The sequence below is a fragment of the Hordeum vulgare genome, chromosome 3H (genome assembly GCF_904849725.1).
Source record: "Hordeum vulgare subsp. vulgare chromosome 3H, MorexV3_pseudomolecules_assembly, whole genome shotgun sequence".
In the NCBI taxonomy this organism is placed as follows: Eukaryota; Viridiplantae; Streptophyta; class Magnoliopsida; order Poales; family Poaceae; genus Hordeum; species Hordeum vulgare.
Genome location: NC_058520.1, coordinates 37,959,723 through 38,031,214, shown reverse-complemented (window position 1 = coordinate 38,031,214; position 71,492 = coordinate 37,959,723). Strand labels below are relative to the sequence as shown.

General features: G+C 44.2%; 3 protein-coding genes across 8 annotated transcripts; 1 reads left to right on the top strand and 2 right to left on the bottom strand.

The window, feature by feature from the left end:
• Positions 1-10,909: 10,909 nt before the first annotated feature.
• On the bottom strand, positions 10,910-27,984 carry LOC123442849 (protein BREAST CANCER SUSCEPTIBILITY 2 homolog A-like). Of its 6 annotated transcripts, none has more exons than XM_045119011.1 (35): positions 27,666-27,984; positions 27,493-27,549; positions 27,153-27,323; positions 26,986-27,051; positions 26,727-26,831; positions 26,129-26,194; positions 25,876-25,980; positions 25,336-25,464; positions 25,117-25,236; positions 24,875-25,009; positions 24,643-24,768; positions 24,434-24,556; positions 24,195-24,341; positions 23,952-24,080; positions 23,716-23,850; positions 23,468-23,593; positions 21,993-22,884; positions 21,870-21,910; positions 21,668-21,795; positions 21,445-21,587; positions 20,936-21,058; positions 20,624-20,854; positions 20,463-20,544; positions 20,314-20,364; positions 20,161-20,236; positions 19,947-20,058; positions 19,804-19,875; positions 18,244-18,427; positions 17,988-18,170; positions 17,611-17,753; positions 17,482-17,544; positions 17,172-17,385; positions 12,031-12,198; positions 11,723-11,935; positions 10,910-11,606 (listed from the first exon to the last, which is right to left on the bottom strand). In XM_045119011.1, the coding sequence occupies exons 1-34, from the start codon at positions 27,838-27,840 to the stop codon at positions 11,879-11,881; spliced, it is 4,878 nt and encodes a 1,625-aa protein (XP_044974946.1). In that variant the 5' UTR covers positions 27,841-27,984; the 3' UTR covers positions 10,910-11,606; positions 11,723-11,878. The 6 variants fall into 6 exon arrangements, with proteins under 6 accessions (XP_044974946.1, XP_044974948.1, XP_044974947.1 ...); XM_045119013.1 differs by having other exon boundaries at positions 11,723-11,926; XM_045119012.1 differs by having other exon boundaries at positions 24,875-25,000.
• Positions 27,985-41,789: 13,805 nt separating this feature from the next.
• Positions 41,790-53,210, top strand: LOC123442847. Its single transcript, XM_045119009.1, has 14 exons — positions 41,790-42,224; positions 42,929-43,583; positions 44,008-44,106; positions 44,550-44,647; positions 44,737-44,794; positions 45,077-45,148; positions 46,116-46,256; positions 46,594-46,848; positions 47,019-47,156; positions 47,234-47,533; positions 47,669-47,842; positions 48,147-49,883; positions 51,084-51,279; positions 52,755-53,210. Exons 1-14 carry the CDS (start codon positions 42,175-42,177, stop codon positions 52,850-52,852), a joined length of 4,071 nt encoding a protein of 1,356 aa, XP_044974944.1. The 5' UTR covers positions 41,790-42,174; the 3' UTR covers positions 52,853-53,210.
• An 817-nt stretch (positions 53,211-54,027) lies between these two features.
• On the bottom strand, positions 54,028-56,543 carry LOC123442848. Its single transcript, XM_045119010.1, has 2 exons — positions 55,088-56,543; positions 54,028-54,673 (listed from the first exon to the last, which is right to left on the bottom strand). The coding sequence occupies exons 1-2, from the start codon at positions 55,966-55,968 to the stop codon at positions 54,028-54,030; spliced, it is 1,527 nt and encodes a 508-aa protein (XP_044974945.1). The 5' UTR covers positions 55,969-56,543.
• Between the last annotated feature and the right edge of the window lie 14,949 nt (positions 56,544-71,492).

Here is a 71,492-nt window from a genome sequence, read left to right as displayed (position 1 = left end):
TTGTTTTCTTAATAATTACGAGTTACGGAGTAGTAATGAAAGGATTTATTGGTCTATGCAGCAATCATGTATGCATGTTGGTTGTCTTGTTGAAACTTAAGTATTTAAGCTTACATTTTCTGCAGGAGGATACTTACATTGAACCACGTAAATATCATTTTTTCTGACCACGGACTACTGTCTTTACCTTTGTGCTGCAGATAGAGCAGCTGCATTAGAAGATCGTAATATCATGGAAAAGGGGATTCGGGCTTTTTGTCTTATTTCTTCATTCATACAAGGAGCATCATTTTCAGGTGGAAAGGACTTGAAATTGGAAAGCTGGTCATGGAGGGACTTGCCGTCCTACTCAATGCCAAAAGTGAAGCACGATTCTCTTTCACTGAAGGGATTTATTCCACTTGGCAATGCCAAATTTTCACAAATCAAGTTCAAGTAAGTACTGTCCATGAATACAGCATTATTTGCATTGTCCCAGCTGACTCATTTCCTTTTAAAAATAGGCCATTAGATGATGATATGTGATATGAACTATCATGTTGCTTTGATCAATTATGTTAGTGTTAGTACAGATCATGCACAACTAAACATTCACTATGTCCATAGTCTCGTGTGTATGTTTATCCAATATCACTGTGGGTTGACACCTTAACATGTTTCCTGTTTTGGTTCACTGCAGGGATAAAACTTGAGATAAAACGCCAGAAGACGTTGAAAAGAAAAGCTAAGGAGCAACCAATCTCAGAGAGGAGAATAGGTCGAGAGAAACCCGTCTAGCCGGACTACAAGCAAACAGGGAGGCAGCTGCCTCTTGAAGACCTCTTGAAGAAGCTGGACCATGGAGTCGAAGACGGGTCCGAGAAGCTCACAGGGTTAGAATGCTTTGAGGCTTTGATTGTGAAGGCTCTCCAGAGTCCAGACAGGGATGCAGCTGTCAAGAACAAATGGAATGAGAGGTCAGCAAAGGGGCAGAAAAAACTCAAACAGAGGGGAGAAAAGGCAAGGGGCAGGAAATTAGAAGCAAAGAGTAGATTGTAGAGTAAAATGTATACTATGCACAATAGGCAGGGATTTTGCCAGTCTTTGTTCCTTATTTTGGTCCCTAGTAAATTTTACGGAGAGGAAACAGGTTTTTTGCAATGGGTAGCAATTATATAGTACTACTACCTAAATATTTGCAGTTGGGAAGAACTAGATTAGTTCTCCTTAGTTACAGAGGGATACATGTTTAACGAAATGAAACTAACGCTAATACTGGAAAACGTACATCATAGATCGATCACTGCCGATACTGGAAAATGTAAAATACTGCTCACCGAAATTGACGACGTTGGTGCAGCTCACTGGAAGTGCTTGCGCAGAACCACGGGCTGGTGTAGCTCACTGGAAGTGCTTGCGCAGAACCGCGGGCGGGGACAGCGGGTGAGCGCGTGCGCGTCTCATCTGAATTCGGATCTCTCTGATTTCCTTGACCAGCTCCTCGTAACGCTTGCGCGCCTTCTACTGCTCGGCGTCGGCCTTGGCGTGCAATAGCTTCGCGTTCTGGCCATCCCTCGTGTGATGAGCGACTTTAGTGACCTCACGCTTCTCCTCGGCCAGCCGCTCCACCTAGCAGCCTTGCTCAGCATCTGGTCGTACAGGCCGATGATACGCGCCCTCAGCTCCTCTGCCTCGCCCCGCTCCTCTCCTACGATCTCTACTGGAACGCGCTAAATTCGGATATCTCTGATCTCCTTGACCAGCTCCTCGTAACGCTTGCGCGCCTTCTTCTGCTCGGCGTCGGCCTTGGCGTGCAATAGCTTCGCGTTCTAACCATTCCTCGTGTGACGAGCGACTTCAGTGACCTCACGCTTCTCCTCGCCAGCCACTCCACCTAGCAGCATTGCTCAGCATCTGGTCGTACAGGCCGATGATACGCGCCCTCAGCTCCTCTGCCTCGCCCCGTTCCTCTGCTACGATCTCTACTGGAACGCGGCCAGCCTGGGCCTCGATCTCGTCCGGAAGGTCGACGGGCTGCGCCCAGGGCCGGTCCAAGCAAATTTTGGGCCCCGGGGCAAATTCAAAAATAAATGAATTTTATACTAAACTTTTATATTCTTCTAAACATATTGTTTAATTAGACTAAAACCTAAACGAGTATAATGTTTTCCACTTAGTTGGTATAATTAGTCAACCAGCAACATTATTAAATATTAATTATTGTTTTTTTCCTACGATTGTAACGTACATTAACAAAACAATTGTACTAAATTTAAATTATTTATCCTAACAAAAATTAATTTGATGATTTGCATAAATTATATATATATAGGGGGGTGAGTGTGCCCGTCCATGTTTATTTTAATATCGTCAAATATCATGATAAAGCTTCCTAAAGCATATTGTTTAAAAAAAGTTAATAGTGGTTTCTAGTGTATTATTGGGTAAGTATATCTATAAAAATTTATAGAGTATAAATTAAGTAGTTGCCAACTGAATCTTGCAAATTAAGTTAATTAATAAACTGACACTATGTGTGTACTAGATAGTTGATTCCGAAGTAGCATCACTTATAAGAATCACCTATGCAAAGATAAAAATAACGTTAGTTCAATTTCTATATACTTATTTTATTATTTCATATGCACTTATGTGATGTGTTTGGATTTATCTAGTGCAGATATCAGTCTTTGAAATCAAAACTTCTGCACGAAATTGCACATATAAATCTACCTAAGATGGTGTTTATTACAAAGAGTCTAACTTAATTTAATATCACCAGTGATCTATTTATACCTTATACATGATATTTATTTGCAGTGTGGACTTTGCTCATCCAAACTGAGAATTTTGTTTTTCCAACATATTTTATGATATTTCAACCTAATATGCAATATTATGGTTGTTAGTATTATAGTTTAATGTTTGGGGCCTCATCCTCTCGGGCCCGGGGCAGTTGCCCTGTTTGCCCGGCCTATGGGCCGGCCCTGGCTGCGCCTCGACCTCCGCGGCATCAGCAACCGCGGCAGCCCGACCCACCTCTGCGGGGAGCGCGACGTCGTCCTCCGCGGCATCAGCAGCCCGACCCACCTCTGCGGGGAGCGCGACGTCGTCCTCCTCGCGCCTCTCGCACGCGAACCCGTCGGCACCACCCAGCTCGGCGGGGAGGGCGCCCTCGAGCTCCTCCTCGGGCACGACCTCCCGTGCCGGTGCCGATGCTGGTGCTGGAACGCGCACCACCGCGTCGTCCACCACCTCTAGGTCGAGGCTGAACTGTTCCGCCGCGTCTGCGGGGCGGAGGCGGAGGGGCACGCGGAGGAGGTCGCGTGGCGTGCGAAGAAGCGTGTACACCACCTCCCAGTGGCATCGCCCGCGGAAGCCGCTCTGTGCAGCCGGAAGAGCGCCTCCGCTCACGTAGCCAAGCAGCCTGTCTGCCCTCAGGATGGGGACACAGGCGCCTGCGGCCGCGTGCAGGCTCCGCACCCTGGGAACCCGGCACGACACCGGGGAAGGAGATGCGCGGCGGCACGGCGGTTGCGGGTGGGGAGCGAAATGGGTAGACGAGTGGCGGCGAGCGCGTCCACGCGGGTGTGGGTGCGGGTGCGGGTGCGGGTGCAGCGCGAAGCCTGGAGGCGCATGGCGGCGAGGGCTCGGCCGACGCGCCCCTGCTATGAACATAGCGGGGGGGTGGGCGAGGAGCGGGTGAGCGGCGGGGAGGCGGCATGGTGGAACGAGCAGGACGCGGGCGAGCGGTGTCGCGTGGCGTCCAGAGCGCACCCGCTGAGGTGGCGGGGAGGGAGGGAAGCGGCCAGGAATTCTGTCGAACGCCATCGATGGCGGGGAGGGAGTGAAGCGGCCATGCCGAGCGCCATCGGTGGCGGGGAGGGGGAGAAACGGCGAGGAGCTCTCGTGTGCGCAGCTCGCGCTCACGCTTGCGCTCGCGCGGTTGCGGGTGGTGGCCCGAAGCGGGGAGGCGCTCGCGCGGACGCGGGTGGTGGCCCGAAGCGGGGAGGAGGAGCCCGCGCTCGCGCGGCGGCGGGGGGTGGCCCGAAGCGGGGAGGAGGAGCCCGCGCTCGCGCGGCCACGGGGGTGGAGGAGAACGATGGCGTGGAGGCGCGTGGTGGCGGGCCGCACGGCGACCGCGGCGCGGAACCTCCATGGCTACACACGGGAGGAAGCCGAGTTTGTTGGGTGGGTGAGGGTGACTCGTGAGGAAAGGCTATAAATGGGGCGAGGATCCTCGTCTTGCCCCGCAAGACATCCCGCGGTCGCGAGGTGGAGGTCGGAGGCATCGGTGCCGCACCGGGCCGGTCGCTACGCGAGCCGGATTGGACGCGCCGCACCGGGCCAGACGCGGCGCGCAGCAGAGGCTCGTCATACTGCTGATGCTGCTCCATGAGCGCGGTGCGAGGCGAGGGGATTTCTCTCTGGCCTGGGGCTGGGGGAGGAAGAAAGAAGGAGAGGGGCCAGGTTTTTGATTTGCCCCTCTTCTTTCCTCTTATTCAACATTTTAGCCATATACACTTGGCCCAGTTCTTTTGTCAGGGGATTCTCCCAGAATCTCACCCCTCCCCAGCTTCTCCCAGAATCTTTGAGCCCCATTTATTTTATAATCTTATCTAGTTAGGGTCTAATTAGCTAGGATTGTAAAACAAATGAGGGTCAAAGATTCTGGGAGAAGCTGGGGAGGGGTCAGATTGTGGGAGAATCCTGAGATTCTGAAAAAAGAACTGGGCCTACTAAATTTCATCCTCAATTTTTTTTATTTGCCCCTCCTTTTTCCTCTTATTTAACATTATAGCCATACACACTTACTAAATTCCATCTTCAAATCATCGCTTAGTTATTCAGATTTATTCTCTTTTAATTTTGAAATGTGCAATCAAAAAAATTCTAGATCCTTTATACATCTCACTGAAAACGTATTTATTTTATACATCTCTAAAAATATATTTACTTTTTAATGAGTAAGCTAACGGCATGGATGACCTCGACATGGGCCCGTAGCGATGGGAATCCATGGTTGTTCTCACTGGTGACAGGTTGGACGGGCGTCTTCTTGGTGGAGTGGAGATCGAATCCAATGGTCACGGTGATTGGCATGTCCGTTACGTTTTATATATTTGTCACGGGCCGCGACGCTTATTATATCTTGCATCGCAAGCCCGATTGCCGTGTGCCATGTTGCAGCGGCGGAAAGGGAAAAGCTATCTTCGAGGAAGAAAGAAGCAGGGCAATGACATTTGCCCCCTTTGCTTTTCTTACATTTACTTGGTTGGTCATATACAATGTAAAATAAATTTATGAAAGCAGCTTCTTGTTTTCCAAATCAAACAAATCCATGATCCGTTATAATTTTTTTATTTTTGAAAGTTTGTATTGTTTTTCTCTTTTTAAAAATTATTTTTTAACACACTACAAACACAGATGCTCACATACACAAACATACGCTCAATTCTACAAACGCACGCACGTACATTCTACTTTCTATGAGCACCTTTTATATATTGAGTCAGCATAACACCTTGAGATTAACGAAGTCCCAATAGACATCTCCGTAGTGGACAAAAATGTATGCTTCCATTGAATGTAGAATGCCGTAAGGCCTCAAGTAAAGTTATTTCTAACCCCTTTTATATTTCCTCTGAATGCACAACGCCATAAAGCCTCAAATAAACTTATTCCTAACCCCTTTTATACCTCATTGAAGTGTGTTTATTTTATTTATAACATATTATTATTTCCAAACTCTTTTTCATTAAATAAAGGTTTGAAAAAAATGAAGGTGTCTAAAAAAGAGTTAAGAGCATTTCCAATAGATGATGTATATTTTGATGCTCCAAACCGGTGATGTAAAAATTTGGAGCACTAGAAAGTGATTTTTACATCTTCGAAAAAGGCTCAACTCCAACAGATGGTCCAATACGGAGATGTAAAACAGCAACTCCAACAGATGGTCTAACACGAATATGTAAAACCGGTCGGCGACCGAGCGGCTGGTGTTCAGCCACCATACAACCGCACATCCTCTTCTTCTCCGCGGCTGCTATTCTTCGGCACCATCTGGTGGCTGCAAAGGCCGGAGCAAGTCGGGGCGGCGGCGTGTGGAGAGAGGTTGGGGTGGCGGCCGAGCGGGGAGCGGGCAGCGGCGTGCGACGCGGGGCGAAGGCGGATGGAGGTCGGTGTCGGCATGCAGTGCGGACGAGGGGCGGGCGGCGGCGAGCGGTGCGGGCAGGGGCGGGCGGAGCGGAGGCGGACGAGACCGGTGCGGGGTAGAGCTGCATCTTCGGCGGGGCGGCGTCAGGGAGCTGCGGAGGGCGATGGTGGAGGAGGCGGCGCAGGTGAGGGCGGCGGAGGGCGATGGCGGCGGTGATTTGGGCGGTGGGGGCGGCAATTTTCGGCGGCTGGTGCTCGGGCGGGCGGGCGGTCGCGAGCGGGAAATAAATGAACTCGCGATTGGTCATTTCGCGGTCAGCCACGGTTTTACATCATATGTATCTCGTGATGCAAATTTGCATCACGAAGTATTGTATTTTACATCTCCGGGAGGGGGTGGTCCAAACTCTTATACATATGAATCATATGTTGGAGCAGCGTTTTTTACTTTCGAAGATCCAAACGTTGGGTATTTTTACATATGGACCGTCTATTGGAAATGCTCTAAGGAAAAAAAAAACAATCCGCTTTGTTGATCGCATCAACTGCGGAGCGACTTGACACCACGCACCATGGTAGCATTCCTTGCTCTCTTCTAGTGTAACCCCCGTCTACACACTCTCATCCTTCACGCTTTATAGCTCACTCCCTCTTTTGCTTCTCTACATCCTTTCATGTCCCTCTCCTCCTTGTGTGATCACTATCAAGATCCTCCTTCGTCTCTTGTTCTTTTACTCGGTGGTTCTCCCTCCTAAATTGTTTTTTTGACTTTGCTGGTTGGAGTCCTCCAATGTCATTGCCATAGATGAAGTCATGGGGGAACTTGACTTGGATAACGGAAGGGGTGGCTAGATTCGTAGTCACTCGCCCCGAGGCAGCAAAGTCAGGGATAAAAATGTTGACGGTAAAAGGTTAATGATTTGGGGGTTTCATGTTGTGTATGTTCATTCGACTTGTTACAAGCTTGTTTTTGGTTTGCTGCATACACATGTGTGTGAAGAATCTTGGTGTCATCTACCAATTACACAAGGGCCTTGTGTTTATGCAGCACAAGTGTTTTTTGCAATGTTGCAACTTTGGCTTTCTATGTTGCATATGTGTGATATTTATTTCTCGGCAATGGCTACGTCCAAAGTGGGTATGTTCATACTTAAAAAAAAATAATTGTTGCAAGGACTTATTTGAAATGTTGCAACATTTTATATGTCTTTTATATGTCTTGTGGATTTATCCAAGTTTCTGATCATGATGCATAAATATGAGGAAATGTTGCGTGCCAGGTTTTCTACAATGATCAAATGGTCTAGATCTCGCATTTAAGTGTGATCAGGCGACCAGGGAGGTGGACGGTCAGGGGCTTGCCCCACATTGCACCGACCAAGTGTTGTCCAAAGATTAAGGCAACAATCTGTATAAAAATAATTGAAGGTATTCCAAAATAGGAATACAAGAATAGGTGAATACATTTCCTCAAAATGCTTTCAAAACTCTAATTATTAAGAATGTACTCCCTCCGTCTTGGTGTAAAAGTCATCTTACGAAAATCAGATTTCCGAAAATACTTAGGCGTGGTGCATTAATTCTCACCCCGTTTCTTGTTTGTTAACCTGAATAAAGGAATCAACCAATAGAAAATATGGGGTGTGTATGTTTTTAATGACTTGAGACTACCTAGCACCGCATGCATTGGTCACTTTATTGCATGCAATGAAATTAATTAGCTAATCAATATTAAGTTCTCTCGTTTTCCCTTCATCTTGGTCGGAGTGCACAACGTAAGATGACTTATTCACCGGAACGGAGGAAGAACAAAATATCTACGGATGCTTTTCTATGCAAAATACAAAATTGTACGAACTAAAAATAATAATAAAAGCTCTCCAATGCCCGTTAAAAGGTTTTGAAGAGTCCAAGAAATGGCAGGAGAATAAGAAACATATTTTGAGGTGTGTTCTCTTATTCTGCCAAAAAATAAAAATATGTTCACTCACGCAATTTAAAAATACCTAAATACTCCCTTCGTTTTAAAATAAGTGACACAAATTTATAATTAAATTAGTAGTATAAATTTTCTACTAAGTCAGCGACATCTATTGTGGGACGGAGGGAGTATTTCTTTAGCCGAAATGCAAAAAGGGAGGGAACTTAAAAGCAAGCCCATAACAAAAATGTGCAAAGGGGCATGTTTAGTGCTGACAAACAATGCTACAGCTAATTCTAGACTAGTTGAGGTTGCCACAAAAAGTGTGACGGACAAAATGTCTGCAAGTATGACAATATCTGGCAAAGACTTTGAGCTTGTGACATTTGAACCAGAAAATATGGCAAACCAAATATGTGGTAGTGAACCAAACATATGTCTAAGGTATTGTGGCAAAACTAAAGTTAGGTTTGGCAATTTTATTTACATAAACGTTGATATTTTCCGACATGGGAGGTACATGTCATGTGGCAAACAAAAAAAACATAGTAGCTAATCCTCAAAGAAATCTATTATTTGATGCAAAAAGTCGTTTTCACGAAGAAAAAGATTAGTCGTGTTGTTTTTCGCGAACGTGAAACATTTGCAAATTTCCAATGGTCTGAGATTTTGACACTACTACTTGTATACATCGTGTCGAGTTCGATGTTAAAGTTTTTTTTTTTTAGCAAATGCAAAATGTTGGCTGGTTCTGAATATTGACTTGCTTCTGTGGCGAGTAACAGTGGTTCCAAATGAGACTAAGACGGTGCGGAGACAAGACTGGGCAGCTATGACTATAGCCCCAGGGTTAGTAACAACTTCCTTTATAATTCATTCATACAAAGTACAAAAAATCATTAAAAAAGCATCATTTTTCCGCTTGTTGTTTTGTTTCGCTCATCTCTGTCTCAAGGATGCTAGTACCTCACGATTCAGGGAAAATAATAGGTCCGGTTATTATAGAATTTGAAAAACCGTACACAAAAAAGTAAAAAAAGACATGAATTTCTAAAAAGTGTTCAAAAATTAAAAAATACTAGTGCATTTTTTAAAATGTTGTGAATTGAAAAAATATCACGAATTTTTTAGACGCCCATTAATTCATAGAATCGTGAATATGAAAAATGTTTTTACTTTTTTTAATGTAAATTTTGCTAAATATTGATGATTTGAAAAGTGTTCATGGATTTAAAAAAATTCTTGCATACTCAAAAATGTTTAATAATATAAAAAAGTCCATGGATTTGAAAATATGCATGAATTTGAAAGAAAAAATCACAAAAAAATTGAAATAAATGTTCACGGATTTAAAAAAACGTATTAGAGGAAACATACAAGAATGCAGAGACAAAGAAGGAAGAAGAGTTAGTCGAGCATTAGAACATCTCCAACAGACGCGCGAAAAGGGGCGTGCGCGCGGTAAACCGCCATTTTAGCGCGCGCGGGATGGAATGGCGCGCTCCAGCGACGGTGGGAAAACAGCGCGCGCGGTAACCGGTTGCGCGCGCGAAAAGGCTGTTTGCCGCGCCGCTTCGCGCGCGCCTATTAAAGCGCAGCTCTGCCACTCCCTCGCGCCGCCACCGCTCGACTCTCTCTCTCTCTCCCTCTAGCTCTCGCGCCACCGCCGCTCCAGCGCCCCGCCCCCGACGCGCCACCATGTCGTCGCGCCGCCATTCTGCGTCCGGCTACCGCGACGTCCGCAAGCGCCCCAACGGCGGGTTCTACGCCGAGGTACGTTCCAGCGATCTCCAGCTTAGCCTCGGCACGTACGACACGGCGCACGAGGCCGCCCGCGCGTTCGACGCGGCGGCGTGGCGCCTAGGCAGGCCGCGCCGCCAAATGAACTTTCAGGACGTCTACACGCTCCAGCAGGCTTTAGACGTCGCCCGCCACCTCGTGTAAACTCCGCACAAGACCGTGCGGAGCACACTGCGCGGCAGCGCCGCCTCCTCGTCGCCCGGAAGGACGAGCGGGTCATGGCGGAGTGGCGCCGGCGCCACCCGGAGGATGTCGCCTACGAGCAGGGTTATTGGGCAAGGCGCCGCGAGGAGGACACGCGCCGGCGCCACGAGGAGCGATTGGACAGGCGTCGGCGGAAGGCATTGGCGAGTGCGCAGGCCGACCTCGTCAATGCAGGCGGGAGCTCCTTCTTCACTGAAGAAGACGAGCGTTGGTTCGACATCTGACTGTCAACCTCTGACGACACCAACGACGATGATGATGGTGCAGATGATTGGAGCGACTGGGATTAGTTTTTATGTTTTCGAACTATCTAGCACCGAATTATCTATCTATGTTTTCGAACTACCTATCAAGTTGCAATCTATGTAAAAATAACTTTGTATGCTTTTTATTTGAATGCAATCTATTTAAAAAATGGTTTGCGCACGCTGCATTTTTGGGCACTGCTGGAGCGGCGCGCTGCATTATAGCGCGGCTGCTGGAGCCTGCGCCTAACCCCGCGCTAAACCAGCCGAAGCGCTCGCGGCAAACGCATTTTTTGGACGCGGCTCAAAGCGCGGCTGTTGGAGATGCTCTCAAGATTAGATGACCCCAGGTACCTAAATATATTTTAGGTAAAATACAAAAACACAGGAACATGCCGAAACGTGGCCTCAGGACATACCAGCAGAAGTGCACCGCACAAGCACAGTAGTACCTTACCATGATGATAGTACACGCCGGCGGCAGCCAGGTTGCTGCCAGGGACGTCTACAACAGAGACACTAGCGCTCACGATCGCTTGGGAAGCATAAAAGGCATGTTAATCCCCAAATGCTTTGTCAAGGTGATCCTTGAGAAAATGAGGTGTGTGCAACAAAGGCTCGTTGAATTGACATCAGAGATAATGAGGGTAGGGCTCAAACTCCAGGAGAGTGCTTTTTTTTTAACACAAGGAAGCCGCCAACTGACGGCAAGCTATCATTCATCTCATATGCAAAGTACAGTGTGAATTACATAGCCCTCCATTTGGAAGTTATGGGGATGAAGCAGAGAAGGGCAAGATCCAATGCTATGAGCTGAATGGGTACAACCTAGGACAGGTTCTAATCTAGAATTGAGAACCTGATGAGCACCTTTGTGGGCAATGCCGTTGCTGTTTCAGGGGATACAATAAACAGCATGATGTTGCGGATGAGTGTCTTGAAAGAAGCTGCTAACTGCAGTTCGACATCTCCATGCTATGCTGCTGATGATGATGTTCCTGGAAGCGGACATCTTCATGCGCGAGAGAGATTGTCCGTAAGGAGACCTGCTGAAGTTGAAGGGTGCAAGCAATCTTGGCTGCCAGCTGAGGAGCCAAAGATTCAGCAACAAGGTGGGCGTGAGCACCATCAGTCAAAGCCTGAACCATAATTTTCCTGTCATGTTCGTCTCCTGGTTGATGTATATTGATTCCAATCCATGTGGCTGTCATCTTGAGTATCCAACAAGAGCTTCTCAGTCGAGGGTAATCGCATTTGTTCCACAAGTGTCAGCTGATCTGTAGTGCTCTGCCTCACAATCTCTGCAACACAGGTATTAATTACTAAACATGCAGTTGGCAAATATGGAGAAACGATTAGGTAGTTATGGAGAATTAAAAAGAATCCAGCTACAAACAGTCTGGCCTGAACTTTGTACCTGTAAAGTGCATAAGCATAATAAATAGGTATCTTTGTTACGCCGATATCGCTTCACTACCAATGGGCATCCAGTGTGGAGAGTAAACTCTGCACAACTTCGAACATTTTCTTACATTACTTCCAAAAGCAGCAGCCTTCATTATCCCATAGTACGTCAGCCACCGCTATCACCAATTATGCATAAAACCCTTTCCTTTAGCTGCTGGATTTTCTGACAGGGGTCATTCATATTGCAGCACAACAGTGAGTTACGGTAGATCAGAATATCTCAAAAATGAATGTGATCTCTAATCTGAAGAAACTTACATCAAAAGAACTTGAAGCCCATTTCTCAGCACGTGTTGCAGCTTCCTTAAGATGCGATTTTTTTGAGATCTCATGGGAAAGAGTATATGTAGAGCTCGCTGTTGCCTCAGCTACCCAAATGCGCCTCGTCTGGTCCTTATGCCGCTTCACCAAATTACTGAAACCAACCTGAGCAACAGAGATACAGTAAACTAAAGTGCACTTGTATTTATAAATGTGTTAAAGTTGAACAATGAAGTAAACACCACTTTTTTTTGGCTGGCAATGTTGGAACACGTCGCATGCCCGTTGGGCCCCTAGCTGACCGCACGACCGGCTCTCTTGGATCTCAACCAACCCATGCATATCACATGCCACTAGCCACGATTCCCATGCAGGGCCATGCCCATCGTGGCCGTTGTGGCCTCTTATCTCTCCCTCTGTAACTGTATATAAGCACCCAAGAGGGATTGAATACATTAAGGCAATACGAGCTCATTCCTTCACTTGGTATCAGACTTCGATCCTCGCTTCCGCCATGAATCGTCTTCTCCGTCGCAGTCGCTCCGCCGACTTCGACAACACACCCAGCAACCCCCTCGCCCCTCTTCCCGTAGCTCACACCCCTTCGACGGCCGTCCGCGGCAAGCAGGCCGTCGCCGCCCCTCCGGCGGGTTCCTCTTCCGCCACTCCCGCCCGCGGCGCTCCTCTTCCCCGCGCCGCTCTCTCCCAGTTGCCTGCGACCGCCCTCCATACTGCCAGCAGCGAGCTCGTCCCGCGCCTCACCCTCGGCGCCCCCGGCAACGCTGACGCTGACGCTGGCCCATCCGCCCTCGCCGGCCTCCCTGCCTCCATCACCCATCACTTCCCCCGCAAGCTCGAGCTGGAGACCGGCAACTACTCCAAGTGGCGTCAACTCTTCTACTTCATCTGCTGCAAGCACAACGTGCAGCATCATCTCGACGTCGCCGCCGATCCCGCCGCCGCTTCCGCCGTCTGGCGCAATGACGACATCACCGTCGTTCTCTGGCTCTACAAGGTGATCGCCGAGGACCTCCAGGATGTGGTGATGTCGCCGGAGCACACGGCGCACGACATCTGGCTTCAACTCCACCTGTTGTTCCGCGACAACCAGCTGGGGCATGCCATCATCCTCGAGGCGGAGTTCCGCAACACCCTGCAAGGCGACCTCTCCATCGCCGAGTACAACCGGCGGCTCAAGGCGCTGGCCGACGCGCTCCGCGACGCCGACGCCCCCATCTCCGACCAAGCGCTCACCCTCCAGCTCGTCCGCGGTCTCAGCCGCCGTTTCCACGTCATGGCAACCCTCCTGACGATGCAGCACCCCTTCCCCACGTTCATCCAGGCCCGCTCTCGTCTACTGATGGAGGAGCTGTCCGCCAACGAACGGGCACGCATGGATGGCCACACTGGCGGCTCAGGCGGCTCGCCCTCCACTGCGCTCACCGTTGGACTTGCGTCCGACCCCTCCGTTGCTCCCAACACCGACAAGAGCAAGGGGGCGCGTCCTCCCCTCCTGGCGACAAAAGCTCGCGCGGGAGAGGCCGTGGGCGCGGCCGCGGGCGCGGCTCCCCTTCGGGCAACCCCACGGCAGGCGGCCGCGGTGCTCTGACGCCTGCCTCGACAGACGCTCGTCCCTGGCTGGGCTACTTCACCCCTTGGGATGCCCCCTTCCCTCCCCAGCCGCCCCAGCCTCGCACGCCGTGGTCCGCCCCCAACGCGGCCGGCGTCCTCGGGCCTCGCCCGCCCCCTCCGCATCACGCGTACACCACGGCGCCCCCGGCCGCTGGCGAGCCCTCTTGGGAGCAGTACCACAACCTCAACACCGCGCTCCACAACCTGTCGCTCCAGCAGCAGCAACACGCCGGCGCCCAGGACTGGATCCTCGACACCGGTGCCTCCTCCCACGTCGCCGGTAAGGCGTCCACCCTTACCTCATGTTCTTCCCCCCTAGCGCATCACTCCTCTGGCATTACCGTTGGGGATGGCTCCCGTCTTCCCATCACCGCCGTCGGTCGCACCAACTTGGGTTCCTTCACCCTCAACGACATCCTCGTCTCCCCCTCCATCATCCGCCTCATCTCCGTTCGTCGTTTTACCATTGACAACTTCTGTTCCATTACATTTGACCCATATGGTTTCACTCTGAAGGACCTAGCGACCGGGCACGTCATGATGAGGTCCACTAGCCACGACGACTTGTACCCCTTCTTCGGCAACTCCGGCGTCCAACATGCACTCTCCGTCGTCGACACCCTGTGGCATCTTCGCCTCGGCCACCCGAGCAATAACTCCATCTCCATTTTAGCTAAAGATTTTCTTCCCTCATGTACTCCTGGCGTGAGCCCCCGTAGCATTTGTAACTCATGCCAATTAGACAAGCAGCCTCGACTGCCGTTTTCTTCCTCTACTTCTGTTACAACAGCACCATTTTAATTATTACATTGTGATCTCTGGACCTCGCCCGTGTGTAGCTTCTCTGGTTTTCAATATTACCTCATGGTGCTTGATGATTTCTCTCACTACTCCTGGACCTTTCCCCTCCGGAACAAGTCCGACACCACAGACACAATCACACGCTTCTTCGCCTACGTCCAGACGCAGTTCCATGTCACCTTCCATGTCACCATCCAATGCATGCAATGCGACAAAGGCGGCGAGTTCCTCACCACACCTCTCCGCTCGCTCTTCTCCCGCCATGGCGCCTCCTTCCGCATGTCTTGCCCCCACACGTCGCCACAAAACGGCAAGGCCGAGCGCCTCATTCGCACGACGAATGACATCCTCCGTGTCTTGCTCACCCACGCTCGCCTCCCGAAACAGTTCTGGGTCGAGGCCCTCCATACGGCAACACATGTCCTCAACCGCCGCCCATCGTCTGCCATCGCGCATCAAACACCTCACTTTCGCCTGCTCGGCCGCCACCCTTCCTACGACCACCTTCGGGTCTTCGGTTGCCTATGTTTCCCTAACACCTACGCCACCAGCCCGCACAAACTTGCGCCTCGCGCCGTTCGCTACGTCTTCCTCGGGTATGCCCTCGAACACAAAGGCTACCGTTGTCTAGATCTCGCCTCTCGCCGTGTCATCATCTCCCGGCACGTTGTGTTCGACGAAACTGTCTTTCCTTACTTCTCCGCTACGTCACCAGCGGCTGCACCGCCTCCCCCCGCACGTCGCGCCCCGTCTCCTACACCCGCGCCTCGCTACCCACCCATGCAGCGCCATGCAGTTCCCAGCCAACCAACTCCCGCGGGTCCCATGCCCGCTGTTCAACCAACACCCCCATCCCCGCGCCCACGCAGCGCACCTCCCCCAAGCCCATGCAGCGCGCCTCCCCCGAGCCCCGCTGCTACCCCGCCATGCAGTCCCCCTCCGGCGGGCCCCACCACTACACCGCCATGCAGTTCCCCTTCGGCGGGCCCCACCACTACACCCCCATGCAGCCTCCCCCCCGCGCCCCGTGGCTCGTCTCCAGCCGCTCCCGACACCCAGGCCGCTCCCCCCGGCAGCGCCAGCGCGCCTCCCCCTGGGTCTGTTCCCATTCGCCGCCGGGCACTCCTGGCCCATTCACCAGCTGGACGTGAAGAACGCCTTCCTCCACGGGCACCTCGCCGAGACAGTCTACAGCCAGCAACCGGTCGGCTTCGTCGACTCCGCTCACCCGTCGCGCGTGTGCCGCCTCAACCGCTCCCTGTACGGCCTCAAGCAGGCTCCACGCGCCTGGTTCTCGCGCTTCACCGCCTTCCTCCGCACGCTCGGCTTCACCGCGTCTCGCTCCGACTCGTCGTTGTTCATCCTCCGGCGTGGGCGTGACCTTGCCTACCTGCTGTTGTACGTGGACGACATCATCCTCACCGCCAGCTCCGACGGGCTTCTTCAGCACATCATCGCCTCGCTGCATGTTGAGTTCTCCATGACGGACCTCGGTCTCCTGCACCACTTCCTCGGCATCAACGTCACCACCACCGACGCTGGGCTCTTCCTCTCCCAGGAACAGTACGCCCTCGAGATCCTCGATCGCGCCGGCATGCTCAACTGCAAGCCCATCTCCACGCCGGTCAACACGCTCTCCAAGCTCTCCACCGACGCTGGGCCGCTCTTCCACGACCCGACGCTCTACCAGAGTCTCGCCGGCGCGCTCCAGTACATCACGCTCACGCGCCCGGACTTGTCCTACGCGGTGCAGCAGTGCTGCCTCTTCATGCACGCGCCTCGCGACGCCCACTACCAGCTCGTCAAGCGCATCCTGCCCTACCTTCGCGGCACGGTGCACCTCGGCCTGCAACTCCATCGCTCCACTGCTTCAGATCTTGTTGCATACTCGGACGCCGATTGGGCCGGGTGCCCCGACACTCGACGATCTACCTCGGGGTATTGCGTCTTCCTCGGTCCCAACCTGCTCACCTAGTCCTCGAAGCGGCAGAACACGGTCTCCCGCTCCATCGCCGAAGCCGAGTACCGCGCCGTCGCCAACACCGTTGCCGAGTCCGCCTGGCTTCGTCAACTCCTCGGCGAGCTCCATCAGCCTCCTGCACGTGCAACCGTCGTCTACTGCGACAATGTGAGCGCCATGTACATGTCCAGCAACCCGGTGCAGCACCAACGCACGAAGCATGTGGAGATCGACCTCCATTTCGTCCGCGAGCGCGTGGCTCTTGGCAAAGTGCGTGTCCAGCACGTTCCTACAAGCTCCCAGTTCGCCGACATCTTCACCAAAGGGCTTCCGACCTCCCTCTTCAACGAGTTCCGCACCAGCCTCAACGTTCGAGCTCCCCACGTTGTGGCTGCCGGGGGGTGTTGGAACACGTCGCATGCCCGTTGGGCCCCTAGCTGACCGCACGACCGGCTCTCTTGGATCTCAACCAACCCATGCATATCACATGCCACTAGCCACGATTCCCATGCAGGGCCATGCCCATCGTGGCCGTTGTGGCCTCTTATCTCTCCCTCTGTAACTGTATATAAGCACCCAAGAGGGATTGAATACATTAAGGCAATAAGAGCTCATTCCTTCACTGGCAATACAGCCTAGTTTTCAAATGACTGCACACTGAATTCATGAGGTATTTGGTTAGTGCAAAGATTAAGACTTGAAGGAACCATCAACTTGGAATAAAGACCAGTCTGAGATAACCTACAGTATTTCCAGAAAGGGCATAACTGAAAAAAGCAGAGTCATCGCCAACAGTTGAGCAAGAAAAGCTAACTGCTAGAAGGTAATCATCTTGCTCTGTGGACTGCGACGCCGAGATAAATTTTGATCCATCTGTCAAAAAGAGCCACTGCCTTTTCTGGCTACTGCATGAATAAACATCACCGACATGCAAAACAACACCTGCAATGTCAAACTCACTGCAACAAAGATTACCCATTATGAGATTCCTTAAATCATTGACCCCAGATTGACAGATTCAACAGATCACCTTTCTCCAGCATAACTAGACTAACCTTGTAAGTGGTACCTCACCGATCCATGACAGTTCAACTGCCTTACGTGGGGTGAAAAATGGTCTGCAATTAGAAGCATGGTTAATTTGGAACAATAGAATCAGAGCATACTGTGCAGTGGACTCTTACTCGAAATCTGCAGCTTGTGCTGATGTTAATGAATTCCACGTCGTAGATGATCCTCTAGCATGCAAGTAAAGAATGTTAGTACAGTGGGCAGAAGGCAGCAGCCCTGTGGCAATGTAAACTTGTCCCTCCACCAGGTCGGCTTTCTGTGAGAAGAAACAGTGAAATGTAATAAGGTATAGGCTAATTTTCAGTAGCTCGGAAGTACAGTGTTCGGGGAATAATCCAAAGCAAATAAAGTTAATAAACATTAGTCTTGGTCAAGAAAACATACAGCACCATAACCATAAAAAAAATGCAACATTTGTAATTTGTTTCAATGATATAATACCGAATAGTCTTTCATCTATTTTCAGCGGAGGATAAAAATTGTGACATACTTGCTTCTCGGTAGGGTTCCAAATTGTTATTAGCCCTTCCTTGTTGATGGTTTTCGTAGCAGAGATTCTGTGAACAAGGCTCGTCACCCTCACTTTCAAAAATGGTGTAACATCTCTTGAACTAAGGCCAGCAACTTCGAGAGCATTTTCGACCTTCTTAGCTACTTCGTTTTGCCTAGCTTCCTGAAATACAATGGCATAAATTCCAAAGCTTTCCAAGTACTGGTTGATGGATGCGGGGGATATTTGTGCATACCTTTTGCTTTGCTTGATAAGATGAGAAAGATAGTATCTGCTCTGAGGTCATGCCAGCCATCATAACTTCAGGCTCAGCTGCCTGCTCTAGCATTTTGCAAATTTTCGCCCCTTCCTCACTATCATCAGTGTTGGCACAGTTTTCATCTTGTTCGGACATAATGTCTTCTGCGATCTTAGATACTCTACATGATAAGGTAACAGTCATTGCAGTGGCATTAAAAAGGGGCGGCACTAGATTTAAAACAAAGGAACCATATTGACCCTTCGTGGATGCGACCTTTCATGTTGCAGGCTTCATCGACCAAAAAACTATTACTACCTCCGATCCATATTAATTGTCATTGACTTAGTCCAGAGTTGTACCAAGTCAGCAACGATTAATATGGATCGGAGGGAGTACAAGTTTTTACTTGCGCGATCTCAGGGCTCTAGCATAAATGCATTCAAATGATCATATTCAACATGCGTTATATCTGCTCATGCGGATTCTTTTTAGCAGGAAAATGCTGTCCAAAAGACAAAGTTAATAATATTGACAGGTTACCACAGCCATCACCAGCATGGCTGCCAGTATCAAAATAAGGATTATGGTATCGCACGATACTATGACCCTGCCGAGAGGAAACAATATGGATAAGTATCCTGGATCAAGTCCAGTAGGAACACGATCCAACTCGTAAAATTGCTGCCCACACAAACGGAAAAACAACCCGGATTTACACAACATGAAGTCATTGGCTATGTGCAGCGGTGGGCTGCAGCCTGCATGATGAATAGATTGAAAACTTCATGTGGGCAGCAATCTACTCCCTCCGTCACATGAAATCTCGATGCTGCAGACCTGCAATCTACTCCCTCCGTTCCTAAATATAAGTCTTTCTAGAGGTTCCACTAGTGGACTACATACGGATGTATATAGACATACTTTAGAGTGTAGATTCACTCATTTTACTCCGTATGTAGACCCCTAGTGAAATCTCTTAAAAGACTTGTATTTAGGAACGGAGGGAGTACTTTAATTGTGCATGCATAGAATTGCTATCTTTTTTTTACACAGCTGGACTAGATACTCTATGTAGAAAAAATCTATAATACTTTGGTTATTTTTTCTGTAAAAAACAAGAAATCATATAGTATCATGGAACTACACAATCTGATCCTAAGATTAGATACTGCTGACAAAAGAAGGATACTACCTAGTGCCCTGATTTTGACAATCTTGATCACCAGTACATAGACCATGTATAACATTCTTGTCAAAAATTAGTAAAATCAGATATATGCTTTATCACACTGGGCATGTAACAGTTTCTGTACGGGTAACTTCTCAAGACAACACTTGTACTGGTAAATATCTACTCCCTCCGTCCGGAAATACTTGTCCTAAAGATGAATGTATCTAGACTTATTTTAGTTATAGATACATCCATTATATTCATTTCTAGGACAAGTATTTTCGGACGGAGGGAGTACTTCATAGATGATATATTTCAATTTAAGTTGTGATGCATGTTTCAACTGCATCATATTGGCTAGTGTCAGTGACATAGATAAGTACCTCTGCTGGTACAGTTGTAGTGCCTTTCTTTCCATCCTTTCAGATCTCACGACAGAACGACCCTCAGGCAACCTGAATTAAGCAATTAAGTATGGGCCAGTGGAACGTCTGGTAATGTTTTTAATCTGCATCCAGTTGTATACCTCTCCCTGTACAGAACAGGATATATTCTTGCAACTCCAACCAGTGTCCTAGGAACTCGGCCACCAGAAGCTTTTATGCACTTAAACGCCAGTGGGGGTCCAATATGCTTGCCTGAGATATGTGTAAGAGGTCATCAAGAGAATCCATCAGTTTGAAAAAGGATAAGCAAAACAGTATGTAACAAATATCCAGTCTTGTAGTGAAAGTGCATACAGAATCCCAAAGGATCATCCCATCTTGCACGATAACTGCCATTCACATGGATCGTCAATTTGACGGTACCAGAAGCCTGAAAAAATAAGTCACAAAAAATTGATTATATTGTTTTAATTTTTGCAACTAATAAAGATAAAGGAGCAGGCAAACCTCATGAAATGACACAGGCCCAGTCCAACCACACAAAGAAGCTCCCCATATCTAGCGAAACCGAACAAGTGTCGAGTCATATACGCTAAAGAGTAATTATAACCATGTCACCATGACAACAAGAAGGCAAAGCGAAAACAGAATAGTACCCGAAGCTTTTGTCCCATAGAAAGCTTTCTTTTCTGTAGTTGTTCTGAAAGTGCCACATCTAATGACGCTTCTAGTGCATACCTGTGAAAAGTCAGACACTGAAAACTGCTGATATCTTTCAGTTTGATCACATGACATTAAGGATAATCCAACCACGTACCATCCATCAGTTAATTCAATGTGTGCAGACATATTTCTTTTAGCAGCTAACAAGCTTTTATTGTCGATGCTGTTCTCATTTCCATCAGGCCCGCCAGCCTCCAACTTATTTACATCAGGATGGGAATAAATAGCTGAAATGCACAGCACCATCATCAAAGATGGCAAAGCATTTCCTTCTAAAATTTTCTTTATGGCTGATCGATGGCCATTGTTCACTTCTCTGTCATACCTATCATACATGAGTTTTCATGAAGTAAATCATATGCATCAATACAATTGAAATGACAGAAAAGGCTGTCGATTATCTCACCTATACTTCAGCTCGTCTAAAACATTAGGAACTGTCAAGAATTTGCCAACAGCTTTAGTTGGATAGCATCTCTCAAGTGAAGCAAGTTTCCATACGATCCATTTATAGTGATTGTTCACCCATCTAAAACAGAAAGATTCAAGTGATTTGATGTTTAGAATGTACTTAATATTTGGAGAATCTGCAACCTAACTCTATGGGATGCCCAAGGATCACAGTAGCATGATTTTATTGGCAATTTGGCACCATACATGCAGCATTGCTTGTAAATCATTGTAGTTTAATCTTAACGTGGTGCAGCAATAGATACAATGCTACAATGCAGAGGAGACCATGGAAAGAATTTCAAATGTTACGCACGAAAAACCCATGAAGTCATGAAACAGGAAATGTAATGGTCAGACATTTCACATATTAAGAAAAAACTTAGCAAAAAGGGAGTTATTCTGACATCAAAAGGTCAATGGACTAGTGAAATATATGGCATTTAGTTCAAGAATGATGCCTACTCTTTAGTTGCATATGTCAATGAAGCCCCACAGGCAAGCAGCATCTTCTGAAATTCTTCTGCACCAGTATTCGTATCGTGAAACTTGTACTTCTCAGCTCCTTTTGCATCCATGAGCTTCACTTCATCTGTTATATGCTCCGTCTGGTAACAAGATTTAAGTTAAAATTTAACAAAGAGGGGAATATAATGCACCTGCGGAAATTATATGCATCGCATTGTACCAAACAATTGAAGCATGGAGGACCACCGAAATACTCTTTCCAAGTTTTCCTTTTATGTTTAAAAGGATAAGATGAAGACAGCTTTGTTCGACAGGAAGTGATCTGAGTTGGTGGTAATTTGGGTACTCCTGTAGACAATAGTTAAACCAATCAATTAGGAATGAATTTGAGACGTGCTTATATATGTAATCAATCAGCTTACCAGCAGAGGACTGTTTATTGATGCTTATAGGCGTGATGAACCTAACCATTGTCAGCAAAGGCATATCAGAAGCATGGCATCAAGGAGTTTACAGCTTGCTAACAGGGATGCAAATCAAAGGACCTGGAAGAGCGGGGCCGTTTGAAGGAAGATGCGGAGTTTCTTCCCCCAATTCTTCTCTTCTCATTAACAGCATGGTCAATCTTTCCAGAATGTGCACCCATGAAGTTACTGATGTCAACCAACGCTCCAGCTGGCATATGGAGTTCTTGGGTCTTATCTTTGGTGTCATTTGCGTTGTCAATTTCAGATAAACACCTGGAAGAAAGCTCCGTGATCTTTGGAATTTCACTGATTGAACGACTCCCAACATGAAACATATTGGTGCTTTCATTAGTCGGTGCAGCATTTCCAAAGGATCCAGTGTGCTTCCTATCAGACATTGCCTGGTGGGAAAATGTTGCAAGTTCGGTTCTTCCACTGGCCCTTCTTCTTTTTGATAAATCCGGTCCACCTTCTTTTGGGGCAGCAGTTGAATTTTCCATCTTATCATTACAAGCAGATGCCAAAGAGTAACCTACTAAATTATTTGTTGAAACCACAAGGTCTGATTCACCCAGAAGGTTTTTTGCGCGTTGAAGTGCATCACTAGAAATAGCCATTGATCTGCCTCCAGCGGTACTAAATCTGATAGAATGCTCACCAGAATCAGAAGCTGTTTTATTAGAAAGTTCAAATGGCCGGTGTGGTTCCTTGTGCACTTGGTTTTCTGTTGGATAAGGTGCAAGACCAGGCCTCTGTTCTGGATTTTCCCGCTCAAAATTTATTTTTCTGCCTAGCTTATCCCCCACGTGTCCAAAAAATTGTGTTGAAAGGGTATTCTCCTCCAAGCCCAACAAAGTAGCAGCTCGAGACACGCCAACTGAAGATATATTTACTGTTCTTGCACAGCTTGTCTTGAGAGGTGACGCAAACACAGGAATTTTCTTGTCCATGTTAAGGAGCTTAGGATTATCTGACAAAAAACAACTCAAGATCAGACCTATTTAAATGGTAAGTGTGTAAAAATTAAACGGCACTAATATTATGCAATAAACAAGTGCATGTTACCACTTCCGCATGCCACTCCAAGTTGCCTGATTAGATCATTGGACAGTTCGGTGATCATACATTGTATGCATGAAATTTAGTACTGTTGAAAACTTACATTTGTTAAATAGCTGCCTCGAAAGCCAAAAGCAATAAATAAGCGTACCGTTCTAAATGAAAGCTGCAGCATAATCAGGTTACGCATTGGTGGTTCATTGCTAGCGTTTATTTCTGTAAACTTGGTCTAAATATATTAACTAAAAAGCATTGCAGAACCTTTGGATTGGCACACCAGTCTAGCAATGAATATAATAGACTGTGTGATGGTTAGCTAACCTATGGATGCCATACGGTATTGTGCTAGTAAACTACAGGACTACAGAGTACAGACTGAGAATAGACACTTCAACTAGGCATGCACAGTAAATAATTATAGCAACTTCTATTGAAATAAAGTAGCAGTTGCGGCATCAGTGAAAGTCTCAGATAAGTTTGATCCGCTGTTATACCTCTGCTTATTTTGCCTTGTTCCTCCAGAACAGCCCTTGCTTTCTGCACCGAGTTTTCACTAATCAAGACCGACTTTCCAGATCCGGTTCGAAACATTGGCAGTTGACTTCCACAGTCTTCATATCCTTTCAATATAATATTGCAGATGTCAAAGGAATGGGACAAGGAGTCTAAGTTACTTTCTAAATCCAAATGTAAAGAACTCTGTAAATCCCCCACTGTGTAACCTGGTGATTCCAAAAACTACCTTTCTCCATGAAGTTTCGTTGCTCCAAAAGCATACTGGCCTTATGGCTTGAACTTCTATTCTGGGGTACAAACTTTTGTATTCCAGCTTGGAACGTTGCCTCTTCAACAAAAGTTTCTCCGTTGTAATTGTTTACTGTTTGCACATACGAAGCATGTTAACTGAATGCAGACTGTAATTTCTACCTACATTTTATATCCATGTGAAGGAACTCTTAATTCAGAACAAGAAATTACCACTTCTAACTGCTTCTTCAGCCTCTAAAATAGGCAATTCCTTTCTAGAGTTCTCACTTGCTAAGATAGACCTTCCTAATCCAGTTCTGGACACTGGAGTGTCGTGGGCACCATCTAAATGAACTTCATCTTACAGAAAGAAAATTTGATTGTCAGTAATACAAACGCTTATGTGTCACAAATTTAGTGACAAGAGAGCCCACTCGTTACGAAACCATGATGTGTGTTTAGAGAACAATTTACCTTCCAATTCCTTTGCAATATTCCTTGGCTCCAGAACTGCAGATGCCCTCTTAAGTGAACTCTTACTTATAGCAATTGACCTACCTAACCCAGTTTGAAACAACGGCACGTGGTCATCATCCTTGTGATTTTTCTCTATTCGAGTGACTGAAAAAGATAATTTGATATGAGGAACACCCCAGTTGTAGCAGTAATAGTATTTTCATGATTTTATAGTCAACTTGAGAAAATCAAAGTACCTTGCATTGCACTATCTTCCTTCGGTGTAACACTTCTATCATTCATGATCAAACTGCTACTCATCACAGACGTTGGTGTTTCAGTTTGAAGAGTTGTGGCACAATCACTGCTATCTCCACGTCCTGAATCTCAAAAAATACAAAGAAAAATGCTGATCTTCTGCATTAATGTTGGACAAACAAAATAATAAGCCCATATGTTTATGTACCAGTTGTTTTAATTTTTTCTTCCTCCAATACTGCCCTTGCCTTCTGAACTGAGCTCCAGCTCACAGCAACAGGCTTCCCTAATCCTGTTTGGAACATTGGGAACTGGCAATCAGCATCCCAATGTCCTACACAAAGAAGTAACCACTTAGAAATAATGTGTGTAGCTGTTTAGATAAATCAAAAGACAGATTGTTCAAGCTTTTTTAAGAGGCCCAGGTACTCTAATCTTACCGCTCTTTTTCGCATCTCCCTTATTCCCCACAACTCTAGATCTCTCAATGGATCTTTCGCTGATCATGGCTGGTCTTCCTGAACCAGTTGGGAACATCATAGCTTGATTAGACCTACCAAAACTCTCTGTATTTTCTAATAGGAGAGGGATGCCATCAGTACACCAAAAAAGGGGTGTGTTTCACAGTAACTAGGCAAGATCATTAGCTCTGGATTCAAATAGAAGAATAATCAAAGCTCACCCTCGCTTGTACTATTATCCTTCAAAACAGACTTAGCTTTCTGAACAGATGCCGCACTGACTGAGACAACTCTTCCTGAACCAGTTTGGAACAATGGAAACTGTTCCATGCCGTCCACACCTGCTGACAAAGGGGGCGGTTATTCAAAAAGTAAAGGCATGCTTGGATTTTCTTTTACAAAACTATCAAAAACATTTGTTATACTCTCATCAAAATGACCTTTTTCTGCAACTGTTTGTCCCTCCAAAGCAGCTCTTGCCTTATCAATAGAGGTCCGGCTCACCGGAACCGGCCTACCCATTCCAGTACGGAACATTGGTTCTACGACACCAGCAGCCCTATCAACATCTATAATGCAACAATGTGACAGCTTTTTAAAAAATTGCTAAGAAAAAAGGAAAAGTACTAGAAGTTCTCCCATAGAAACAATATATACAGCCATCAATTTGGTAGGCCCTATAATTGGTATAGAATTATGTTAAGTCATTGTATATTACTATGGGGTAGAAATGTTCAAAAAGCTGAACACATCCAAATAGATGTTCAGTGTAAGTATAAGAAATAGCAAGGCAACTGTGGATAATCTGGCTAGTTCGTCAAGTAGTGTATTACGATGCCTTGTTGTTAATGAATTGTGACATAATATCTAACGGTGCATGGGATGAACAGATCCTAAATTACTCGGAGCCATACATATGCCACGATAACAAAACACTTTCAGCCTTTATATAGAAAGTAAACGGGTGTTAAACTTCCTACCTTCTAAAAGAACTCTTGCCTTCTGGATTGAGTCCTTGCCCAGTAAGACAGCTTTTCCTGATCCAGTTTGGAACACAGGGGGCCTGGTAGCATTATACGCTCCACCTAAATTTGATAAGATGGAAAACTGAATGAGTAATGCACAACCTGAAGAAAATACAGTTTGTACAGTTACCAAACTTAGGCGCTTTCTGGCTATTGTTGCAACATTCAATCTTGTCTCTACAGAGAAAAAGGTGAAAGCAAGTCTTACCTCTAAATGGGGCGTCCATTTCACTCGATTCACCCTCTGCATCAGGTACATCGTCAAACGGTTGCTCTGAAACACAAAATCTGGTCATCCTAGTACGATACATGCAGAAACAAACAGAAAGATAGCCAATCCATGCTACCAAAAACAACAGTTCGACCAAAGCAAACCAAAGGTTGGACACATGAGCTCTTACTAGAAGTTCTCACAAACAAGAAATTGGACACATGAGCTCTTACTAGAAGTTCTCACAAACAAGAAATATACAGCCATCAATTTGGTGGACCCTAATTAGTATAAAACTATGTTAAGTCATTGTATATTACTATAAAGTAGAAATGCTCAGCAAGCACATCCAAATATATCTTCAGTTGTAAGTATAACAAATAGCCAGGCAACTGCAGAAAATCTGGTTAGTTCAACAAATATTATATTACGATGCCTTGTTTTAATGAATTGTGACCTAATATCTAACTGTACACGGGATGAACAGATCCTAAATTACTCAGAGGCATGCATAAGCCATCATGAACAAAATAAGTGATATGAAAGCACTTTCAGCGTTTAGATAGAAAAAGTAAAGAGGTATTAAACTTCCTACCTCCTAAAATAGCTCTTGCCTTCTGTATTGAGTCCTTGCCCAGCAAGACCGTTTTTCCTGATCCAGTTTGGAACACTGGGGGCATGGTAGTGTTATGCACCCCACCTGAATTTCGTAAGATCAAAAACTGAATCAGTAACGCACAACCTCAAGAAAATACAGTTCATACAATACAATTATCAAACCTGGACAGCTTCTGGCTATTTGTTGCAGCATTCAATCTTGTCTCTACAGAGAAAAAGGTGAAAGTAAGTCTTACCTCTAAACAGGGCGTCCGTTTCTCTCAATTCACCCTCTGCACCAGGTACGTCGTCAAACGGTTGCTCTGAAACACAAAAACTGGTCATCCCAGTACAATACATGCAGAGACGAACAATGGAACAGTTTGACTACAGCAAACCAAAAGTTGTGCACATAAGCTCTTACTTCTCTTAGTACCAGCCTTCTCCACGTCCTCCCCGACCAATGCTCTGGCCCTCCTTATAGCCCTCTCGCTGACAGACACCGACCTCCCCGATCCAGTGCAGAACAGCTGACCCTCTCCTGCATCGACAGTTGCTCCGGACATCCGGTCACCTTCGAGCAGTGTGTTCCTAGCTGCAGGTTCCATCAGTAACAACAGGCCAGTCACCAGTTAAAACAGAACCGTTTGCGTTCAAACGTCACATTAAGAGCATGCGCGCAATATTTCAGTAGGCAGGAATGCACGCGCGAGCTCACTCTGACCGGGCCAAATAGAGAAGAGATGAAGGGCAGGAGGCGATACCTTGCACGAGGAGGTCGGCCATGGACTCGACGCGGCATCCGTCGGCAGCGCCCCGGCCTAGGGTTTCGGATGGGAGAAACGCGGAGGCAGGAGAGGGGTCAGTCAGTATCCACAATCCAGCACCACTTCTACGACGGGATCCACGCCGAGGTTAGAGAACGACGGGGCCGTACCTTTGGACAGCGCGTCCTCGGATGAAGCGTCGGCTATCCCCGCACCGCGCCCCGGCGGCAGGGGAGGAGGAGGAGGCGGAGCCGCGGCGGGCGGCAGCGGCGCGCCGAGCTCGGGTGCGGGGATCCAGACGAGGCTGCCGTCGGGCTGGCCCCAGACCCGCCACCTCCCCGGCATCGCGACGGGCGAACTCTCGCGGAGTCCCGGCGGGAACCTCTCGCTCGCGGCGGCCGGCGCGACGGATCCGAGGGAGAAGAGATTGGGGACGAAACGCTTTTCGAAATCGGACGAGGCGAGGGAGAGCGTGGTGCGAAATGGCCACAGGCGGCGCGCAGTGCGCTCGCTCGCTCCCTCCCTCTCATTTTTCGTCTCGGCGCGGCGGGCCCGAGGGAGATGGGCCTGGCCCTGCCGTACCGTGCGCTTGTGGCCCGCGGGATGCCCGGCCCGGCCTGGTCGGGTCGTGACTCGTGCGCCTGGCCTAGCCCGCACGCCGCCGCTTGGAGTGGAGGTGGAACGGAACTGTGGCGGCGGCTGGCTACGGACAGGTGTCAGGTCACCGCCTCACCGGCCTCTTCTGGTGTCCACACCTGTACATGCTCACCAACCGCACGCCAGCTAGATCATTGCCTGCTCCGCTACGTCGCTAGCGCGGGCATTGATGGCCGCGGAAGTGCACAAGATTGATGATGGCGTCGCGCACCCTTCCGTCAACGGATGAGGGAGGATGTTTTTGTTTAGTTTTTTCTATGCACCCCGATAAGTTCGTAGGTTCGGATTTTGTCCATGATAAATCAAACCTTTTTCGCGTTAGTTTTTAGTTGACGCGAGGATGACATTCAGAGTAGTTGGTAAGCATGCCAATTAAGTCCGCGGTTTGTTTTATGCTGGAAAATCGTCATGCGTGTCAAGTAAATTTATCACATTGGGATTTATCTTTTTCGGTTTTTATTTACTATAGTAGCAATAGTAGTATTTTTGTCTACAAAGATGTATGAAAATATGTCGTTGTTGTGTTTATATTGTGGTTGTCTCTCACCCTCTGCATTAATCGATACACACGGTCACGTTTAACAAATCCGTCCTTAAACGACCCCTTGTATTTGTTGTCGGGTAACTACAATCATCAAATAAAACTTTTAAATCCTTGAAAACTCATGCACATGGATCCGGATAACAAAAATTCATCACAGTTCAGTTCATAAATCAGCAAAGCAAAGTAAATCATAATTCAACATCCGTAGGACAACAAAAATCATAGTTCAACATTTCGGGCAAATCAATCGTCATGTGAATCACTCGTCGGACGACATCCGTGTCGCATGCTCCGCCGCGTGTTCTACCTCCTTCTCTGTCGCCTGCTCCGCCTCCACTGTATTGTCTGCTCTGTCTCTTTCTGTGACCCCTGGTTAGCATCCGTCTGTGGTGCCTGCTACACCTCCATATGTGGTGCATGCCCCGTTGTTGCCATTGATACTCTCGTCGTCTCGTACTATCCATGTTGGTTAACCTCATTATTCCTTTCGGCGAGTTATATATTTCCTTGCTCATTCAAGAGGGGTGTATCTGTCAACATTGTCCTCAAACTCTTTCTATCTCGAGCAAGTTACAACCTCTCGTTCTCAATCTCTATTGATCCAAAAGCCCAAACCTTTTTCGTTCTCTCATTTGAGACACGATTCTTTCTTCTCCAACTCTATCTTCTCCCTCTCAATTGCTAACTCGTTGATCGCCCTTTGTCGGTCTCAATTTGTTCTCTCTTTTTGCACGTCCAAGGCACGTGTGTACCTCTTCTCTTCCTCGTCCCCCTTGTGGAAAATGTATTTGTCCATGTGGTGGACTTTTTTTTTTGCAATGTCACGAGCGGACCTCCCTTTCTCCCACTTATTTCCCATCACTTGTCAGTTATTCATTAGCACGGTGCCTTTTTCGTTATCCCTACAACTTCTTCCTCTTCTTCATCCAACCGAGTTGATTGGTGGGAGCTTTAGTCATTGTTACTCCTCTTGTCGACCTTGAGTTATTTCATAAGTGTTCTCCACTTTTGTTTGCCATCCAATATCACCCAACAATGACCAAAATCAAATGACTTCTTCTCTGTTTGTTGGTACATAGTGGTCGCCACCACCGTCTATCAAACATTAAGTATAACAATGAGAATGCAACAACAACAAAACAATTTCAATGATGACAAAATGAAGCAACTCAACTTATGCTAGTTGCCACTCCCACGTCACTTTGAGGACGGCCAAGCACTTATGCATAGTAGCCAACATACTTGTTCACTTTCCCTTGGGTGACCCTCCATCGATGTTCGAAATATGCCACATTGCAAGTGGTCACGATAGGATGTGGCTTGACATATTCCTTGTGTTCATGATAGTGCTTATGGATCTTCTACCAATACTTGTTGATCTTTTGCTTCTCGCCACATATAGGGTCCATGCTTTTGGTCAACCAAGCTTTAACCAACAAGATATCCTCAAAACTTGTGAATGTTGGACCTCTTGCCTTGGCTACCTTTGTCTTTCCGTTTTTGTTGTGGTTCGATGTTCCACCAACTTCAAACGTGAGACAATTTGGAACCCCAAATTCATAGTCCATTTGTGTATTATCCTCATTGTCATTGATCATTGATACGTTCATTTCGCATCATGTTTTGTTACTGTTATTTATAGTGTTTTATGCATTTTACCACTTGGTGGAGTAATTCTAAGGCCTTTTTCTCTCATAATATGCAAGGTTTACATCAAGTGGAATAATGCCGGCGGATGGAGTCTGGACCTGAAAAAGCTACGTCAGAGATACCTATTATGCACATCTCCAATTGAGCTAAAACTTTACAGAGAATTATTTTGGAATAAATAAAATACTGGAGCGAAGAATTTCCTCAGGGGGGCTACCACGCACCCACTAGACACCACGGCGCGCCAGGTCCCCCCTGGCGCACCCTCATGTTTAGTGGTCCCCATGGCCCACCTCTAGCGATCTTCTTCTCGTATAAATTCCCTTTTACCCTAAAAAATAAGAGAGGACTTTCGATACAAAGCGCCACCGCCTCAAGGCGGAACCTGGGCAAAAACACTTTTGCCTTTCGCGGAGCGATTCCCCTAGAGGAACTTCCCTCACGGAGGGGGAAATCGAGACCATCGTCACCACCAACAACCCTCTCATCTTGGGGAGGCCAATCGTCATCAACATCTTCATCATCACCATCTCCTCTCAAGACCCTAGTTCATCTCTTGTGCTCAATCTTGTACCATAACCTTGGATTGGTACCTCGGGTGTGACTAGTAGCATTGATTACATCTTATAGTTGATGTTTTATGGTTTATGTGGTGAAAGATCATATGTTCAAATCCAATATGCTATTTAATACCTCTCTAATCATGAACATGTTTATCACTTGTGAATAGTTACTTTTGTTCATGTGGCCACGGGAGAAATCATGTTGCAAGTAGTCATGTGAAGTTGATATTCGTTCGATATTTTGATGATATGAATGTTGTGATTTTCTTAGTGGTGTTATGTGAACGTCGACTACATAACACTTCACCATAATTAGGCCTAAGGTAATGCATTACGGAGTAGTAATTAGAGGGTGGTTGCAAGAGTGACACAAACTTAAACCCCACTCTATGCACTACTCCATAAGGGCCGAGCTAATTTGGATCCCTATGTTTAATATTATGGTTATAATTTATTCTTAATACTTTTATCATAGTTGCGGATGCTTGCAGGAGGGTTCATCATAAGTGGGAGGTTTGTTCAAGTAAGAACAACACCCAAGCACTGGTCCACCCACATATCAAGTTATCAAAATACCGAACGCGAATTAACCCAACATGACGAAAGTGACTAGATGAAATTCTTGTGTGCCCTCAAGAACGCTTTGCCTATTATAAGAATTTGTCCCGCCCTGTCCTTTGCCACAAAAGGATTGGGCTACCTTGCTGCACCTATTGTTACTATTGCTACTTGTCACTAGTTACAGTTATCTTGCTATCAAACAGCTTGTTACCGCTATTTTAGTGCTTGCAGAAATTACCTTGCAGGAAACCGGTTGTCATTTCCGTTTGTATTACTATTGTTTCTAATGATAAAAATAAACTCATTCACAAAGAATTGTGACTAGCTATAGAATGGTAATTTATTTTAGAAAAACAAACAAAGCTAATAGAAAAGATCATTATCCTTTACCTTTCATAGACCAAATGCTACTAGAAAGATTATTGAAGCACACACATTTTTGCTTTCTAGATGGTTAATCTGGTTTCTCTCAAATACCCATGTCACAACTTGATCAAGATAAAACCACTTTACTTGTCCTTTTGGAACATATGCTTATAAATGTATGCCTTTTGGATTATGCAATGCACGTGTTACGCTCAAAGATGTATGACTGCTATATTCTCTGTTTTTTGTGAAAAGATTGTTGAGGTCTTCATGGATGATTTTTTCGTTTACGGAACTTCTTTTGATTATTTCTTAAGCAACCTGGATCGAGTTTTACAGAGATGTGAGCAAACTAACCTTGTCCTGAATTGGAGAAGTGCCACTTTATGGTGAATGAAGGTATTGTCTTGGGTCATAAAATTTCTGAACGAGGTATTGAGGTGGATAAGGCTAAAGTTGATGCAATTGAGAAGATGCCATGTCCTAAAGATATTAAAGGTATCCGTAGTTTCCTTGGTTATGCTAGTTTCTATAGGAGGTTTATTAAAGACTTCTCTAAAATTTCTAGGCCTCTTACTAATTTATTACAAAAGGATGTTCCTTTCGTTTTTTATGATGATTGTGTAGAAGCCTTTGAAACACTTAAGAAAGCCTTAATATCCACACTTATTGTTCAACCACCTGATTGGAACTTGCCTTCTAAAATTATGTGTGATGCTAGTGACTATGTTGTTGGTGTTGTTCTAGGACAAAGAGTTGATAAGAAATTAAATGTTATTCATTATCCTATTAAAACTCTAGACAGTGCCCAGAGAAAGCATGCTACCACTGAAAAATAATTCTTATCAGTTGTATTTACTTGTGATAAATTCAGACCTTACATTGTTAACTCTAAAGTAATTGTTCACACTAACCACGTTGCTATTAAATATCTCATGGAAAATAAAGATGTTAAGCCTAGACTTATTAGGTGGGTTCTTTTGCTACAAGAATTTGATTTGCATATCATTGATAGGGAAGGAGCTGAGAACCCCGTAGAAGATAACTTGTCTACGTTAGAAAATGTTCTTGATGACCCACTACCTATTGATGATAGCTTTCTTGATGAACAACTAATACGTCTTCGTCCTATCTACTTTTCCAAACTCTTTTGCCCTTGTTTTGGACTCTCATTTGCATGATTTGAATGAAACTAACCCGGACTAACGCTGTTTTCAGCATAATTGCCATGGTGTTGTTTTTGTGCAGAAATAAAAGTTCTTGGAATGACCTAAAAATTTACGGAGAATTTTTGTGGAATTAATGAAAAATACCTGCGCAAAGATCCACCGAAGGAGGTGAGCCAGTGGGCCACAAGCCCAGGGGCGTGGCCACCCCCTGGTCGCGCCTCGCAGGCTTGTGGGGCCCACGAGGCTCCACCGCCTCCAATCTCAGCTCTATATATTTCGTTTCACCCGGAAAAAAATCAGGGAGAAGGATTCATCGCGTTTTATGATACGGAGGCGCCGCCACCTCTTGTTCTTCATCTGAAGGGCAGATCTGGAGTCCGTTTTGGGCTCCGCACAGGGGAAATCGTCGCCATCGTCATCATCAACCTTCCTCCATCGCCAATTCCATGATGCTCTTCACCTTTCGTTAATAAGCTCATCGTAGGCTTGCTGGACGGTGATGAGTTGGATGAGATCTATCATGTATTCAAGTTAGTTTTGACGAGGATTGATCCCTAGTATCCACTATGTTCTGACATTGATGTTGCTACTACTTTGCAATGCTTAATGCTTGTCACTAGGGCCCGAGTGTCATGATTTCAGATCTGAACCTATTATGTTGTCGTCAATATATGTGTGTTTTAGATCCTATCTTGCAAATTGTAGTCACCTACCATGTGTTATGACCCGGCAACCCCGGAGTGACAATAGCCGGAACCACTCCCGAAGATGACCATAGTATGAGGAGTTAATGTATTCACCAACTGTTAGTGCGTTGGTCCGGTTCTTTATTAAAAGGAGAACCTTAATATCCCTTAGTTTCTATTAGGACCCCGCTGCCACGGGAGGGATGGACAATAGATGTCATGCAAGTTCTTTTCCCTAAGCACGTATGACTACATACAGAATACATGCCTACATTAGATTGACGAACGGGAGCTAGTTACTTATCTCTCCGTGTTATAGCTGTTGCATGATGAATCACATCTGGCATAATCATCCATCACCGATCCAATGCCTACGAGTCTTTTACTACTGGTCCTTGCTGTGTTACTTTGCTGCTGCTGCTGTTGTTACTCTGTTGCTACTGCTGTTACTTTGCTGTTGTTGATGTTACTCTGTTGCTACTGCTGCTATCATACTACCTTGCTACTGATACTTTGCCGCACACACTAAATCTTTCAGGTGTGGTTGAATTGACAACTCAACTGCTAATACTTGAGAATATTCTTTCGCTTCCCCTTGAGTCGAATCAATAAATTTGGGTTGAATACTCTACCCTCGAAAACTGTTGTGATCCCCTATACTTGTGGGTTATCAACAACTACATGTGGTCAATGTTTCTAATAACGCATCATGGTTTGCTGATTATGCTAATTACATTGTTGCTAAATACATACCACCTAGTTTCATCTATCAACAAAAGGAAAAAATTTATTCTTTGATTTAAGACATTACTTTTGGGATGACCCACACCTTTATAAGGAGGGAGTAGATGGTATTATTAGACGTTGTATACCTGAGCATGAACAAGAACAATTTCTTCGGAAGTGTCACTCCGAGGCTTATGGAGGGCACCATGTGGGAGATAGAACTGCACACAAGGTATTAGAGTCTGGATTTTACTGGCTAATCTTTTCAAAGATGCTCGTAAGTTTGTCCTTTCTTATGATGAATGTCAAAGAATTGGTAATATATGCAGACATCAGGAAATGCCTATGAATTATTCACTTGTTATTAAACCATTTGATGTTTGGGAATTTGATTATATGGAACATTTTCCTTCATCTAATGGGTATACACATAATTTGGTTGTTGTTGATTATGTTACTAAGTCGGTAGAAGCTATTCCAACCAATAGTGGTGATCATAACACCTCTATTAAAATGCTGAAGGAAGTTATTTTCTCACGTTTTGGAGTCCTTGGATACTTAATGAGTGATGGTGGTTTACATTTTATTCATGGTGTTTTTCGTAAGTTGCTTGGTAGATATGATGTTAACCGTAGAATTGCATCTCCCTATCACCCTCAGTCTAGTGGTCAAGTAGAATTAATCAATAGGGAAATAGAATTAATATTGCAAAAGACTGTCAATAAGTTCTGAAAGAATTGGTCTAAGAAATTAGATGATGCATTGTGGGCCTACAGAACAACTTATAAAAAAATCCTATGGGCATGTCTCCTTATAAAATGGTTTATGGGAAAGCATGCCATTTACCTCTTGACTTAGAACATAAATCTTATTGGGCAATTAAAGAACTCAACTATGATTTTCGAACTTGCTGATGAAAAGAGGTTATTTGATATTAGCTCACTAGATGAATGGAGAACTCAAGCCTATGAAAATGCCAAACTATTCAAAGAAAGAGTAAAAATATCACATGACAAAAGAATCCAAAAGCGAGAATTCAAAGTTAGTGAATATGTTCTATTGTACAATTCTCGTCTTAGATTGTTTGCACAAAAACTTCTCTCCAAGTGGGAAGGACCATATATCATCGAAGAAGTTTATCGGTCTGGAGCTATTAAGATCAACAACCCCGAAGGCAGTAATCCGAAGGTGGTCAATGGAAAAATAATAAAGCACTATATCTCAGATACACCAATTAATGTTGAAACAAATATTATCCAAACCATGACACCAGAGGAGCACATTACACAGACCTTCCAAAACACTACAGAACCCTTAAAAGGAAGAGGTATGTGATAAAGTAAGTAAACGGACTCGGAAAAATCCGCAAAAATATTTTTCGTTAGTTTTGGAATATTAGAAACAAATAGGAAATTAAGAGACACACGGGAAGGCAACCCGGGTGCCCACTAGACACGAGGGTGCGCCAGGCCCCCCTCGCGCGACCTGATGTTTAGTGCCTCCCTCGGGCACCTTCCTGGATCCGTTTTCTCGTGGGACACGTATTTCCTTGTATAAAAATTATCTATATATATCCTGATGATTTGACCTCAGTAACATGGAGAAATCCTTTGTTCTTGTTTTGAGCTAATTTTTCTGGCAGATATGAAATTATGTCGTCTCAAGATTCGGAGGGAGAGAACTACATCGTTGATTTCTTCACAAACCCTAAGGTGTACGGAGAGGTGGATCGCTACGACTAGACTACGAAGGAGGATGAAGACGAGGATATGAAGGAAGCAAAGGGGGATAGCTCCGAGGAAGAGGAAGATCCATGATACGTCTCCAACGCATCTATAATTTTTGATGGTTCCATGCTATTATCTTGTCAACCTTGGATGTTTTATATGCATGATTATGCTATTTTATATCTTTTTTGGGACTAACCTATTAACTCAGTGCCAAGTGCCAATTTCTGTTATTTCCGTGTTTTTTACCCTTTTACAGACGGAGTCCAAATGGAATGAAACTTTATGATGATTTTTTTGGACCAAAAGAGACCCCCGAAGCTTTGGAAGAAGGCCAGAAGAGCCATGAGGGAGTCACAAGCCCTGAGGCCGCCACCCCCCTAGGCGGCGCCTACCAGGCTTGTGACCTCCTCGTGGGCCCAACCGACGTAATTCCACCGCCATAAATTCCTATAAATTCAGAACCCCCAAAAAGAAACCTAGATCGGGAGTTCCGCCGCTGCAAGCCTCTGTAACCACCAAAAACCAATCTGGAGCCCGTTCCAGCACCCTGCCGGAGGGGGAATCCATCTCCGGTGGCCATCTTCATGATCCCGGCGATCTCCATGACGAGGAGGGAGTAGTTCTCCCTCGGGGCTGAGGGTATGTACCAGTAGCTATGTGTTTGATCTCTCTCTCTCTCTCGTGTTCTTGAGATGTCTTGATCTCGATGTACCATGGGCTTTGCTACTATAGTTGGATCTTATGATGTTCTTCCCCCTCTCCCTCTTGTAATGAATTGAGTTTCCCCTTTGGAGTTATCTTATCGGATTGAGTCTTTGAGAACACTTGATGTATGTCTTGCACGTGTCTATCTGCTGTGATCAACTTGCGGGTTTGTGACATTGGGAACCTATGCATATGGGTTGGCACACGTTTGATTCATGTGAGTACTCGATGTATGTTTTGGTGATCAACTTGCGGGTTCATGACATTGGGAACCTATGCATAGGGGGTGGCACACGTTTTGACTCTCCGGTAGAAACTTTGGGGCACTCTTTGAAGTTCTATGTGTTGGTTGAATAGATGATTCTGAGATTATGTGATGCATATTGTATAATCATGCCCACGGATACTTGAGGTGACATTGGAGTATCTAGGTGACATTAGGGTCTTGGTTGATATGTATCTTAAGGTGTTATTCTAGTACGAACTCTATGGTGGATCGAACGGAAAGAATAGCTTCGTGTTATTTTACTACGGACTCTTGAATAGATCGATCAGAAAGAATAACTTTCTGGTGGTTTCGTACCCGACAATAATCTCTTCGTTTGTTCCCCGCTATTAGTGACTTTGGAGTGACTCTTTGTTACATGTTGAGGGCTAGTTATATGATCCAATTATGTTATCATTGTTGAGAGAACTTCACTAGTGAAAGTATGAACCCTAGGCCTTGTTTCCACGCATTGCAATACTGTTCGTGCTCACTTTTACCATTTGTTACCTTGCTGTTTTTGTAATTTCAGATTACAAAAACCTATGTCTACCATCCATATTGCACTTGTATCACCATCTCTTCGCCGGACTAGTGCACATATACAACTTACCATTGTATTAGGTGTGTTGGGGACACAAGAGACTCTTTGTTATTTGGTTGCAGGGTTGCTTGAGAGAGACCATCTTCATCCTATGCCTCCCACGGATTGATAAACCCTAGGTCACCCACTTGAGGGAAAATTGCTATTGCCCTACAACCCTCTGCACTTGGAGGCCCAACAATGTCTACAAGGAGAAGGTTGCGTAGTAGACATCAATCCATTGCCTCAATCCGGAGATATGCACGTGGATTCAAGAAGTCAAGCCTCACCGACAAGTACAAACCTAAGGTCCAATTTAGCCCTTCCCGTTTTCTGCACAAGAGCAAATCGGCATTATGTGATATTAAAGCTAGAGTTGGAGAATGAGGGTCTGAAGGAGGATAATTTCAGCCTTAGACGCAAGTTGGAGAAGAAAAATACATCACCACCAATTTTTCACTTGCCAATATTTTGGTTAAAGTGTTAGTTGCCCATGTGTTGGCAAAATGTTAGCAAGAAAAATTAACTAGATTTGGTTAGAGGCTATGGGCATCCCAAAACATTGATAGTCATCCAACAAATAGTTCGAGTGTTGGCTATGGCTAAAAAATGATATGATTGCTTTTTGGAACCTTAGTTTTAGACTGCAATACCATTCTCAGTATGGCCTGGGGTGACAATGCCACCTCTAGCTTTCGGCGATGTATCGTGTGTTGGCTTCACACAGTGTGATGTACGCCCGTGCCTCCGTCATTTGGCGATCATGACTCTTGTCCAACATCAAGAAATCAACCCTTCTCGGTTCTTCAAGAACGACCGCTCACCTCCCCCTCCCCTTCCCCCCACACACGCTGACTATACGAGGTATGCATATCGGTTGAGACCGGTGACCACCTTTTTTCTAGTGTTGTCGGTCCATGCATGTTTGGAGCTAGATTCAATGTGTTGTCGTGTCTGATGACATCAGTCGCCTGGAGGTATAACCTATGGGATGACTAAGTGAAGGTCCATCGCCTCAAAGACATTGCGGGAATGGTTTGACAACTCTGGAGAAAGCCATGAACGATCTCATCTTCAACACCATTAGGCTTGACAAGATTAGCCTTATGAGCACACGTGCTCATGATTTAGGGCTTTGGAACCACCGGTTCTCTCCACTCGCCCAAAACCAGTTTTATGGATTTCCACTCTTTGTTTTGTTGTCCACTACCTCGTGATGTGCTCTCAAGTGTTGTTCTTCCTCACTATACACCCCGTGTCCCCCTTTGGAATATGGAAACCCTCATCGAGTGACAATCACCTTTCAAGAGGAAATATATAACAAGTGTGCCCCCTCCCCGCAGCGTGCGCGCCAAATCTTAGTGGGAACTGTATTAAAGGGGTGTCATGAGTTACACGTGCATCCGCAATGAGCGTGACTGAAGTCCTGGCATTATTGGGAACCACTCATGATACAAGAGTGAATAAGGGACTATATTAATGTTGTGGTGCCGCGTTGTAGATTGAAAAGGTTGGCTGATGCAATCTTCTTGTCGTGGTTATGGTTGCTCATGCCTCGACGTACGTGAAATCATGCTAAAATCCTAGGCACGTACGCTATGTCAAGTTTTAAGTGTGCATTTAAGGTGGTTAGAACCCATTGTATCTCAATCAGGGTTCACCTCGAACCATGGAAGAGATTACACATGTTATGCAATGTGATGTGTGTCAAGGCTCATAACCTACATAATCAATGCATAGAAAGTCTACTCCATGCCTACTTTAAACTTTAGCGGGACTCATACATGATAGCAGGAGGTTTGATGGTGGAAGTTTTTTCGATCTTAAATATAATTCATGTATACACTCCCTGTTGATGGACAAATGCATATGTTGATGGTGGCTTGACCTCCCGAACATGAGAGGTTATTGGAACATTTTTATTGCTATTTCCACCACATCTTTGGTTCTATTTGAAGGTTAAGCACATCCATGTCATGAAAGCATGATGGCACGGTGAAGTTTTAGTTCATGATATGAAGTAACAATGTGATAGGTATATTTTTCTTACGTGTTGTGTATCATCTGGTTATATAGGGACATCAAGAAAAGATCGATATATTTCTTAGACGACATGCCATATCGAAGATAAAGCAGGAAAAACAAGCTGACCCTTGAAAAAACTAGTCTCATGTGTCCTCTCTAAGTGATGAAAAAAGTTGTCATCGCTCTTCTTTGCCTACCTAGTAATTACGTAATATTGTTTACAAAGGGGATGGGGAGATACTAATGCTTTCGCATATAAGTGTAGTTTATATGGGTATGTCATGTGTAATCTCGATGGTTGTTCCCCAGTCAAAAGATAAAACGATACATATGGTGTTTTTATTTGTTGCATGATAAAAAAGGACCAACCGATGCAATTCTATTCCGATGGTTTACGAACACTTTGTCTCATTGTACATGTAATATATCCTCAAACCCTAAAATATCCAGTATGTTAGAGGTTAGACATGCAAAAGGAACTCTAACATTGGTTGAAGACTCAACATATACCATGTAGGTTCACTTGGAATTAAAACGCCAAACTAAGATGTTCCACGAAGTGATGTGCGCCGAGTTCATAATTTGCATCTACTTTCAACTTTGCCAAGGCTTCAAAATGACTTTTTGAGATAGCAGGATGGTGGAAATATTCCCCACTAAAAGCATAACTTATGCAAGTGCACTATGAATTGATGGGGAAATAAATTCTTAATGATGACAGTGTTTTGAACCTCTCGAGCCGAATAAGCTATTGGCGTCATTGTTTAAACTACAAATGGTTATGTTTGAAGGCCAAACATATCCATGCGACGCAAAACTGTGTGATGTAACGAAGTTCCAATACATGATGTGACGTGTTCGTGTGACATATGTGCCTACACATTAGCTGATTCTACGTGAACATCGAGAAAGGCTCAAGATCTTAAACCGATAAAACGGCCACATCTTTTAAGTATCAGTGAGGAGGCACCTAATTTCATCATGAGGTCACTTTGACGATGGTACCAAACATGCGAAGATAAATCATCCGAACACTATACCTACATACGCTTACGTCTACCACGAGATCTCACATGAGAGCCTCACGTGTCGCCCACCACGGGATCTCAGACGAGAGCCTAATTGCATATCTCTCGACAACAAAACAATCACCACCGATGCTCTTCTCCACTTTAGCACCACCTTTCTTTCGCCCGCTTCCTCACGACAAGAAGAGGGGATACAAGTATCTTTGGATGAGTCTGACACCAAGCCTGTCAAACTCGAATGCGCCAAAAATTTGAAAAAGGAATTCAAATCCTCGGTTTCACCAACACACGGGGTTTAGAAACTGAACCGATGAACGAAAAGCTGGCGAAGGTCCATACGTGCGTGGATGCTTACAGTCCATGCCAAAAAATTATTGAGGAGACACCTAATTTTATCATGATACCAACATCGCTAAGATAGGTTGTCTAACACTAAACCTATGTCACATCAGGAGATTTCAAACAAGGGCCACACGTGGCATTCATCACGAGATCTCAAACGAGGGCCTTGTGTGTCTATCTCTTGATAACAAGACAACCGTCACCGATGCTCTTCCCCATCGTCAACGTCACCTTTTCCCGTCTGTCTCCTTACGTCGGAAAGAGTATACATGTTTGTTTGGACTAATGCCCACGCCGCCCCCTTCAAACTTGGCCAATAATTTGACGAAGAAATTTAAATCCTTGGTTTCACCAAAACGCGTGATGCAAAAGGAAAAGGAACCACTACCAGAAAGTTGGCGGAGGTTCAAACGCACATCGATGGCGAAAAATTGACAGGGCAGCATTCCAAACAAACGGTGCATCTCGTTTAGTACTACCAGCAGACATTCACACGAAAGTCGCTGAGTTCAGCCCTCTCCCGCTCCCTCTTTCGAAAGGCGGAAAACGAATTTTGAAACCGGCGCCCCACGGTGATAGATACCATGATCGCGGCGAACCCAGAGTGAATCGGGCCGGCGCGTCCGTCCGATTGGAGGGGCTGCCTACAAGTTACGACTTGCCTTTACCGGTCGTGGTGGCACGGGAGCGCTGTGGAGGCGGCCAGCACAGCACCGCACAGGCACCGCCCCAGTTAAAACGGAGAGGAGGAGGGGGGAGAAAGCGGGTGACGGCCGTGCCACTCGTGTTGACCCACCCCTGCCTCCTGCCCCCGCGCTCCACGTCAAAACCAAGGCGGCGGCAGCGGGGTGGGAGAGCCGGGAGCACCGACCGACACCGGGGGCTGCATGCGGAGCTGAGGCGAGGCGAGGAGAGATCCGGCGCGGGTGCCACCGCCGCCCGCCCGCGGGAGATCTGGTTGGCGGCGCCGCCGCCCGGACAAGGAAGCGGCCGCGGAGGCGGCGTGGGGCGAGCTGCCGGGGAGGCCGACGAAGCTAGAGGAGATCTCTCTCTCCCTTCCTCCCTCCTCTTCCGCCTCGATGGAGACCGGGGGTAGCAAGCGGGAAGGAGACTGCCCCGGGCAGGAAAGGTCAGCGTCGGAACCACCCTCCTCCACCTCCGCCTCCGTCCCGCCGCGCTTCGCTCGAATCTATGGGCATTGCTGAGGCGGCGGTGGCGCGCCGTCGCCGTGGCATGGAATTTGCGCGTGTTTCCGCGCTCGGTCGCTACCGTGGATTGCCCGTCTGAAGCTAGAGCTAACGCGCGTGTGTGTCGGATTAGTTTTGGGCCGCGCTACGTCGTCCTAGGTCGGCGGCTGGCCTCCCGTTCGGTTCGCCGGGTTTCCGCCGGCTCTAGAATTATGGTTTCCTCCGCCTTCGCGGGTGTGGATTGGAGTTCGGCGAGATTTAGGGCGGCGCGCAGGGAACTGTCGGTGTTGGGTCGGGTGAGGCGGCGCCGTCCTCGGAATTGGATGCGGAAGTTCCCCATGCCCATGGCGGTGGTCGGGGATTGCTCATGCCATGGCGGTTCGATTGTTGGTGCATAGCATCATAAACTATATCTTCGGGGGCTCGATTGCAGTTGGTACCCAACCCAAGTGATAATGATCTCCTTGATTTTTTTTCCAGCAAGGAAACGAGCATAGCTCTGCTTCGTTTTGTTTGAGATTTGAGATATATATATAATATGTATGACTTTTTTTTTCTGCGAGGAAGATGTAGTATATGACTCTGATAGTGTATGTTTTTTGTTTCAATGTTTTAGCCTTGTGACATGAATTGCCTTGATGACCAGGACGAAGAAAGTGCGCAGGAGAACCACTGGTCCAGATTCGGTTGCTGAAACTATCAAGAAGTGGAAGGAGCAAAACCAGAAGCTCCAGCAAGAGAATGGATCCCGGAAAGCGCCCGCCAAGGGTTCCAAGAAAGGGTGCATGGCAGGGAAAGGAGGTCCAGAGAATTCAAACTGCGCTTACCGCGGTGTGAGGCAGCGCACGTGGGGCAAATGGGTGGCTGAGATCCGTGAGCCCAACCGTGGCAACCGGCTGTGGCTTGGTTCATTCCCTACCGCAGTCGAAGCTGCACGTGCATATGATGATGCCGCAAGGGCAATGTATGGCGCCACAGCGCGTGTCAACTTCCCAGAGCATTCCCCAGATGCCAACTCTGGTTGCACGATGGCACCTTCACTGCTGACGTCTAATGGGGCAACCGCTGTGTCACATCCGTCTGATGGGAAGGATGAATCAGAATCTCCTCCTTCTCTTGTCTCAAATGCGCCGACAGCTGCGCTGCATCGGTCTGATGCCAAGGATGAGTTTGAGTCTGCAGGGACTGTGGCGCATAAGGTGAAAACAGAAGTGAGCAATGATTTGGGAAGTACCCATGAGGAGCACAAGGCCCTGGAAGTATTCCAACCAAAAGGGAAGGCTTTACATAAAGAAGCGAACGTAAGTTATGATTACTTCAACGTTGAAGAAGTTGTCGACATGATAATTGTGGAATTGAGTGCTGATGTAAAAATGGAAGCACATGAAGAGTACCAAGAGGGCGATGACGGGTTTAGTCTTTTCTCATATTAGGGTTCTAGCTATGAGGGTTGTAGTCATGCGGAGCAATAGGGATTACTTCATTCTAGCTGCTAGGAAATACTTCAAATTATCTGCAACCTGAAGCTTTGTAGTCACTTATGGTTTTAATCTTACTGGAGAGAATAGCTTTATACCATAAGTCAACGGGTACAAGAAGTTGTCCTGTGTGTCGAGTTCATGTACTGTGGTAAAAATTGAGTCCATATTTAATGAGCTTACTCTGTTGATATCTTTTCTTATTTGTTTGGCGGAACTCAAGTTAGCTCTTGAAAATGGCTGGTAGAAACTCGGGGTAGCGCTTAGGGTTGGCATTAAATTGAGGCATATTAGGAAGTCATATTTCTGCAGGTGTTACTATATAGTATTGAATTATTGTAGAAAGGTCAGATTATTTATAAACTGTTAGTAACATACCACTGCTACTGCCATTCAATCATTGGAAGTAGTACATGATTGTTACGGAAATTCGCAACGATAAGTTGCATGCACTCTGCATTCAAGCTGTCTTGTTTTACTGTAAGAGGTCCTTTAGGTTGATAAAATCTAGACTGGGATATCCCAGTGCATAGTCATTCTGAGTGCTTCATGGCAGACCTTTCATCAGAAAATGTCTATGTGCACATCGCGGACAAACATGACGCCATCCTGTTTGGTGAATGGGTGGTACACATTTGAGTACCTGTCATGGAATCTGCAGGAAGCAGCAAAAGCTTGGAAGGCTATAGCGGCACTGCAACAGCCGCTACACAGCAGTCAGTGCCCTTGTCCTCTAGGACCATTTAAAAACAACGCCAAGACTAACTTCTTTCTTGTTGATTGTTGCAGGTGCAGCCACACAAACCTACTGATTCGTGTCCACAAAACAGAGTGGCTGAAAGCAGCCTTCCGATGGAAGACAGAGGTCGATCCACTGGCCATACAAGGTGCTTTATTTGTCACTGTCTTGCTGTTTATTTGATATTGGACACGCACTTGGAATACATGTTGACTTTGTGTTAATCTTGTTTTGTAGACGAAGATGTTCATCATCGTTAAGGAGTGAGCCCATTCCAACTATTTATCCCGAACAGGTATCACTCTGACCATTCCAACTATTTATCCTGAACAGGTATCACTCTGAAGTATATATAGTTAGATGTTGTTTCCTTCAGCAACTGAAACTTACATTTGCTACCTTTGTCCCCTATCCCTTGTCCACCATTTGCATTCTTATTTTTATGCGTCAATGGGAGTTGGGTTCATGGTTGTCTCCATTCTCTGGCATGTAGAGGCCAGAGATGAATCTCCATTGTCCAAAAATGGAAGTGGGGTTTTACATTTTCTATAATAATGCTATTTTGATGTTGTGTTAGCGCAAGAGCATGCTTCGAGATGGCGGACCCATTAGCATTCAGAAAGAAGATCTAGCTTTGAGACAATTAAAGGTGATCCTGTCTGATGAAACATTACCCTGTTTATATACGTTTTTTTTAGAAAAGGACCCTGTTTATATACGTTTGAGGCTGATGAACTTAAAATGGGACACGAGAACAACCGTGAAGCACCAAAGCAGCCATTTGTTTCCACCAAAAACAAAGGCGTAACTGGAAATAGTAACTTTAGTGATATATGCTATTTCTCTTAGTAAGTTTTATAGTTCATTATGTGAATTACATCTTCGTGATATCATCTCAGGGGGTTAATTTAACTGGTATCGACAGTTTGAGGCTGTATTCTAACCGGTATTGGAGTTGAGGGGTGTAAGTTAAACCCTGTGGTCAGTTGGGGGTTGTAAAGTGGACTTATCTCTATGCTATAAAGCCTAACCATTATGATATTTGTATTACCTACATGTTACCATAGTTCAAAAAAGCGCTAGGTGTTACCTGTGCGTTTTGCCACCGCCTTGCGCTTTTCTGACCAAAGCGCATGCCTATGCGCAATTATGCCAGATTAAGTGCAGTTATGTGCTAGGCGTTTTGCTATCGCCTAGAGCCTAGACGCACTTAAGCGCTCGCTTAGGCGCACCTTTTTTAACTATGCATGTTAGTATGACATCTTGTGAAATTAGATTGCATGGCTGTTTAAGATGTGGTTGTACTAGTCATCGGAACTTTGAAAACGTAAAATCAGTGTAACTGGTCTGCTAACTGCTAACTGCTAACTACACATTCACTGCACCATATGTTTTTTTTCCTCACTTGCGTTTCTCGTGTGGTTGTTGAATTATCACAACATTGACATTATATCATCTCCTTCTCTTTGCTATGAGTTCGTTTTTATTCTGTATGTTATGTATGTGTGGTGAAGACTGATGCACTTCTGTGGAACTGCCTTATTTTTTCTTCTTCTTAACACAGTGTGTAAAATAAGACTAATGTTTTTCCCACATATAAATACTGGACTTTACAGGTTAAGCAACGCCCAGTTAAGAAACTTCAGAGATTGCCAGATAGGTGCCATCCTGATTTTGACATTGACCATTTATATTCTATCAACAAGCTCCTGGAGTCCTGGTCTAAATCTCATGACTCTGTTCTTGTTGATCATAAGGTAAGACCTACATAGTATTCCAGTCTTACACAAGAAGTACTTTCAACAAAAGGAGAGGCTTTGTTCTTCTTTTCGAGCTTTCCACCTGAATTCTTGTTTGGTAGCTCTAGAAATCTCCTAGAATAAGTAGTTCCAGAAATTGGCATGGTGAGATGTACAATGCTACACAAAAAATGCTAGCCACACTTTTCCCAACTTTTGCCACCTTGTAGCTTCGTTTTTTTTCACTCCCGTGGCAAGCCACACATCTCCTAAGCTGAGCTGTGGCAAAGTTAGTTTTGAACCAAACATACCCAAAACGAACAGTATCTAATTCATGAATCAATGTATCATGCAGGAACATATATTAAAGACCATCTTATTCACAACGGTTGTATTACCTGATGCTCATCAACCTTTTCTGATTGTCACTACTCCTGCTTCTCTCTCCTTATGGAAGGTTCAGTTCAATAAGTTCGCACCACATATCAATGTTGTTGTGCATGATGGGCGGAAAGACATGCCCAAGTTGATTCAAGCTCAGGAGTTCTACGAGAACAGAAGCAACATAATGTCGCAAGTTCTCTTATCCCATCCTGATGCTATCTTAGAGGTAAGTGCTAAGAGTCCTCTGCTGTTCTTAGCACAAGTAATGCTGCTTACACATTAAGACGACAGAAATTGCACCTTCATATCATATTTTGTTGTCGTTACTGGTCCTCTAGGCCCTATCTTTTAAGTTTATGTTTACCGTTTAATTGTGATCTTTCTGCGATAACACAGGACATTAAGCCTATTGCACGTATTGGTTGGGAGGCAATTATAGTTGATTATTATCAACACTTGGCTCTAAAATATCTGGAACAGCTGAAGCAACTTTGTACTGATTTTAGAGTGTTGCTTGTGAGCTCCCCAATTAAGGTACTTATCAACAGCTCTGCTCTGTATGGTTGCTTCTGTACTGCAAACAAGCCATGCCAAATCTTGCTATTTTGCAGGATGTCCCTGAGTACATGAACATGCTAGCTTTCCTTAGTTCGGGACAGAAAGATAATAGCGGATATGTTGACACTGCTGATGCCATTGATATGTCCAAAATAAGATTTGCACATCATATTGCATATGAGCGCAAAGCAGATTCTTCAAAATTCGTAGAGCACTGGGTTCCTGCTTACATTTCACAAGTGCAGCTAGGGGTCTATTGTTCCGTTCTGCTGTCAAATTCGTCTGTCCTCCAGTCTAAGAAGAAAGCTGATAGTGTTGAAGCTCTTCGGGACATTCTCTTGTCTCTCTCAAAGGTTTGCTTTGCAACTATTCATGCTTGCATGGCAATAATTAGACAGCCTATATGCAATCTACATCGCTACATTTTTCTGTGAAGGTACTGTGTTGACACCTACTAACTTTGATCTGTTATTATCTTTGTGTAACAGTGCTGTAATCACCCTTGCCTCCTTCGTGAATGTCTGGAAGTTTCACCTGTCAACAATCCCGATATGACTGAAACAATAGATATCGGAGTGCATGCAAGCGGCAAGCTACTACTTCTTGACAAAATGCTTAAAGAGATCAGCAACAGGAGGTTGAGAGTCATTGTTCTTTTTCAGGTGAGATACTCAAGCACTGCCCTCTTTTACTTATGTCCTATCTGATGGGTGATTCTTCGGCAAGAATAATGTACACAATATCTGATCTCCCTATTTATTTTATGTGATACACACTTGAATGATTTCCTCTCGCTGGTGTATTGGCATTTTACATACTGGTGTGGACATGTTCCCTCAAGTGTTTGTCAATGTTCTCATTCCTTTTCTGAATTATTCTCTTGATGCTCTTCTTTAATCTATGACTTGACATAACTTATTTTCTCTGAGCTCATCGTGATTTTATACTTTTTTTGTACTACCGCAGTCTGGTGGAGCAGGTGCAAACCCCATGGGTGACATTCTGGAAGGTGTTGTGTGTCACAGATTTGGCCCTGAGTCTTACGAACGTGTCAAATGTGGTGCAGTGATGTCAAGTAAACAGGCGGCAATCGATATGTTCAATGACAAGACCAATGGGAGATTTGTTTTACTGATTGAAAGTCGTGCATGCCTCCCAAGCATTAAGCTACTATCAGTTGATGCAGTCATCATATATAATAGCGATTGGAACCCACCTAATGACCTGAAAGCTCTTCAAAGAATCAGCATAGAGTCACAACTTAAGTATGTGAGCATTTTCCGATTATATACTCCTTTCACAGTGGAGGAGAACAACTTTGTGCTTGCAAAGCAGGGCATGCTTATTGATAGTAACATCCAGGACGTAATGCGTAGTTCAAGCCATTCCTTGCTCAGTTGGGGTGCACAATTTCTCTTCACCAGATTTGATGAGCTTCTGCAAGATAGACATGCAAGTAAGCGTTCTGAAATGGACAACAACTTTATGGATAAAGTGATTTTAGAGTTCTTAACAAAATTACCCACAAATACAGAAGACAGCTCCAAAATAAACAGTGTGTACATATCGAAAGCTAATATGAGTGGGGATTTTTATTCAAGAAGCATTACTGTAATTGGTGAAAAGGAGGGAGCCTCTATGCCGGATGGGGATCCATCTGTATTTTGGTTAAATTTACTGGATGGAAAATCTCCTTGTTGGAGCTATATATCTGAGCTAACACAATCAATCAATAGAATGCTACAGAACATTGAAGAACCAGCCCCAGTTGCTGCCAAAGAAACTGATGAAGCTACAAATGTGTTGATCACACAGCAAAGAGAATGCCATGTGTCTTTCACACAGCAAAGAGAATGCCATGGTTCAGTTGATGAATATCCCAACATGGCTGTGGAGAAAAGAGTTGATTTAGTTGATGATGTTTTCTCTTTTGGAGAAAATAATATCCTTCATAAACAACAAGTTGAGACATCAGATTTAGTGACACATTCACAGAATAAACAAATCCCAAGAATTGGAGCAACTCAGATTTGTGGATCGAGCATGCACATGCAACAAATTAGAAATTTGCCTGCCCAACAAAGTTCAGCAACCTCGCCCCATCCACCTGCAGAAGCAGAACCAGCAGGTATTCCTGGCATAGAGGCCACGCCCTGTTTACAGTCAATGCAGTATCAACCTACAGAGGCGGAATGGGGAGGTATACTGGGCGCATTAGCAGCCCATGATTCACAGCCTGAAATGCAACCGTCAACCTCAATGCAGGGTGTTTTATTTGAAAAGACTGATCTGTCTGGCATGCCTTTGCTAGGTCATGCAGGAGAAGAACCAGCAGGCACTTTGGGCATGGTGACAACTGATAAGCTGCAGTCTGAAATACAACAATCAGCCACAGTACATGATCGACTTACAGAAGCAGAAGGAACAGGTACGTTGGGCACCTGGGCACTTCAGAGTTTGCACCCTGAAATGCAAACATCAACCTCAATGCATCATGTCCCTCTTCAAAGAGCACACTCTGAAGGCAGGAGCCAAATACGATTTCAGCCAAATACATCACCTGGTCCTGAGCAGCTCAACCAACTCCTTTCTTTCGAGGAAGAGCTCAACCAACTCCTATGTACCAGTAACCAACCACTGGAAGATATGTTGGAAATGTACGAACATCACAGCAATTTGCTTAGAGAAGCCCATGAACAGAAGGTTTGCATTTACTTTTTTCTATATGATGTTCTACTGTAAATTTGCTTTAAAATGCATTTACGACACTCAACCTTGTCCCATTAGTGCACTTTGGTCACTGTAGTATTGTGGAACCCTCAATTTATGGTCACTGAAGATGCTCGAAAAGCCCACCTATGGTTAAATACCGCTCATATCATACATATTTTGCTGACATGGCAAACATCTGACCATTTGACTGTCCATACCGTCCCTGCTCTCCGGCGACTCCTGCTTGCGGCAACACGTCGTTACAGACCGCTCCAGCGGCCGCAACCTGACCTGGAACGCCAACCTCCACTTTGCTGTCCCCGTCAATGCAATTGCCGTGCCATATGAAGACCTTGAGCATCGGCGGCCAAAGCAATGACGCTTCCCTAGTGGGGGTGGACAACAACACCAGCACTTACGACGGAGGTGGTGTGAGCGTCCTGACCTGCCCCGAGTGCGACAAGGTCTTTCTGTCAGACAAGGTGATGTATGAGCACCTGAGATGCCACCCGAAGAGGGAATCCAAGGGGATAATCCGTACGGCTGCGCCAGTCGCCTCCGCTTATGTGGCCACCAGACACGGAGCTGAGGAACGTGCCATGGAAGGAGGTTGAGTTTCCGACGACGTGGCTGGTGATGGCGAAGCGCGGGGACACTCCAACTATAGCCAGGTCACTGGTGCAACTGCCCCTGGCGTTGTAGCCCCTTGCCACAGGCGGTGACCACCGCCACCGACGCAGACGTGTGCAGAGGGGAATTGGAGGGAGCTTGGCGGAGGGGTGCTTATTGGAAAAATAGGTGTGTGCTTCTCTGCCATGGTAGGTCGGTCAGACCAGTTAAACGAATGCCAACTCACCAAAATACTTATGGTACCGGAACCAGTGACCGTGGATAGGCCTCTTGAATGTCTTTAGTAACCATAACTTGAGGTTTTCAAAGTACAGTGACTAAAGTGCATGTACAGCTCAAGACGTATGCCAACTCACCAAAATACTTACGGTACCGGAACCAGTGACCGTGGATACGCCTCTTGAATGTCTTTAGTAACCATAACTTGAGGTTTTCAAAGTACAGTGACTAAAGTGCGTGTACAGCTCAAGTTTAAGTACTGTGAATGCATTTTGCTCATTTGCTTATGCTAGTCGTGTGATTTCTCATGTATTCTTTGGCTGCACATCTATTTTTTGACAGAAATCACAACTTCTAATAGAGCGTCATCGAGAAATAGAAAAGGTGAACATAAAATATTACTCATTACTCCGAAAAGAAGGTCCCAGTTTATCTCACAGCCAGATGGGACTTATTGATAGCTACAAGGAAGCTTATGTGAGCAGTTCTCCATCTCAAGATTTTCTAGGGGAAGTTGCACCATCATCTGCAGCTCAAGGTATTAACTAAGCTTGTTCCTTTTTTTTGTGTGTGGTGAATCATCCAACTAATCTTTACCAGCATCAAGTTACAAATAGTGTTCTGTTAGTTTGGTTTTCCCACTACTACATGGGGGTTACCCAACCATCCAACAGTCTAAAATGTTCCAAGATTTGTGTGTATCTTACACTTACAAGCTGTAACTTTTTCGACACTACCTATAGAGGCAAAGGCACAAGAATTTTATTGAACGAAAATGAAAATGTTATTTTTTGGTTGCGTTCGAATTCTTTTTTCGAGAAAACGCAAAGAGCCTTGCGTTCGAATTCTGTTCTAGTTTGTTTAGTTGCATCCGAAATATATGTTTTTGTAATCTGTTTGGTTGCATTCTTGATTATTTTCCTCATTACCTTTGTTCAAGATATTTTTCAAGAACATTTTTATTCAAGAATGCTTAGGATGAATAGCATCCGAGATTATATCGATTGCATCCAGTAAATTCTTGGTGAAGAACATTCTTTTGAGGTGAAATATTTAGAAGGGTAATGGTTCCATTCAGATAGCGAAAAAAACATAATTTTGAATGGAACCTTTAGAAATGTTCCGTGATACTAATACTACAAATTGGTTCATTCATATGTTCATCCAAATACAACAAATGTACTGTAAAAATTGTGATGGAAGAACGCAGCAAGCTCCCTCACCACGACTCCAACTCTAGCTCCACTGCCTCTGAACGAGCTAGGGTTTGGTGATTCTGGAGGGGTTAGCCCGGAATTGGATGGGATTTATACCGCTGCCGGGCCTGAGCTGACATGTGGGGGGAAGTGCTAAAAATGGGAGGTACCGACGAGGGCGGAATTTATACTGCTGCCGGGCCTGAGCTGACATGTGGGGGGAGGTGCTAAAAATGGGAGGTAGCGACGAGGACGTGCCGGCGTGCTTGGCACGTAGCTGTGGAGGGAGGAGGCGTGAGGGCAGAGAGTGGAAAGCACACTATCTGACGATGACACATACACATGGAGGGAATCGAGAGGGAGGGAGGGGTCTGTAAAGAAATGTATATTAGTCATGATGAGTGTGGATATTATGTGGATGGCACGTCGTAGAGAAATCATATTTCAGTGTTCTGGGTGTATTTAGTCTTTCAGCATGAAGCCCTAAGATCAAATTTCTGTCATATTGCTTGCTGTGAGATACTGAGATCTTGTTCAGTGCAGAGCTTCCACAATCAACCTTTTCTTTTGATGTATCTATAATATTGTTCTGGAGTTCATCTACCTGCACTATGTGTATTTTTTTGTCTGTTATAATTTATGATGTGTGCAACCTGTGAGGAGTGCCAATCTCGTGTTATTTCTCTGTTACTTGCTCAGAATGCCTTATGTGGTTGCATTACATTGTTCTGCAATAAAGGGCAATTTAGTAATAAAATATTCCTCAAATCCTCAGGTCATGCAGAGTAATTGTTTATTTATTCCTTGTACATTGCAGGGAGATCCGAGAGGCCTGCAGTGGTGCCGCCACTTAAGTCTTCTTCACCAGCTCAAACCACAGCATCACCAGTTGAGCCGTCATACGATCACCAGTGATAGCTTTGTTTCTTTCACCAGTACGTTATGTCCAACCACAATCTATTGTACCTGATAATCTTCATGGAGCAAAATCACCACCTTACACTCCAGCGCCTCCGCCAAATGGTGGAGGAGCACATTCACCTCCAGCCACTTCTCATCTCCAGGAGCACATGACCAAGTGGTGACATGGATCTGTGGGCAGGTTCCGGTTGACCTCCATGAAAAAAATGATTGTTTTTTTGTAAGCATGCTGATGGATGTTGAGGCAACTATCATAGTGTTTTTTCCATTTTATTTTCTTCTCTGTTCTTATAGAAAAAGAGCTTTAAACCTGCATCACACAAAAATCAATGTGACATGTGATTACTCCAAAGTTGAAATTCTCGACATGATAGTTATGGAATTGAATGCTTATAAAAAGTATAACTAAATGAAGAGTACAGATATGGAATTTGTTGGGCTTAGTCTTTTCATATTTAGGGCTATAGTGGCTGTAACGTAAAGCTTTGTAGGCATTTATGGTTTTCATCTTACTGCTTAACTGCTTTATACTACTAGAAGCCAACAGGTAGAAGAAGTTACCCTACATGTTGAGTTCATGTGTACTCCCTCCATCACGGTTTAGAAGGCGTGCATGGAAATTCTCTAGGACCTAGGTGGTTATTGATTGACTGTGAAATAAGTTAAAAAATAGCATTCACACTACGCATGCATATGGAAATAGTACAACGGAGTACTAATTAGCTGCTAGGAGTAAATGCAACACGCCTTAAACCTTGTCTATTGTGGAAATGCACGTAAATTTAACCATGCCTTCTAAACCGTGACGGAGGTAGTAGTAAAAATGATCCATATTTAATGAGCTTACTTTGTTGGCCATGTTGCTTTATTTGTTTGGTTGAACTCAAGTTAGCTCTTGAGAAAGAGTGGTAGATACACGGAATGTTGAGTTAATTGTTGCATTATAGTTCCATGTGATTAGCACTCCCTCTTCCCCAAAACCAAAAAGGACTTGCATTATATTGCTCCAAGGGGCACAGTTGGAATTTCTTTCTGTATCTCTTAAATGTATAGCAAAACTACAATACGATAACTTTCTGTATCTCTTAAATGTATAGCAAAACTACAATACGATAACTTTATTTATTTATACACTGCTATACAGTCCATTCAAAATACTACAGATAGTACTATGGAAACTTTGTGAGGGGAAGTTGCAGACATTCTCTGAATTCAAGCCACCTTGTTTCACTGTGAGAGGTCCTTTGTTTGTTTGGCCAGTAGGTTAGCCAAATCCAGCCTCTGATTTCCCAGTCCATAGTCTTTCCTAATGCTGCACCACAGACTTTCCAGTTTACACTGTCTCCATACTCATCGCGGGCAAAAATAATGCCACCCTGCTTCGTGAACGGGCGATACGCATTCGAGTACCTGTCGCGGAACCAAGCCCTCGGCTGAAGCAGCGAAAGCTTGGAAGGCTTTGAAGCACAAACCTCCCTTCCGTTCATGCCGTCGTGCAGAAACCAGTTCAAGGTTGCAGTGTTTCCGTGCACAGACTGCTCGAATTTCCAGGGTTTCATGGCCAGCGTGAGGCTTTCAGCGACTGAGGCCTTGAGACCAAATGAGTTTGGGGGATCGAATGAACCCTCAATGCCCTTCTCGAGACCGAACTCATGGGTGGGGTTGTCGGATGACTTGCTGACCGAAACCGACAATACATCTGTTTGTTGCATGGGTGTGATCTGCAGCATGACGCGAGATGGGAAATGCTTCTCTTCAGAACCATATCCACGCTCTGCCATGAGGGTCTCGGAGACCAAAGAGTCCACAACACACCTGATATCGAGAAACTCCACAGTAAGTGTTCTTCACATTTATGAGGCAATTCAAAATTTGCTTTCTACGGTTGGCAGTATCTTGTGAGACAATTCAGTTGTTAGATTTCAATGTTTTTGATTGAGTAAACATGAGCTTTACAGTCACAGCTAAGATCAATAAGCATTTGAACTTGTAAACCATGTTACCTTTTTCGGTCGTAAATCATGTTACCTTGCTGTAGGCATCAACAGAATAGTTTCGCTCATCAAGGATCTAAGTTGCTAGTTAAACCTTTGAGGAAATGTTAACTACAAAATGTAGCTGCTCTCTACTGATTTTTTTTTGGTACTAACAGTGGTCAGGAGTGCTGAAGTGGTTACTATGACAGAGAGAATGAAAATCAGTATATGTGAAATTGTGAATACCACTGACCTTATGTTATCCACCTTTACCTCGATATCAATCCAGTTATCCTTTCTGACTGTTTTGTAGGCTAGCTGGACCACACCTTCAAGTTGCTGATAAGTGAGCGAGAAGAGAAGGCGCTCATCCTGCGCCACCGCTGCTGCAGGATCCTCCATGCCCATGGCGATCACTGGGCAGTACAGCTGGACCTTCCAGAGCCCGCTCGCCTGGAGGGCATACGAGAACAGCGGTGACGCTGCCCTGGGCGTCTGGTGCGAGGACCGCAGCTCAACCATCCAGTTGGTCACTGCAAGGTTCATCGTCTGCATCCACTGCTCCTCGAGGTTGGCGCCGAGCATTTTGACGAGGGTCTTTGCAGCGCCTCTGCACTTCGGGCCGATCAGCTGCGTCCTCAGTGAGTCCAGGCACCCGCGGCGGAGGTCACGGGGAGCCTCGTAGATGCAGACCAGGAAGGCCAGGGACAAGAAGACTATGTTGAACGCGTCGCTGAAGCTGCCGCCATGGAGGTGCTGCGCCCCAGGAAACCGGAAGGAGGGCTTGCTGCTGTTGTCAGGCCCGTACCGCAGCACCTGGTTCACGATGTCTACGAACAGCTGCACCATGTCCTGCTCGTCCAGGGACTGCTGCGCCTTGGTTTTCAGGTGGACTGGTTTCGACGTCCACAGGAAAATTGGCTCGCGGTAGTTGGCGGAGATGGAGAAGGTGATGTAGGAAGGCTGGGTGGGAGGTGTTTTGGCAACCGAGAGGGTCATTGATGTCGGCTGTGATGACGTCGAGGCTGAAGGCGTGGCGCAGATGCAAAGGGACATGGTGCTGGTGCGCCACTGGGAGAATGGGGGCAGGCTGGTGATCCAACCCCATGCATCAGGCACGAAGGTGTGAGCCATTGTGGTGTTGGAAGAAGCTTGAGCTCCTTGTTTGTCTTTTATAAAGAGGGAAAGAAGGCGATGGCGCGGCGGATAAAACTTTGGTTTATCGCATATGATTGAGCCCAATGAGCGCACGGCAAAGTCTCGGGTAAAGTAGATTCTTGGTTGGAGAGATTTATCTGGTCTAGATGCTGATTGGAAAATTTATCTGCCACTAATTGAGACTCTGAAGAATCTCTCTTTATGCTGCCGTGCAGTGCTGAACGTGAACTGCTGTTATATATAGCACGCGTTTGAAACTCAAGTTGGTGACCCTGATGACAAATTGTACTGTTCGGGAGGAAACTTGTGCCGTGGCTGCTCTCAACTGAGAATCGGAACCTGTGGAATCTCACATTGTACTTTCGTGAAGCTTTGCAATTTATAAACTTCAGACGCACGCCATTTGTCCTTCTCTTTAGTTCTTTTTGTGTTAAGAATATTGATCGTCTCTTTTGTCTGGCAGACTATGACGGCAAGTCGCACACATTTTTTTAAATAAATGCTACTCCCTCCGTATTGAAATAATTGACGTGACCAGACCATTTATCAAAATCCCCTCACACTTTCCCCATCTTTTTTCTCCTCACCCCTTCCTTCCCCTTGCTGCCCTCATTTCCTCCTCCTTGCTGCCCTCCTTGACCCCTAAACCTCCTTCCCCGCCCCCTTGCTGTAGTGGTGGGGAGGCTGGATCTGGTGGCAGCGATGTGGTAGCTGCCCGACTTCTTCCCCGACGTTCCCTGGAGCCATTTCAGTTGCTCTGTTTATGTCGCTCTGAATGGAGTACTGCTCTAATCATAGTGCATTGTGCTACAGGGTTTCAAATGGCTAAATATTGTTGCTTTGAGAATAATCTCATGTTTTTGTTTATGTACATGTCATGTCAATTTCTGTACTTTGGAGTATAATTTGAGGAGAATTGCTTTGGAGTATGTTGCAAGTTCAGTTAGTGTTTTAACAAGTTTAGGGTTCATGTTTTTGTTCGGTTCAGGTCCAGTTCATGTATAGAGAGGCGAACTCCATATTCAGTGTCATGATTAGGAGTAATGAGGTACTCCAGTGAACTTGTGTGAGTGAAATTCAGTCAAATGCTACTCCAGTGACACAAAATCCAGTCACTGGAGTCGACACTTGTGTGTATAAAATTTGGTCATTTAAAATTCAGTCAACTGTTACTCCAGTGTTGTTGTCTACCTATGTTGCTACTCCTGTCATATGAATATTGTTCGAAAATGCTTCTCTCATTTGGAGTATAGGAGTAGGAGTACTTGTTGTGTTGTTAATGTGCTGGAGTAGTATAGGTGTACAATTTGATTTTCCTTGTGCAGAATATTTTAGGCAAATATTTAGATGCCTTAAAATTCTCGTGCGCAAATAATATGGGTGTACTCCTGTGCAAATAATCATCACGGAGTACTTGTTGTGCAAATAACTTAGGTGTACTCTTGTGAAAATAATTGTTTGTGCAAATAATTTAGGTGTGCTCATGCTTTTTTTTCCTTTCTTTTCCTTTTCAAGACATAGGAGTATATTTCAAATTATTCCAATTGATCTAGTTATTCCAATTATTCCAAATTAATAAAATTATTCAAATTACCCCAACAAAAATTCCATTTACTCCACAAGACATACTCCACATTACACCAATTATTTTAATACTCTTAGTTACTCCATCAAATACACAAGACATACTCCATCAATGCAGAAGATAAATCTCCTTTTCCTTTCCCTTTCCTAGGTATGTGGCTCTTACTTAAGTGTTGCTATGTGAATGTCGACTGCATGACACTTCACCATATTTGAGACTAAGGAAAATCATTGAGGAGTAATAAGTACGTAAGTAGATGATGGGTTGCGAGAGTGAGAGAAGCTTAAACACTAGTTTATGCATTAGTCCGTAAGGGGCTGATTTGGATCCGTATGTTTCTTGCTATGGTTAGATTTATCTTAATTCTTCTTACGTAGTTGCAGATGCTTGCGAGCGGGGGTAATCATAAGATGGTTGTTTGTTCAAGTAAGAACAACAACTTAGCACCGGTCCACCCACATATCAAATTATTAAAATAGTGAATGCGAATCAACTAAACATGATGAACGTGACTAGACACCAATTCCCATGTGTCCTCGAGAGCGCTTTACTTCATATAATAGAACTTTCCAACTTGTCCTTTGTTGTAAAAAGGATTGGGACACTTTGCTATACATTTGTTACAATTTTTACTTGTTACTCGCTACAAATTGCCTTACTACAAAACTATCTATTACCGCTACTTTCAGTGCTTCCAGAGATTACCTTGCTAAAATCACTTGTCATTTACTTCTACTCCACGTTAGGTTTGACACTCTTACTTATCGAAAGTACTAGAATTGAACACCTATACTTGTGGGTCATTAATATCCTGATCCACATAGAACCTGACTGGTCCAGGTGCCTTGACCTTGAGTCCACTCATTACAGGAGGAATGTCCTTAGCACACACACACAACAAATAAGAGCATGTAGGACACGAGCATAGGTACATGATCCACGGTCCTTGACAATGTTGATCATCTCATTCCTTATGTAATCCATGACATCAAGAGGATCCACCATCAATCCACACACCTCATGTGAGGGGCATGCCTTGAGGGCAATGATTTTCCTATAGAACTTGTGCATGTTATAACAGAAGGGCTTCATCCCGGTCACATGCCCAATTTGACCACCCTTCTCACAAAGAATCATCAGCTCATTGCGGTTCGTGAATTCTCCACGAGCATGAATGCAGTAGACTTGTTCCACACTATCTCCCACAAAAGTGTAGGCACAAATTTCCGTGAGCTCCTTGAAATTGAAAACTCTTATCATTTCCAGTCATGAAGGTCATAGTCCTCTCCTCCTTGGTGCCAAATTGTACGATTGCAAAAAAAAATGCATGACAAGCTCTTCACAATAATTCTGACAAAATGTGACAAGCGACATGATATTGAAGTCTTTGAGCTTCTCAATTAGGACCCTTCAAAGTGATCTATGTTCTGCTAGATATGCCCAAGATCAATTTATTGTTGAATGGCAACCTTATTCTTATTGGTGATGATAAATTCATTGTAAATTGACTCTTGCATGTGTTTCCAAAAGTGAGGATCAACACTATGAGTTTTAGGCAAAAGATAAGGATTGAAAATGCAAATTTCAATGACATTCTGCTTAGACAATGATGACTTGGTATAGTTGACGTACTGAACACGAGCCGACTGACTAGCGGTGGATTTATTGTTCTTTGAAACAAAAATCTTCTTCTTATAGGAGGCCTAAGAGGAACTAGCTTCAACATCCCTAGGATTGCATAGCAGATTGTGACGAGGAGGGGAAAACTGCACAACCACAACCTCAACCCTATCCTCAAAGTCTTGGTACTTATGATCCGCGTTAGGTTTTCCCCCGAAGAGGAGGGGATGATGCAACACAATATAGATAAATATTTACCTCAGTGAGAACCGAGGTTATCGAACCAACAAGAGAACCACACAATTTCCCGACTTCAGTGCCTACACACAAAATAGCACACACTTACAACCCACACGGGCAAGAGGGTTGTCAACCCCCTTGAACTCGTTACTTGCAAGCGATAAGTAGTGGTAGATAGGTAGTTTGATATATATAAATACAAAATAAATAGAAGGTAAATAAGATCATCAAGGTATTCTGTGTTTTTGTAAATGTATTTGTGAATAGACCCGGGGGCCATAGTTTTTGATAGAGGCTTCTCTCTCGTTCAAAGCATGAAGTGGGTAAACAAATTACTATTGGGCAATTGATAGAATACCACATAGTTATGCAATATTTATTCATGGCAATGATCATTACATATAGGTATCATGTCCATAAGCCAGTAGACCGACTCCTGCCTCCATCTACTACTGTTACTCCATCCATCGACCGTTATCTAGCATGCATCCAGAGTATTAAGTAAAAACAGAGTAATGCTTGGAGGATAATGCCATGATGTAGTCAAAGTAAATCCAATTAATATGAATGAACCCCATCGTTTTACCCTTAGTGGCAGCAATACAATACGTGTCATGTCCATTTCTGTCACTGGGATTGAGCACCGCAAGACTGAACCCACTACAACACACCTCTCGCACTAAAGATAAATCAATCTAGTTGGCCAAAGCATGCCGATAGATTGGAGAGATTACAAAGCTACCATAATCATGCATATATATGAAAGACCAGAAAAGAACTCAATATAATCTCATGAATAATCTGAGCTTAAACCCAGAATTCATCTGATCCCAACAAATGCACCGCACAAGAGTGATTACATAAGATACATCACAATGGGAATCGCAGTGATCATGGCAATGAAGAACATAAATAGATAGATAACCATCTAGGTAGTAACTACGAACCCATAGGTTTATGGTGAACTACTCACACATCACCATGGGAGCAACAAGGATGATGTAGAGGCCCTGCATGATCGCCCCCCCTCCGTCAGGGCACCGAAACAATGCTCCACATTGGTCACATGATAAAACAGAAGCTTGCGACGGTGTAAAAAGTGTTTCGGGGGGCTCTCTACGGTTTTCAGAATATATGTGAATTTATAGGCCAGAGAACGAGGTCTCGAGAGATGGGAGGTGGCCCCAAGCCATCAGGGTGCAACCACCCCCTAGGCGCACCCTGTTAGCTTGGGGACACCTCGTGTGCCCTTCGGTCTTCTTACAAAGCTTCCAGGTCTTTATTTGGTCCACAAAAAATCATAAAAAAGTTTTGGGGTATTTGGACTTCGTTTGGTACAATATTCCTGAAAAGCCAAAAACATTCAGAAAATAACAACTAGCACTTGGCACTGGGTTAATAGGTCAGTGTTCAAAATAATATGAAACAACAAGTAAATGCCTAAAAAGCATTCTAGAATGATAATATAATAGCATGGAACAATAAAAAATTATAGATACATTGGAGACATATCAATACCCAAGCTTAATTCCTACTCATCCTCGAGTAGGTAAATGATAAAAATAGAATTGTTTATGTGGCATGCTACCCAACATGTCTCTTGCAGGTATGATCATTGAGAAACAATGAACTAACAAACATTAAAATAGTAATATCCATAAACATAAGTAACATAATCATCAATTTTAAAATATATGATCCTTAAAGAATGTTTGGCCCCATTCATTTTATCACATTAGCATGGCATGGCTCCATCTTCACCACATAAATACAAATGTCAAGCACCACAGTGTTAAGCCAAGCAATTGGATCATACATTTTAACGTGCTTCAACTTTTTATACCTCACTCAATACATGAGCGTGAACCATGGACATATATATCATATAGGTGGAATAGAATATGGTGGTAGGTTTTAAAGGGTTAAAAGGTGGAGAAGAAAGTCTCACATCAACTAGGCGGATCAACGGTCTATGGATATGCCCATCAATCGATATCAATGTGAGGAGTATGGATTGCCATGCAACAGATGCACTAGAGCTATAAGTGTATGAAAGCTCGACTAAAGCTAAGTGGGTGTGCATCCAACTTTCTTGCTCATTAAGACCTCGGGCATTTGAGGAAGCCCGTCATCGGAATATACAAGCCAAGTTCTATAATGAAAATTTCCCACTAGCATATGAAAGTGACAAAATATGAGACTCTCTATATGAAAAACATGGTGCTACTTTGAAGCACAAGTGTGGAAAAAGAGGTAGTAGCACTATCCCTTCTCTCTTTTCTCTCATTTATTTTTTCCTTTATTTTCATTTTTCCATTTTTTCTTTTCTTTCTTTCTTCCCTTCCCTTTTTTTCTTTCTTTTTTTGTTTTTATCCTATTTTTCATTCGGAGTCTCATCCCGACTTGTGAGCGAATCATTGTCTCCATCATCTTTTCCTCACTCAGATAGTGCCCTAATAATGAGAAGCATCACACTCCTATCTACTTACAACTCAATATGAAAAATTACTAAACAATATGACACTATATGAATGCCTCTGGCAATGTACCATGATGTGGAATGATCTAGCGTAACATGTAGACAATGATGAATGCTGGCTTTGCCACAAATACTATGTCAGCTACATGATCATGCAAAGCAATATGACAATGAGTGTACTAGTCATATGATGTAATAGTGGAAGTTGTATGGCAATATATCTCGGAATGGATATGGAAATGCCATGGTAGATAGGTATTGTGGCTGTTTTGAGGAAGATATAAGGTGTCTTATGTGCAACACAGTGTATTATGTCGCAGGGTTTGGATGCACCGACAAAGTTTGCACCAATCCTTGAGGTGAGAATGGGCAATGCACGATACCGAAGAGGCTAGCAAATATGGAAGGGTGAGAGTGCTTACATCCATGGATTCACATTAGTCATAAAGAACTCACATACTTATTGCAAAGCTTTATTAGATCTCTAGAAGCAAAGTACTACTCGCATACCCCTTGGGGGGAGGTTGGGAGGATTTAACCATCGCGCGCCCCCAACCTAAACAACACCAGGATTTGAACGAGGAATAAGAATGCTCACACATCATCACCATGCCATAACTAATATTTAGATGAACAAAAATTAACACCCTTTAACCATTGATAGTTTTACTAACTGACAACCATGCACTCATTCCCTTTCACATTACCACATCAATATCATTAACCAACAATTTCTCTTTTATGTGCTACATGGAGGTTTTGATTATGCACTCCTTGAATAAATATTATTTTTGGACTAGTCTTGTAATCCATGAAAATTACCGTCACTATTCATTAAACTCTCAAGGAACTTTAAGTGAAGAATGAGAGTGCAATTATTTCTATAAAATCTGTATGCCAATATGCTCTAAAAGATATAAGTGAAGAACCAGAGCAACTGCTTAGCCCAAAAGATATAAGTGAAGCACATAGAGTATTCTAATAAATCATGGTGACCATGTGCCTCTCTCAAGTGGGCATGTCCAACAAGCAGTGATTGTTGAAAACTAAAAATAAAAGCAAACTATAATACATGATGCTTCAAGCAAAACACATATCATGTCATGAATAAAAATATAGCTCCAAGTGACATAGCGATGGATTGAGACGAAAGAGGAGATGCCTTCCGGGGCATCCCCAAGCTTAGACGCTTTAGTCTTCCTAGATTTTACTTGGGGTGCCTTGGGCAACGCCAAGCTTAGTCTGTTTGCCACTCCTTATTCCTTCATCCATATTGATAACACCCAAAACTTCAGCACACAAAACTCAATAGAAAACCCATGAGATCCGTTAGTAGGATAGGCGAACCATAAACTTTAGGTACTGTTATAAATTGATTCATATTTTATTATTTCATAAGGTACTGTATTCTAAATTCTCCATGACTTATATCCCCATATGTAATCCATAGCATCGTCAAAAGAAGCAAACTATGCAAGCAAAAACAGAATCTGTCTAAAACATAACAGTCTGTAGTGATCAGCACTTAAAACATACTTTTGTAACTTATACAATTCTGAAACATTACTACATTCTCAGGAATTTTTATACCAATACTGTGTAAAAATTCAAATTAAAAAGTTGTTCCAGTAAAATTAGAGAAATATTTAACTGGACGTAAAAGTTTCCGTTTTTGCACTGTATCAATTCTGCTTTAATTCAAATCATCCCACAGGATTTACTTGGCACAAACACTAATTTAAACATTAAAACACAATCATTATAGTAGAAATGACACAAACATAAATTAGAACAAGAAAAATAAGGTACCTATTGGGTTTCCTCCCAACAAGCGCTATTGTTTTGTGCCCCTAGCTAGGCATAATGCATAGTTTGAAATGATGTGATCTTTGCCATTTATGATTCTATTTACCTTCACAATTTTGCTCTATTTTCCATTGTTAATAATATGAAAAATTGTTCCAATTTATTATTGAGAATTTTCATTTCATCCTTCAAAACACTAAGAGCATCAATCTTTTGTTCTAAAGTATGAAATCTCCTACTTTGTAGCATCATGTTTCCATTGATTTTAGTAGAGAGGTTGAATAAACCTCTAAGGTTGGTTTCCATAGTGGCCTTAGTTTCTTTTATCATATAATTTTGACGGTATCTAACCGAATAGGTTCAATGGTTTCTCTCTTTGCTTGCCCAAATACACTTTTCATCTTTTCATAAGTGTCAAAAGCATTATTTCCATGAAAGTATTTTTCAAACATAGTATCCAAAATGTGTCTATGAAATAGGGTAAGCCAACATAAAAGCTTCCAAGGAGTAATTAATATGACTCTTGGGATTAGATATCATTTGAATTCTTAATAATCTATCCCAAGCTTCATTTTGAGATTCATCACCTAAGTATTTGAAATCTAGAACTTCTGAACCTTCACCCAAGTAAGGAGGAAGAGGCATGTCCGGAGGAGAACTAGCCATAGCAACAAGCAAACAAGTAAACTAGAAAAGATAGATATTTTTGTATTTTTGATTTTTAGCAAGAAAAATATAACATCAAATAAAAAGTAGAACAAGTGAATGATAATTTGTGAGGAGGTACTTGATAGGAAATTGGTGACACTCCTCGATAACAACGCCAGAAATCCTTCGTGATACTTGTGATCTGCATTGGGTTTCCCCCCGAAGAGGAGGGGGTGATGTAATACAATACAGATAAGTATTTCCCTCAGTGAGAACCAAGGTTATTGAACCAATAGGAGAACCATGCAATTTCCTGTCTTCAGCACCTACACACAAAAGAGCACACACTTGCACCCAACGCGGGCAAGAGGATTTTCAATCCCCTTGAATTCGTTACTTGCAAGCGATAAGTACTGGTAGAAAGATAGTTTGATAAATATAAATAGAAAATAAATAAAAGGTAAATAAGAACATAAAGGTATTTTGTATTTTTGTAAATGTATTTGTGAATAGACCCCCGGGGCATAGTTTTTGCTAGAGGCTTCTCTCTCATTAAAAGCATACGATGGGTAAACAAATTACTATTGGGCAATTGATAAAAAATCACATAGTTATGAAATATATATTTATGGCAATGGTCATTACATATAGGCATCACGTCCATAAGCAAGTAAACCAACCCCTGCGTGCATCTACTACTATTAATCCACCCATCAACCGCTATCGAGCATGCATTTGGAGTATTAAGTAAAAAGAGTAATGCTTGGAGGATAATGACATGATGTAGACAAAGTAAATCCAATTAATATGAATGAACCCAGTTGTTTTACCCTTATTGGAAGCAATACAATATGTGTCATGTCCCTTTCTATCACTGGGATTGAGCACTGCAAGATTGAACCCACTAGAATGCACCTCTCCCGCTGAAGATAAATCAATCTAGTTGGACAAACCATATTGATAAATGAGAGAGAATTACGAAGCTATTGTAATCATGCATATATATGAAAAACCAGAAAGGAACTCAATATAATATCATGAATAATCTGAACATAAACCCACAATTCATTGGATCCCAACAAACACACTGGACAAGAGTGATTACATAAGATAGATCACCGCGGGAATCCCGGTGATCATGGCAACGAAGAACATAGAGAGAGATAGCCATCTAGGTACTAACTACGGACCCGTAGGTATGTGGTGAACTACTCACACATCACCATGGGAGAAGCAAGGATGTTGTAGAGTCCCTCCATGATCGATCCCCCCTCCGACAGGGCACCAGAACAGGGCTCCAGATGGGCACACGGTGGAATAGAATCTTGCGGCAACGGAAAAAGTGTTTGAGGAAGGCTCTCTAGGGTTTTCAGAATATATTGTAATCATGCATATATATGAAAAACCAGTAAGGAACTCAATATAATATCATGAATAATCTGAACATAAACCCACAATTCATCGGATCCCAACAAACACACTGGACAAGAGTGATTACATAAGATAGATCACCGTGGGAATCCCGGTGATCATGGCAACGAAGAACATAGAGAGAGATAGCCATCTAGGTACTAACTACGGACCCGTAGGTATGTGGTGAACTACTCACACATCACCATGGGAGAAGCAAGGATGTTGTAGAGTCCTTCCATGATCGATCCCCCCTCCGACAGGGCACCAGAACAGGGCTCCAGATGGGCACACGGTGGAATAGAATCTTGCGGCAGCGGAAAAAGTGTTTGAGGAAGGCTCTCTCAAGAACGAGGGTTGGAGAGCTGGGAGGTGGCCCCAAACCATCAAGGCGTGACCACCCCAACGTGGGAGTGCCCTGTTGGCTTGGGGTGCCTCGTGTGCCCTCTGGTCTTCCTCCAAATCTTACAGGTCTTTATTTAATCTATAAAAAATCATAAAAATGTTTCAGAGTATTTGGACTTCGTTTGTTGAAGGATTACTGAAGAGCCAAAAACATGCAGAAAAGATCAACTAACACTTGGCACTGGGTTAATAGGTTAGTGCTAAAAAATAATATAAATCAGCAAATAAATGCCTAAAAAGCCTCCTAGAATGATAATATAATAGTATGGAACAATCACAAAATTGTAGATACGTTGGACACGTATGAGTTCTCCATTCCCATTGTCTTCATCCCTGATTTTGAATCATCATCAACAGCACCGCAAACCTTCTTCTAGCAAAGATTTTAACAATAAAGTTCGCAATCCGAGGATTTGATGCTACTCCGTTTTAGGTAGAGCATAAGAGAGAGCAGGGATGAGCACATATGATCTCAAGTTAAAGGAAAGAATCATTGTGCAACAAATAGAATCAGTACATGAGGTAAGAGTCAAGTAAGGGGTTGCCTCGGATATTATGTTGGATTGTTCAACTTGTCAGATAATCCAACATAATCTTTGAGCTCACCACTCGCATCTAAGAATCTGCATCAATTCTAAGTACACAACAACGACTGAATTATGGAAAAGAAAGAAGAACATCTAGAGGTTAGTGCACCTCATATTTATTCGAAACAAAAATAATGGAGGTGAGAAGTGGATTTATGGAGAACCCATGGCTCTGGTGATGATAGGCGATGGTAGAAAGGTGTTGTAGGCTCTTTGCTAATGGATCTGCCGATCGGAGGTCTCGCAGAGGATCCGACAAGACAGATGCACTTGAGGGAGTTCCTGGAGGCACAAACGGCCGTGTGCGACTCATCACGATAAATGGGTATGGAAAACCTAACCCTTACCCGTGCCACACATAACCTAGCATGTGCCTCCCCCAAGTCGGATAGTCCGACCAAGGTCAGATGTTCCAACTGGTCAAATACTCTGACATAGTGTCTGACGTAATATTAGACTTCTGTCCAGAGGCTATGTACGTATGTCAGATGTTAAGGATATGTTCAAGAGGCTGAATGAGATCATATGTTATAGAGAAGAATATATTATAGATGAGAAGTAAGGTTTTAGGCTTAGATCTATCCAAAAGGACTTGGGGTCCTAAGACACTCATATTTTGCAAAACCAAATGTAACAGCAAAGTTATGAGTGGTGGAAAATACACAGGAGAGCAAAAGAGCATAGAATAAGGCAAATGAAATCTAGAGACATAACAAACTAAAGGAAGGGCGGTGACCGAAGCCACCATGTTTGAGTTTTTGGCTTGGGTAGCAAAGATGTATCTTGAAACCAATGATCAAATCTCTTCACCGAAGAACATTTTTTTACCAAAGTGACTATAGTGAATGCTTTTACATTTATGCATAATAAGGAGAGTGTGAGTTCAAGGAAAAAACAACTCCCCTATGTCCATTCCTACATTTAGAACAAAATAAAATGATGAGTACGGTTGGGCATGCAAGATCGTAGAGAACATTGCTCGAATCAAAGATATTCAGATTACGCCTTAACTTGTGGAACCTTGCTTTGTCCATGGGTTTTTTGAAAATATCTGGTAGTTGCTACCCGGTGCCTACATAAGATAGATGAATATATCCACGCTTGGCATGATCCCAGATGAAGTGATGATGAATATCAATATGCCTCATATTGCTATGTTGCACGGGGTTGTAGGAAATATTGATAGAAATTTCATTGTCACATAGAAGAGACACTTTATAAAAAATGACACCTCAATCCTTTAAAGTTTATCTCATAGAAAGCAATTGGGCACAACAACTTGTAGTGGCAATGTACCCTACTTGAGTGGTGGAGACAGCACACAATTTTGCTCCTTGTAACACCAACTCGCCAAAGAACGACCAAAAATTGGCACCCTCCAAAAGTTGACTTCCTCTCCACTTGGTATCCCGTCCAATCCAAATCCAAATATCCCATGAGATTAGAGCTTTCTCCTTTGGGATACCTCATACGTCCATTTTGCATCATGATTTCCAATTGATATTTATATTGTTCTTGGTCATTATTCAAGTTTATCATACAATTGTTATGCCTTTTCTCTCTGAATTTACAAGGTACATGACAAAGAGGGAAATTCAAGAAACTCGAGTTCTCAACCGAAAACCAAGAAAAAGGCTGAAAATTCACTGGACTCCAAATGACCTGAAACTTCACGAGGAATTTTTGTGGAACATATGTGAATTTGTGGAACAAAAATATACCAGAGGGGGGCACTTGTTGGTGCCAAGCCAACAGGACGCACCCACCCCCTGGATGTGCCCTGATGGATTAGGGACACCTCCGAGGTGCTCCGACCTCCCTCTTCCGCTATAAGATGGGTTTTGACCTAGAAAAAAATAAGGAGATACTTTCACGATGAAGCGGTGCCGTCTCAAGGCGAAAACTTGGGCAAAGGCCCTTTTGCTCCCCGGTAGAGTGATTCTGCCGAGGAAACTTCCCTTCGGGAGGGGGAAATCGAAGCCATCATCAACACCAACGCTTCCTCCTTCATGGAGGAACAATCTTCATCAACATATTCACCAACACCATCTCATCTCAAACCCTAGTTCATCTCTTTTATTCAATCTTTGCCTCGAAACCTCAGATTGGTACATGTGGGTTACTAGTACTGTTGATTACATCTTTTAGTTAATGCTAGTTGGTTTATTTTGTGGAAGGTAATATGTTCAGATCCTTATTCATAATTATTACACCTCTGATATTGAACACGGTGATGATTTGTGAGTAGTTACTTTTGTTCCTGAGGACATGGGAGAAGTCTTGTTATAAGTAATCATGTGAAGTTGGTATTCGTTCAATATCTTGATGATATGTACATTGTTGCTTCCTTTAGTGTTGTCATGTGAACGTCGACTACGTGGAATTTCAAGATACTTTGGCTAAGATAAGGTATGTGGGGTAATAAGTAGATGATGGTTTGCTAGAGTGACAGAAGCTTAAACCCTAGTTTATGCGTTATTTCATAAGGGGCTCATTTGGATCCATACATTTAATGCTATGGTTAGATTTATTTTAATTCTTCTTTCGAAGTTGTGGATGATTGCGAGAGGGGGTAATCATAAGTAGGTTTCTTGTTCAAGTAAGAACATCACCTAAGCACCGGTCCACCCACATATCAAATTAGCAAAGTAACGAAACACGAATCAATGCAACATGATGAACATGACTAGATGGAAATTCCCATGTGACCTTGGGAGTGCTTTTCCTTATATAAGAGTACTTTCAGGCCTGTCCCCTGCTACAAAATGGATTGGGTTATCTTGATGCACATTTTCTACTTTTCTTACTTGTCACTTGTTACGAATTATCTTGCTACAAAACTATCTACCATTGTTACTCAAAACACTTGCACAGAATACCTTGTTGAAAACTACTTATCATTTCCGCTCCTCGTTGGGTTCGACACTCTTAGTTATCAAAAGGACTAAGATTGATCCCCTATACTTGTGGGTCATCAAGTCTATTTTCTGGCGCCGTTGCCAGGGAGTGAAGTGCCTTTGGTAAGGAAACATTTTTGATACGTGCTAAAATTTTGTATTAGTTGTTGATAATCCCCAAGTGCAAGGAATCATCATAACACTTTCCAAAGATGGAAGGGTACGTATAGAGTGTCGAACCCATAAGGAGCTAAAGGTAAGATCAATATTCTCTCAAGTCCTATCTGCCACAATACGACTCTAGTACACCGAACGTTTGCTTCTATCTAGTAACAAGAAATAAAACTGTGTTGTGGGTATAAAGAGGATAGCTTTGCATGATATTGCAGGACTAAAATATGAAAATATTTGCTGCACTAAATAGAGTTAGAATATATTAGAATATATTACAAATAGCAAGTGTGGAATAAAGATGGTATGGAGTGCAGAATCATCCTAGGCAATTCATAATAAGATCGATAATCATTCTTGCAATTTTATATGAGGGAGAGGCATGAGATAACATACTTTCCATACTTTGAAACTATGAACTTATGATTAGATCTCTAGCAAGCATCTGCAACTACTAGAAATCATTAAGGTAAACCCAACCATAACATTAAACATCAAGTCCCCTTTACTCCCGTGCGTAAACAACCCCCTTACTCGGGTGTAAGATTTCGTCACTTTAGCCACCCACTATAAGAGAATCGTAAGCATATTGCAACACCCTCCAGCGTGAATCCTTCACGTGTGCGCCTTATGGAAGGCACCTTAGGACAACACCAAAACAAAACATACACTCAAATCAATCAAGATCATCACTCAACCCAAAGGACAACATAACTCTACGCACACATCATAGGATGGCAACACATTATTGATTAATAATATGTGGCATGAAACACCATGTTCAAGTATGGGATTACAATGGGGTGCGGGAGAGTGGACCGCCATAGATAGATGACGGAAGGTGATGGAGACAGTGATGTTGATGAAGACGATCACCGCGGCGATGGTTCCTCCGGCGGCACTCTGGCGTCGTTGGAAGAGAGGGGGAGAGAGCCTCCCCCCTTAGGATTCCTCCTCCATGGCCTCTCCCAAGATGAGGAGAGGTTCTCCCTTATGGTCCTTGTCCGCCATGGCTCCCGGAGGGGCGAGAGCCCCTCCGAGATTGAATCTCTCTCTGTTTCTCTCCTCTTTTCGCTACTGTTTTCTCTCCAGATGGGGTTTTCATTGATACACAGAGTTGCGGCAGCGAAGCAGAAGGTCCCTCCTTATTTCTGTAGTTTTTAGTATTTATAGGATTTTTCAGCGTTGGAATCACGACAAACGGAGCCATGGGGGCCCACAAGCCATCTCACCACGACCTAGGGGGGGTCATGTCCTGTTGGCTTGTGGCCCACTGGTGGCTCCTCTCCGGTGGTTCTTCACTCCAATATTTCTTATTTCCTCCAGAAAAAAAATATAACAATTTTGGGCGATTCCGAAAACTTCATTTTATGCACAAAAAACAACACCATAGTAATTATGTCGAAAACAACATCAGTCCGGGTTAGTTCTCAATAAATCATATAAAGTGCATCAAAGCCATATAAAAGTGTTGTACACATAGGCGAACATGGCATGAATACTTCATAAATTACCGATACGTTGGAGACTTATGAGCATCCCCAAACTTAATTCCTACTCGTCCTCGAGTAGATAAATGATAAAAGAAATAGTTTATGAAGTGTGAATGCTAGCATAGTATATAAGTTTGACAAATGTTACTTCCAATCACT

Coding starts and splice junctions, on each gene's coding strand:
- LOC123442849 (XM_045119011.1), bottom strand. CDS start 27,840: ATGCCGGGGAGGTGGCGGGTCTGGGGCCAGCCCGACGGCAGCCTCGTC. Junction 23,594..23,715: donor ACGAAACTTCATGGAGAAAG/GTAGTTTTTGGA, acceptor TTATATTGAAAG/GATATGAAGACTGTGGAAGT. Junction 18,428..19,803: donor CTACAACTGTACCAGCAGAG/GTACTTATCTAT, acceptor CTTATCATGTAG/AGTATCTAAGATCGCAGAAG.
- LOC123442847 (XM_045119009.1), top strand. CDS start 42,175: ATGGAGACCGGGGGTAGCAAGCGGGAAGGAGACTGCCCCGGGCAGGAA. Junction 44,795..45,076: donor CAACTATTTATCCCGAACAG/GTATCACTCTGA, acceptor ATGTTGTGTTAG/CGCAAGAGCATGCTTCGAGA. Junction 46,849..47,018: donor ATCCTGATGCTATCTTAGAG/GTAAGTGCTAAG, acceptor GCGATAACACAG/GACATTAAGCCTATTGCACG.
- LOC123442848 (XM_045119010.1), bottom strand. CDS start 55,968: ATGGCTCACACCTTCGTGCCTGATGCATGGGGTTGGATCACCAGCCTG. Junction 54,674..55,087: donor GTAAAGGTGGATAACATAAG/GTCAGTGGTATT, acceptor TCTCGATATCAG/GTGTGTTGTGGACTCTTTGG.